Here is a 72,089-nt window from a genome sequence, read left to right on the forward strand (position 1 = left end):
CCACACGCACCACACGCACCACACGAACCACACGCACCACACGGAACACACGCACCACACGGAACACACAAACCACACGGAACACACGCAACACACGAACCACACGCAACACACAAACCACACAAACCACACGGAACACACGCACCACACAAACAACACGCGCCACACGAGCCACACGAACCACACGGAACACACGCACCACACGGAACACACGCGCCACACGAACCACACGAACCACACGGAACACACAAACCACACGGAACACACGGAACACGCGCCACACGGAACACACGAACCACACGGAACACACGCACCACACGGAACCACACGGAACACATGGAACACACGGAACACACGAACCACACGGAACACACGCACCACACGGAACACACGGAACACACGCAACATACGGAACACACGCACCACACGAACAACACGCGCCACACGGAACACACGAACCACACGGAACACACAAACCACACGCAACACACGCACCACACGCAACACACGCACCACACGGAACACACGCACCACACGGAACACGCGAACCACGCGAACAACACGCACCACATGCACCACACGCGCCACACGGAACACACGGAAGACACGGAACACACGCAACACACGGAAGACACGCAACACACACACCACACAGAACACACGCACCACACGCACCACACGGAACACACAAACCACACGGAACACACGCACCACACGGAACACACGCACCACACGGAACACACGAACCACACGGAACCACACGAACCACACGAACAACACGCGCCACACGGAACACACGCACCACACGAACCACACGGAACACACGCGCCACACGGAACACACGCGCCACACGAACCACACGCACCACACGGAACACGCGCACCACGCGCAACACACGCACCACACGCACCACACGAACAACACGCACCACACGGAACACACGCACCACACGAACAACACGCACCACACGAACCACACGGAACACACGCACCACACGGAACACGCGCACCACGCACAACACGTACCACACGGAACACACGAACCACACGCGCCCACGCGCCACACGCACCACACGCACCACACGGAACACACGAACCACACGGAACACACGAACCACACGGAACACACGAACCACACGGAACACACGCGCCACACGGAACACACGCACCACACGAACAACACGCGCCACACGGAACACACGAACCACACAGAACACACGCGCCACAAGGACCACACGAGCCACACGCACCACACGAACAACACGAACCACACGCGCCACATGCGCCACACGGAACACACGCACAACACGCGCACCACGCACCACACAAACCACACGCACCACACAAACCACACGGAACACACGAACCACACGGAACACACGAACCACACGAACCACACGGAACACACGAGCCACACGGAACACACGCACCACACGAACAACACGGAACACACGCACCACACGGAACACACGCACCACACGGAACACACGCACCACACGGAACACACGCACCACACGGAACACACGGAACACACGCACCACACGGAACACACGAACCACACGCGCCACACGGAACACACGCACCACACGGAACACACGCACCACACAAACCACACGGAATACACGCACCACGCACAACACGCGCACCACGCACCACACAAACCACACGCACCACACGAACCACACGGAACACACGCACCACACGGAACACACGCACCACACGCAACACACGCACCACACGAACCAGACGCAACATACGCACCACACAAACCACACGCACCACACGGAACACACGCACTACACGAACCACACGGAACACACGCACCACACGGAACAAAAAAAAAAAACACCTTCATGGTAGCTCCTCCCATCAGTGTGAATGTTAGTTAGTCCTGATGGACAGGTGGTACCTTCATGGTAGCTCCTCCCATCAGTGTGAATGTTACCTAGTCCTGATGGACAGGTGGTACCTTCATGGTAGCTCCTCCCATCAGTGTGTGTCAAAGATCATGTTGTAGGTACAACGTAACCCACCACTCAGGGACCTGTTGTATTTGTGTTGTTGTGGTTCAAGTGTTGTCAGCAGATGTGAACAGGACTCTCACCTCCAGTCATACATCTTCTTCCAACGCCGGCATCATGGAAGACCCCCATCGTAGACCAGGAGGGTTCCACTGACTGCCTCCTGACGGCCAGCAGGCTGCAGCCACCCAGGACCGGCTCTGAGGGACAACAAGGCCGTGCAGGGGAACCCAGTGTTTAACAGGGAGGGTTGAGGGGGCGGGGGGGCCACGGGGACCCAGACCAAGAACCTGGGCTCAGACCAGACCAGACCAAGGACGTGGACCCAGACCAGAAGAGCTTGTTTAGGTGGAGCTGAATGGTTTTGAGAAAAGACAGAAGTTGAGGGTAAAGTTTATGGTTCACCATCAGAGATGTTTTTGTAAATGGTTATAATTCTGTTTCTATGCCAATATTTAGAGTTTCCTTTGACTCTTCTTCTGACTTTCTAAATGCGTTCGTGGTGGATGAAGTTTCTAATCATGTTTTATAACAATAACTGTGAAATGAGGAACAGAAATGTACAGTAAACTATGAATACCTTAACTAATGCATGAGTCGTATCGGAATAACCATAAAACGTCAGCATGCTTTTAACACATTATATCATTGTGTCACTTAGAGTAGACTATGTTTTATACTCTACATCTATTCTACTAGCTTTACTTAAATGCTGTCCTCTTTCCTCTTATACCTTTTGTATTGTTATTATATTAGTGAAGATCTGATGGTGGAGATATACAAACCATCTGGTGAATAAAGCGGTTAAAACCAAAAGAAATTAAGAGTTTTTGTGTGACTTTTGTGTATTTAACTTATTCTCAGGTTTAGACGTGTATTTAGATTTTCTACCAGAACATGTTTACATGCTAATTTAACTGCAGACATTCCGACACACAATGTGTTACAATGACTTGTTGGCACCACTGAAACAATGGAGTAACCATTAGGACACACAAATGAAACGCATCGAATGCAACGGTCAGAGCAGTGACCGTGAGAACCGTCCTTATTTATGCTGTTTGACTGCTGCAGATTGTGACACTGAGCTATAACCACAGAGACGGTTAGAGGTCAGTGGAGGTCACTGGTTAAACACACAGATAACCAGAGAGACGGTTAGAGGTCAGTGGAGGTCACTGGTTAAACACACAGATAACCAGAGAGACGGTTAGAGGTCAGTGGAGGTCGCTGGTTAAACACACAGGACCTTCAACCACGAGACGGCGTACGAGTTTGTTCAACAAAGTTGAGTTATTTTTGTGGCGTTTTTCCTAAACCATAGTGGTTTACTTACCTAATCCTTTATGATGTTTTTCTAACGACTAACCTATCTGGTTGTGTTGCCTCGACCTAACATACCTTTTGCTGTCTAAACCTTAGCTAACGTACTTAATTTAAGGCCGACCGTGAAGTTGTTCCTAAACAGAACCCAGTGGTTTTGTTGCCTAAACCTAGACATGTGATTCATCCATTCATCCCTCCATGAGGTCTGTTAATGGATATCTGGTGAGGGTGCAGACCTCATCCCTCCTTCCAGCATGTTGGACTCTTCAGGTGTCAGTAGAGTCCAGATGACTAGAGCCCGGGTTTAGTTTACACAGAATGACTCAAATGTATTTTGTTATTTATAATTTATATAAGGAACCCCACAAGCATATTTTTCAATGCACACAAAATGTGTTATCATTGTCACTGTACACATAACATCCTGTCCCGGGACCTCACATCGGATCAGGAAAAACTCCCCCAATAAAGATAGTAACAACCCTTTCACAGGGAAAAAAGGGGAAGAAACCTGAGGGAGAGCAACCATGAGTGTGTGTGTGTGTGTGTGTACCTTCATGTAACCATGAGTGTGTGTGTGTGTGTGTGTGTACCTTCATGTAACCATGAGTGTGTGTGTGTGTGTGTGTACCTTCATGTAACCATGAGTGTGTGTGTGTGTGTGTGTGTACCTTCATGTAACCATGAGTGTGTACCTTCATGTAACCATGAGTGTGTGTGTGTACCTTCATGTAACCATGAGTGTGTGTGTGTGTGTGTACCTTCATGTAACCATGAGTGTGTGTACCTTCATGTAACCATGAGTGCGTGTGTGTGTACCTTCATGTAATCATGAGTGTGTGTGTGTACCTTCATGTAACCATGAGTGTGTACCTTCATGTAAACATGAGTGTGTGTGTGTACCTTCATGTAACCATGAGTGTGTGTGTGTACCTTCATGCAACCATGAGTGCGTGTGTGTGTACCTTCATGTAACCATGAGTGTGTGTGTGTGTACCTTCATGTAACCATGAGTGTGTGTGTGTACCTTCATGTAACCATGAGTGTGTGTGTGTGTGTGTGTACCTTTATGTAACCATGAGTGTGTGTGTGTACCTTCATGTAACCATGAGTGTGTGTGTGTACCTTCATGTAACCATGAGTGTGTGTGTGTGTGTACCTTCATGTAACCATGAGTGTGTGTGTGTGTGTACCTTCATGTAACCATGAGTGTGTGTGTGTACCTTCATGTAACCATGAGTGTGTGTGTGTACCTTCATGTAACCATGAGTGTGTGTGTGTACCTTCATGTAACCATGAGTGTGTGTGTGTACCTTCATGTAACCATGAGTGTGTGTGTGTACCTTCATGTAACCATGAGTGTGTGTGTGTACCTTCATGTAACCATGAGTGTGTGTGTGTACCTTCATGTAACCATGAGTGTGTGTGTGTGTACCTTCATGTAACCATGTTACAGTCACCTCACTAACCCACATCCTGCTTCCTGTACAGGACCACGTCAGCCTGGTAACAAACAACAAGACAAATTTAGGGCTTTTTGAAAAACAGGCTGCTTTAATTTTCATTGTTGGATGAGGAGAACTACAAACACACATGACACGTAATGCCAAGGTGTGTGTGTGTGTGTGTGTGTCCACCACCTTGCTAGAACTCCACCAGCAACAGATGCATAGTCCTCAGCCAGCAGCTGCAAGCTGTTTTATGAAATATGTCATACATCGAAAACATAAATGTCTTCATCCCACTGTTAGGTAATAATCTGCAGGGTCACTGGCAATCAGCCAATCACGTTTCAAAAGTTAAACGTTTCCAAAACAAAGCGACTCATAAAACGTGAAGTTAGGCTCAGATTACATCTTCATTTTAATGCGTCTGACTAGGAGCAAGTCTAGCCTGAGCCCGGGTTAGGAGGTACTATCACAATCAACACAACTCAGCTGAAGCCCGGAGGAGGGTCTGTTGATGATGATGTCAGGGCCTCGGCCTGCAGACGGAAAGGAGAGAACACAAACCCTGAACTAACACACTGCAGCTTCTGGCTACATCTGCTGGGTGGAGTTCCCGTTCCAGGTGTTGTTTTCATCTTCGCTGTCCTCCTGAGTCCGGAGCCGGCAGATTTTCCCATCCTTCTTGAAGTCCTTGGGCCGCTTCTCCACATTGTCCTTGTTGACAGTTTCTCTGAAGGCAGGACACAGTGAGTGAATCACCACAACACAGACCTGACCGACTCAACAACATCAAAGTGTCCCAGCAGCAGCAGCCGCCATAAGCTACAGGTCACAGCGCAGACTGGATTTTACCCGTAGAGAATAGAGAGTGAGTTATAAGGGGTGGGGGAATCCATACAGCATAGTATCGCGATATTGTATTGATACACGGAAGCCAAGTATCGATCTTTTATTATATCAATTATGAACGTTTTGGTCCTAGAAAAGACATTGCTTTTCCAGCCCACTAGATGGTGCTGTGGTGTTTTCTGGTGAGGTCAGCAGAGGTCCCGGGTCACGTGATGTGGGAAGTTGGTCAAAACAAACAGAAAGAAATTAGAAATGCGCCGTCCGCATTTAAATCAAACGTCTGGACTTCCTGCCGCTCGTAGCGCCGCTGCTGCACAGCTGTTGCTCGACACACAGGACAACAATCGTGACACAGTACTGGTCAAATACGTTAAAAAGAGCATCAATCAAACTGGCTACTGGTGAACCTTTACACCCTAATGTCCCCATACAGCATACTACATGTACTTGGATCTGACATGTACCTCTTGGCTCTGTCGGAGGCTGATGCATTGGCGTAGGAGCCGGACGGCTGGCCAGAGCCTCTGGAGGCGGCTGCTGGGCGGGGCGGGGAGGCAAACAGGAAGGAGCTGAGGAACCTCCACACGGCCAGCAGAGGGTAGAGGAGCGTGCCCACAACGGCCCAGATACCACCATCAGAGGACTGGACCACTGCGTTAGCGGGCCGGCCCGACTGCTAGAAGGGAGAGCATCCAAATAGTGTCGATACGAGAGGCGATTTAAGGAATGGTTCAACATATGCTAAGCTATGCTAACCTCAGCCCGACTCCAGCGCTGCACTTAAAGCACAGGCATGGACTGAACATCAGATCCTTTGGCAACATATTGAAGCATTCCTTCAAGTGCCAATGTTGAAGAATGTCCCAGTAGAGCATGGCGGCCTACAGCCGCACTCTGTTCGTCACATCTTGGTTTCCTGCCCGCTACAAGGATTTAGAATCTGTGTGATTTGCTTGACAGACCCACTTCAATGTCTTATAGTCAATTAACTGGAAGACACATTATTTACAGACAAGGGATTAAGTTAGGAGGGACAGTGCACTAATCTCCAATCCCATCTGATGCCGACTTCGCTCCTTCATGTCTCGAGGGGCCTGTGGTTCTGTCTACTCACTGGCAGAAGCACAATGGAAGCACTTGGAGCCAGATCCAGCTCCAGCAGAGTCTTGTCCAGGTCTTCACTGGTGAACTCTCGCCGAGGGAACATGGTCGCCAGGGAGAAGTTCCCGTAGCGCTTTCCCACTTCCTAAAACAGAACCAGCAGAACCTTACTCAGACGTGGCGGTCCGATGTGGAACCACCGGCTCAGATTCTACAACATTTTAATTGTGCAAAGTTAAGAATATCACGACAGTGATAATGTGATTACAAATATGATACCACAACGTCAAATAGCTTTCCAAATGTAACGTTTCACTCAGGTAGAGCTCTCGTCTTCTCCTCTAAACTTGAATTATTTTATATTTTGTCATAATAGTGTGTGTCTATGTGTTCATGTACTCCTGTGAAATGTCAGACATTGTTGTGCTGATTATAACAATTACAGTGATATTAACTTTAGACTTTGTGTCAGATACTTTGAAACTGTCAGTTTCCAGTCCAGATCTGTGTTGACGTATTTATTTTAGAATCAGTGTGAGGAAAGTGGAACGTGTGTAAATGTCAAAATGTGTCCGAGTGGTACAACTCAACAATGTACCCACAAAACCCCACGACGCTGCGTGCGACTGATTTAAACCCAAACACGTGCTCCTAAAAACATCTGCAAACTCAAAGATGGTTTCCGTTCAAGAGGAATCCTTTTGCCCCTAAAAATATAACATTGTTTCATCAGAATTATTAATTTTCCAAAGTTCTATGAATTATTTCCTTGAGGAAATCACGTGACACTCAAACCTTCCAACGAGCAGAAGCACAGCGTGAACATGCTTTGTGTTCAGACCTGAACAGCAAACTGCCGAGCCTCCTGCAGTCTGCTCCGGGAGGGGAACTGGTTGGTGAAGGAGGAGCCGTCTGGGAGGCGGAACTGGATCCTCGCTATGGTACTGATGACACACACACACACACACACTGAAAACTCTACATATTTCACACGTGAATGTGTGACAGATCCCTAGAGCGTTTCCATCTGGTGAATCTTCTTTGTTAGCCTCGTGTTATTCAGGATTAGCAGATGTGTACTTGGTAGAGGAGCCTTTACTTGTAAATGTACAACAGTGGAAAAGCTTCCTAAAAAGAATTCAGACCATCTGCCCATTTTTCACAGCAGATCTTTACTGAAACAATGAATGCATGCAGGACTCCCACTGCCCTGAGTGCACCGAGGCATTCCCAATGTAACATACCTTCACATGGACACTTCATTCAAACGTATTCAATGTGCAGCTTCTTTAAGAACAGTGTGCTTCTTTTTTAACTCTTTCATAATTATTGAAATGATCAAAAAGTTATTATAATTCTGAATGAATGACAGAATACTGACACCGTCGTTCGGCTCATTTGGAGCAGTCCAAGTGGAGCAATTATATATGGCTGCATGTTAGTTCTGGTCTGGTTCATGTTCAACAGCTTTCAGCCCAAACGTAGCTTCTCTCAGCACCTCTGTTTCAGCTGCTCTTTGAGCTCTTTGTATTTTAACTGCACTTCAACAGTTTCAATATTTATAATGTTTCTCCGCTTAATTTCAGCAATGAGTACCTTTTATGTCAACATGTCTTTTGTGGAAAAGGAATAAACATAATTGGTTTTAATTTGGATATGTGCATTGATAATGATTTATGCTACAAACCAAACGAATAGACATCCTGCAGTACTGGCAGCTACAACATAGTTTATGTCTCCTTTACCTCCTCTCCCTGACCACTGCCGCCTTCCTCTCCTCGTGCTCTGCCTGCCTGGCCTGCAGTAGGGCCTGCTTGGCAGTCTTGTCCTCCTCCTGGGTTTTGGAATAGCGAGCTGCTCTGTCAGCTCGGTCCTGCAGGACAGAGGGACAAAGGTTAAGTCTATACAATATGTCTGCATGGTTTCAAACGGTTGTAACGCTTCAAATTAGTTTATTCAGGCATTCTTGTCTTGGTAGAGCTTAAAATCACAGGAATACTTTGAGTATCATTCAAATCTTATATAATAATACCTTGAGTTTTATAACGGACACCAAAACTCCGATCTCTTAGTTCCTCCCTTTGTGGATGTTTCCACACACAAACAAATAAAGACTGAACCCTGATCATGTAAAGGCTCACATGGTAAGATCATGTCATACTCACCAACAGGGCTGATGGCAAAAACCATCAACACCATTATTTTGGTCAATATTGAGATCAGTGTTTCCTAGGGGAAACTCTGATCTCAATATTGACCAAAATAATGGTGTGTGGAGTACGTTTGTCTTGAAGGTAGAGTTCATTTTGTTTCAATGTATTTTCTCTATCGCGCCAGATCACAACAGAAGTCATGTAAGGTTCCCTGTCCTATAGAACAGGTTCCCGTTCCTCGTACGTGGTTCAACTAAGTCGATCAAATGTCCGACGATCCAGCTTAAAGTACCCGATGATTGGAGTCAGGCTATCTTGGTTTCTCAAAGGCTGATCCGTGCTCAAACAGTCTTATTAATTCAAACCAGACAAGTTAAATGCACAAGTGTTGGGAAAATGTATGAGACAGACAGACAGCGACAGAGAGAGAGAGAGAGGAAAAATATGCCGCGTGGAACGCTCCCAGGGTGAAGAGTCAACAGTTCATGTATTTGCAGGTCTAGAGAAACGTCTGCAACGGGCTGCGAGGAGACCCTCTTGCCGTCTGCTGCGCAGCTCGATAAATGGGCCAGATGTTTCTGACTTTGCATGTCGAGAGGCTCTGGAGGTGGCTGCAGCAAGAGGAAATGCTGATTTTTTTTATTTCAAGAACTTTATTGAGAACTTCACATATTACAAAAGTACAAAGTACACAGACATAAAACTAAATGTGAATGCCTGTACTTTCGGGTAAATGTCTACGTTATGCCGCTAACAGGTTACGCTTGCGCGACTTGTTGATTCTTGGCGTCTTGCCAAAAGCCCCGGCGCCTTACCACCAAGGAGCCTTAGTGGCCTCCTGAAGCAGCGGCCCGGTACCGGCAGGCCTGAAGGGCTGCAGCTGCGTGGTCGCGGATGCTAAAACTCGGGCATCAAGGAGGTTCTGGCAAACCATCCGACGGCTCAGGAAGGGAAGGCAGGGCCGACCCCAGGCTGCTCTCAGCGGGGGGGAGCTGCTGACGCAGACGGGGACATTGTCGGGCGGCGGAAAGAGCACTTTGAGGAACTCCTAAACCCGTCCAACATGTCGCCTGGAGAAGGGCCAGCGCATGAAGACGATATTATCACCATACTTAAATCACCATACGATGGACAGAAACTGCGGGAGCGCGCCTCTGTGTCTGTTAGTCCATAAGGGTGAACATTAGGATTGGGCCTTAGTTTGTATTTGCCATTTGGGATGTCACCACCATTCAATGACTATTAGGAAAAATCACAGTTCACGATATTTACAATTATAAACGGTAATTATTTCTAATAGGGTTATAGCCAATGAACTAAAATATTGACATATTTCCTTTTAATTTGTTTAACTCATCTAAAAATTCAAAAATATCTCATTTTTTATGTTTTGTAAACGGCTCAGAGCCAGTGTTAGGAAGTTAAACGGCTCATAAATCATCTCTAATTATGTTCCTTCCAACAAATTATTCAAGTTTCTCACCAAAAACTACATTTTACAAGATTTAATTTGAACACATGATTATATTGACTTGTTTCCCACTATGATGGTATAATTACTCTGTATGCACTTTATGGCAGATACATGGTTACAGTCTTGGTTCCCTGTAAATATTTACAGCAAGGCTTTAGGCGAGTGGCAACCCTCTTTACACGTGTTACGGAGGAGAGCGTGTTTGTGAGCGAGAGAAGCAAAACCCTTTTCACTTCCACATTTAATGCTGTGATGTGATCTTTAGGCTCACCAAGGCAATCTGCTGTTTGACCCGGTCCCTGGCAGCCTTCTCCTCAGCCTTCTCCTTGTTCCTTTCCTCCAGGAGTCGCTTGGTCCTGTCCCCTTCCTGTTGCTTCTTCAAGTCTTGCACATCCTTCCCCATCTTCCGCCGCTCTACCTCCGCCAAGATCGCCTTCTGAATCACAGGCAACACACAGGCAGGTCAGGGGCCACACAGTCTGTACACTAACTGCCTTTATAAAATCAATTAAACATTATTAGTTTCTTTGTATTTAAGTAACTTTGCTCAGCAGTTTTGACAGCAGCCACATGTGATTATTACAGAGCTGTGAAGGTAGCACACTATTACAATAATATTTAGAGGGGAACAGACTTGGACACAGGACTGGGACTCACACGTCAAGTGTCTTCAGGTGAGGTGGCAGTAACGTGTGTTCTACATAGTTGGATGTACTAGTAGTAAGTACAGAACCCAGTACACAGAACGATAAGGACCACATGTCAACCCTTCGATGCCAACACTAGTTTCAACACAGTGATATACTGGTCGGTTCAAAACGACCATTTAGAGACACATCAACGCCAGACCCAGTTCTTAAGAGACGAGCGACTGTTACACATGTTAGACCTCTATGTTTAACATGAGCCTCAGTGATGCTGTAATGGACACAGACCGGACTTCACTGGTGTAGATCATGTGTGATGCAGTGAGGCGATTACAGAGCTGAGCTGCTCTCATAGCGCTCGTGTTCACTGTCGCTGGTCGACACCAACATTAAGCCCGGGGACACATCCAGCTTGAAACTGAAATGAGTTTGCTTTCAGCTTTGGGAGGAATCTAAATCATGTGTCTAGTCCAGGGGTCGCCAACCTGCGGCTCTTCAGCCCGTCTGTTGCGGCTCCCTGAGGCCTTGACCAAAAAAAAAAAAGAAAGACAACATTTTTTTATTTTTTTTGCCCAGTGGAAAAACTTTAAAAGGGAAGTGCTCTTATCTTGGAGTTTTAGGTGATATTGTGTCACTGAAAATAAAAATAAGAGTTTAAATATTTCACTAAATGTGCGTCACGCCCTGCAGCTGCTCCTCGTGACTCAGAGCCCTCACGCGCAGATGAGTGCAGAAGAGCGATTCCTCAACTGCTGCAGCAAACTGAGTAAAGTAGATCTACTTTCAGGAAGTGGATCACGTCTCCAAACTCCACTCCTGCTGCTGGTTCTGTGTCAGCTCATGAGACACTGAGGCGTCCGTTAGTAAAAACGGATCCGTCCTTCGTTTGCGGTGCTGTAGTGAGGAGGACGCTCAGTGGAAACGTAGCAAAAGATATGCGTTTAAAATGTAAAACTCAGTGAGGAGGACAGGTATAACCTGCTACCTGCAGTTACAGGACTAACACTCTACCACATGAGCCACAACTATAGATCGACCTGAAGGGCTGCATAGTGGTGTTTTTAATTAACCTTAATGTAGCCGACACATGACTATTTTTTGTTTGATAGTTATAAACAGGTCAAATAGCAATACAATGTAAAAAAAAAAGTCTTTATTCTTGTTCTATATTTTCATAAATACAACAAACTATAGTTTTTTGTATATATAATATGACTATATATAAAACTCAAATATTTCTTGCGGCTCCAGACAATTGTTTTTGGTGGAAAAAGGTCAAAATGGCTCTTTGGATACGAAAGGTTGCCGACCCCTGGCTTAGTCAATAACAAATGTCATAAAAAAATCCCATATTTCAAATAATGGGAGGGATGTGAACCATGAACAATATAAACTACCCAAAACAGTCTCGTCTCCTTACCTCTTCTTCCCCTTTCTTCTTTTGCTCTCGTTTATCCTCCAGTTTCTTGGTTAACCTGAACATAATGAGAAAACATCATCTACCTTAGAATGAAAGATGTACCGATGACAGGCTGCTACTTCCTTCCTCACATGGAGCCATTTCTGTTTTAATTCATCACAATCTTAGGAGTTAAAATATTCTGGGCTGGACTATAGGTTGAACTTCAGGTTGTATGTCATTGATTGATGTTGAATGTTAATTAGATGGATTTACTTCAATACGAGTAAAATTAGGTCAATATGAGAGTTAGAATTCAGTAAGCTTTACTAGCTGTAATGCAATTCAGTATCCTGGCAAATTAGATACCACCAAGACAGAAACTCTGGCAACCGCAAAAGAGACGGCACGTTCAGCCAGCAGACCCTTGTTGTGTACGTGGTGTTGTGTACATGGTGTTGTGTACATGGTGTTGTGTACATGGTGTTGTGTACATGGTGTTGTGTATATGGTGTTGTGTACATGGTGTTGTGTATATGGTGTTGTGTACATGGTGTTGTGTACATGGTGTTGTGTATATGGTGTTGTGTACATGGTGTTGTGTACATGGTGTTGTGTACATGGTGTTGTGTACATGGTGTTGTGTATATGGTGTTGTGTATATGGTGTTGTGTATATGGTGTTGTGTATATGGTGTTGTGTACATGGTGTTGTGTATATGGTGTTGTGTACATGGTGTTGTGTACATGGTGTTGTGTACATGGTGTTGTGTACATGGTGTTGTGTACATGGTGTTGTGTATATGGTGTTGTGTATATGGTGTTGTGTACGTGGTGTTGTGTACATGGTGTTGTGTACATGGTGTTGTGTACATGGTGTTGTGTACGTGGTGTTGTGTACGTGGTGTTGTGTACATGGTGTTGTGTACATGGTGTTGTGTACATGGTGTTGTGTATATGGTGTTGTGTATATGGTGTTGTGTATATGGTGTTGTGTACGTGGTGTTGTGTATATGGTGTTGTGTACATGGTGTTGTGTATATTGGGCCAACACCTCAACACAAAGCTAATTTTCTGTCTAGAATGTTGAGAGCTTGACATGTACAGAGGCTCCTACCTTTCCACCTTAGCATCCAGCTTTTCTTCACTGTGCGTGGCATGATCTGAAGATGCATCGTCTGCAGGCGTCCCTGTGGATGGAAGGCTGCTATCGCCGACTGTACTGGAGAGGGAATCTACGTGGAAAGAACTGTGTTAACTCGCTTATTGGCGCCTTGTTAGCACAAAGTATATCCATCCTCCATTGGCTGTCACATCCAAAGGTCTGTCACAATCCTAATGTTTTAGGGGACGATTAACTGTCATACAATTTAAACTATTAATCATATTTTTCTGCTTATTTTATGCCACACAGTGGTTGTGTTTGGCTTTGCAGCTAGGCTTTGATTCAATGTTGTTCATTTCAATGGCTGCTCATCGAAATGATGCAGTGGTAGCAAGGGAGAGGCAATTCACCATCTTCACACGGCGGCCATTTTGCTCTTACGCCACGCTCAAGGGGAGAAGGAATCTCCCAGAAGCTAGACAGACTGCTATATAGCTACGGTGAAGTGGCCCACATATTTTACTTGTGTAGCCTAGCTTAGTGTTAAAAGAATCAAACTCGGGCACAAAGTTTGCAAAGATCCCCAAACAAATCCAAACCAAAGGACCAACTGGACCCAAGAAAAGACCGGCATGACCAGCCCAATAGGTTAGTAATATGACAGCTGGCTAATGCTAACGTCACCTAGCCTTATGTGTTTGTTTGCCAGGTGATATTTGTGACTGTGATAGAGATGCTCCCCGATAAAGCTTTGTTCATACCGCGTGGCTCCGTAGCGCGAGCTAAAAGGCGTTTATACTATTGTATGTTTATGTTCTCTGAAATGCCAGACGGCGTAAAAACTAAATGTACTGTGAAGAAGCAAGAAGACAACGAGCGTAGCATCGAAACGCCTTAAACCAACCTCCAGAATGCTGAAGAATTATAATTGTTTATATATCTTTTTTTTTTTTTTTTTTTCTCCTCCAATGAATCGCCACCTTAACGTGGTGGAGGAGTTTGAGTGGCTCAGTGATCCTGGGAGCTATGTTGTCCGGGGCGTCAGCCCCTGGTAGGGTCTCCCAAGGCAAACAGGTCTCGGGGGAGAGCCCAGACTAAGAGCGATTCAAAAAACCCTGATGAATTGCAGCCCACGGACTAAAGTTACCTCGCCCGGACAAGGGAAACCGGGGCACCCTCCCGGAGCCAGACCCAGGAGGGGAGCTCGTCGGCGAGCGTCTGGTGGCCGGGCTTTCGCCCATGGGGCCCGGTCGGGCTCAGCCCGAAGAAACAACATGGCGCAGCAGTCACCCCGTGGACCCACCACCCGCGGGGAGAATTATCGGGGTCGGGTGCTATGCAGACCGGGCGGCGGGCCAGGCAGGAGACCTGGGCGAGCCGATCGCCGGCAGCATAGACTAGCTCTAGGGACGTGGAACGTCACCTCGCTAGCGGGGAAAGAGCCGGAGCTGGTGCAGGAGGTGGAGCGGTACCAGCTAGATTTAGTTGGGCTCACCTCCACGCACAGCATGGGCTCTGGAACCAAGCTCCTGGAGAAGGGTTGGACTTTGTCCTTTTCTGGAGTTGCCCAGGGTGAGAGGCGCCGGGCGGGAGTGGGGATACTCACGAGCCCCCGGCTGAGCGCCGCTATGTTGGAGTTTTCCCCGGAGAACGAGAGGGTCGCCTCCCTGCGCCTACGGGTTGCAGGGAGTAAGGCTCTGACTGTTGTCTGTGCTTATGCACCGAACAGCAGTTCGGAGTATCCGGCCTTCTTGGAGTCGGTGGGAGGGGTCCTGGAAAGGGCGCCGCCTGCCGACTCCATAGTTCTCCTGGGAGACTTCAACGCTCACGTGGGCAATGACAGAGAAACCTGGCGGGGCGTGATTGGGAGGAACGGCTTGCCCGATCTGAACCCGAATGGTGTTTTGTTGTTGGACTTCTGTGCTAGCCACAGTTTGTCCATAACGAACACCATGTTCGAGCATAAGGTGGCTCATAAGTGTACCTGGTACCAGAACACCTTAGGCCGGAGATCAATGATCGACTTTGTAGTCGTATCATCTGATCTACGGCCGTATGTCTTGGACACTCGGGTGAAGAGAGGAGCAGAGCTGTCAACTGATCACCACCTGGTGGTGAGTTGGATCAGATGGCGGGGGAGTCGGCTAGAAAGACCTGGCAAGCCCAAACGTGTAGTGAGGGTGAACTGGGAACGTCTGGCGGAGGACCCTGTCCGGGAGGTCTTCAACTCCCACCTCCGGAAGAACTTCTCACAAATCCCGAGGGAGGCTGGGGACATGGAACCCGAGTGGACCATGTTCAAAGCCTCTATTGTGGACGCGGCTGCTCGGAGCTGTGGCCAGAAGGTCATCGGTGCCTGTCGTGGCGGCAACCCGAGAACCCGGTGGTGGACACCGGGGGTGAGGGAAGCCGTCAAACTGAAGAAGGAGGCCTTTCGGGCCTGGCTGGCCCAGGGGTCTCCTGAAGCAGCTGACGGGTACCGGCAGGCCAGAAGGGCTGCAGCTGCGATGGTCGCGGATGCTAAAACTCGGGCATGGGAGGAGTTCGGGGAGGCCATGGAGAAGGACTTTCGGTTGGCCTCAAGGAAGTTCTGGCAAACCATCCGACGGCTCAGGAAGGGAAAGCAGGGCCTACCCCAGGCTGTTCTCAGCAGGGGGGGGGAACTGCTGACCCGGACTGGGGACATCGTCGGGCGGTGGAAAGAGTACTTTGAGGAACTCCTAAACCCGGCTAACATGTCCCCCGGAGAGGGGGCAGCGCCGGAAGATTTTGGGGTGGTTTCTCCCATATCCCTGGCAGAGGTCGCTAAGGTAGTCAAAAAGCTCCTTGGTGGCAAGGCGCCAGGGGTGGATGAGATCCGCCCTGAGATGCTGAAAGCGCTGGACATTGTTGGGCTGTCTTGGTTGACACGCCTTTTCAGTGTCGCATGGGGGTCGGGAACAGTGCCCATGGACTGGCAGACCGGGGTGGTGGTTCCCATCTACAAGAAGGGGGACTGGAGAGTGTGCTCAAACTATCGTGGCATCACACTGCTCAGCCTCCCGGGAAAAGCTTATGCCAGGGTGCTGGAAGGGAGGCTCCGACCGCTTGTCGAACCTCAGATTCAAGACGAGCAGTGCGGATTCCGTCCCGGTCGTGGAACAGTGGACCAGCTCTTTACCCTTGCAAGACTACTGGAGGGGTCCTGGGAGTTTGCCCAACCAGTCTACATGTGCTTTGTGGACTTGGAGAAGGCTTTCGACCGGGTCCCTCGGGGGTTTTTGTGGGGGGTGCTGCGGGAGTATGGGGTGCCGGACCCGTTGGCACGGGCTATCCGGTCTTTGTACGCCTGCAGTAGGAGCTGTGTTCGTATCCTCGGTAGTAAGTCAGACACGTTCCCGGTGGGTGTTGGCCTCCGCCAGGGCTGCCCTTTATCACCGGTCCTGTTCGTGACTTTCATGGACAGGATATCTAGGCGCAGCCAGGGGGCGGAGAGGATCCGGTTCGGGAGTCTCGGGATCGCCTCTCTGCTGTTCGCGGATGATGTGGTCCTGTTTGCCTCCTCGGATTGTGACCTCCAGCATTCACTGGGGCGTTTTGCAGCCGAGTGTGAAGCGGCAGGGATGAGAGTTAGCGCCTCCAAATCTGAGGCCATGGTGCTCTGCCGGAAACCGGTGGATTGCTCCCTCCAGGTGGGGACAAACTGCCTACCCCAAGCGAAGGAGTTCAAGTATCTCGGGGTCTTGTTCACGAGTGAGGGTAAGGTGGAGCGGGAGATCGACAGACGGATCGGTGCGGCTGCAGCAATAAAACAGGCGCTGTACCGGTCCGTCCTGGTGAAGAGGAGCTGAGCCGGAAGGCGAAGCTCTCCATTTACTGGTCGGTCTATGTTCCAACCCTCACCTATGGTCACAAACTCTGGGTCGTGACCGAAAGAACGCGATCTCGAATACAAGCGGCCGAAATGAGCTTCCTCCGCAGGGTGGCCGGGCTCACCCTTAGAGATAGGGTAAGGAGCTCGGACATCAGGAGGGAGCTTGGAGTCGAGTCGCTGCTCCTTCGTGTCGAAAGGAGTCAGCTGAGGTGGTTCGGGCATCTAGTCAGGATGCCTCCTGGACGCCTCCCATTAGAGGTTTTCCAGGCACGTCCAACTGGTAGGAGACCCCGGGGAAGACCGAGGACACGCTGGAGGGATTATATCTCCCGGCTGGCCTTGGAACGCCTCGGGGTCCCCCAGAATGAGCTGGAAAGTGTTGCGGGTGAGAGGGAAGCCTGGGTCGGCCTGCTGAACCTGCTGCCACCGCGACCCGACCCCGGATAAGCGGCTGATAATGGATGGATGGATGGATGGATATATATCTTTTTGGCCCACCTTATTGCTTTTGTACAAGCCCAGTAGAGAAAGAAGTCAAGTACCTATTACATGCATTATAATGAAACAAAAGTTGAATATTCTGTAGATTTGTAAGACCTCCAGTCTCTAAAGCATTTGTAAACGAATAGGCCTTCTTCACACATGTGAATAGTGCTTTTATTAGTGAATATTTATTACAGTCACATCTGAAAAGGTCAGATAAAAAGTGCTGTGCGCATAGTTACAACAATTCAGAGGAGCCTGTGTGCACAACGCCGTAATTAAGTCGTTTCCTGGTGCGCGCACATCGTGCTGCCATCAACGGAGCAGAACCAAAAACTAAGGTTTTACACAGTATACCAGAACAGCTGACAAACACAAATATCATCTGGCAAACAAAAACATAGCTGATGTTAGCTAACATCAGCTGACACTGTTGCTCCAATACAAAAAAGAATGAGAGTAAGACATTAATGCACTTGCATGTTCATAGTAACAAATTCACTATTAAATCACTTTATTTTTCTCAAACTGACCAAAGTAACGGGAACTTCTGTCACTCAAATGTAAAAAGAAGAGTCTGTGTCGCTGTGTTCACATCGTAACACTTGTGTAAATTTGAAAGACACGACACGGCAAGTCGCCCGTCATGGGCGACCAGCCTACACAAGCCGGTTTTGATCGGTGGCCTATTGATCGGAGCGTCTCTAATCCATATTGAGACTGTCTTTAAAATGTGCGCGAGAGAATATAGATTGAAACAATCTCATGTCTCAAACTTCTATGACGGCTAGCCATAAACGCAGATAAATGCTTTTGCTTTCGCAGAAGGATGAATGACTACTGGACATATATGTGCCTTTTCCTCCCCGTGCTGAAAATGAAAACTGATTAAAAGCAGTCGATGGAAAAGTACCTTGATAAACGAGGTGCGCAAAACTCTCCTTTTCAAACTTACAAAATGTGATCCAGGCTCACTCACCGTTTGCTGTTTGCGGTCCTGATTCAGGTTCTGTGGCTGACCCAACAGGCATTGCTGGAGCTGTGCTATCGAGTGGCCTGGTCTCCACTGGACCGCCGGCCTCTGGCAGCACTTTCTCACCTCCAATCTGCTGAGCATGCATCTGTCAGGAAAACAGGGCGAAAGATGATTAGTTCAGGTGTAGGAGGGTCGGCATTATATCTAGGGTTTGGATATACTTTAATTCAACTATCTGCAGAGAATTTCATAGACATCCAAATAACAATAAAATAAAAAATAAAAAGGATGACATATTTCCGTCAGGACCAAAGTCGTGGACTAACCAACCAACACTGCCATACTGCGTTTCTTTGGGTACTGTGCTATTTTAAAACATGTGAAAGGTGTGAGGAAACAACAGTGAGCTCCCTGTAAACCACACAGTTTACAACCTGTGTGGCCTCACCTGCTTAACTCTGCTGATTCTTTTCATCAGTTCTTCAGCAGACACAGTGCCAGCGATGACTTCCAGGGGGATCCCACTCTCCCCTATGAAGAAGCTGGAGGGTATGCACACCACTGGATCTTCACATGGGGTTAAGGAACACGCTGGATGACATTTAGTTGCGTTTCCATAATCAGTAGAAATTACACTCTTTACTGATCATATAACATTCCCCCATTGTCATATAAATAACTGAGAGGTAATGAATGACACAAATTATAATAATCTCGGTAGATTAGTTTATGAGATGTCCTGTCAAATGTCTGACTCAAAGTTTGAATTATGAGATAACAAATTAATCAAAGAGAGATGACCCGAGTTTTTCCATGTATACTTTAAAGTGTAACTTCATCCGCAGGTTTGAGCCTTAGCACACTATTTAAACTGCTAAAGAATAGGAAAGGGGATAAGAGATGAAACCACACCCACTTCCGTATGACAGATGGGACCTTAGCTCCTGTCATCAGTGTGTGAATGGGTGAATGATGACAAGTAGTGTGAAAGCACGTTGAGTGGTCAGAAGACTAGGAAAGAGATATACAAGTACAGGTCCATTTACCATTATGTATATTTGGCTCGGGACATTATCAAATCTACTCGATATATCTCTAGTATTAAATCTACATTATGTAAACTTCTGCCAGACAAGACGATATTGTTAATTGTTGAGGCATTTCATCTATTGGATGCATCTCGTCTTGTGCATTTTCTGATAAACATGTCCTATTCAGCCTGACAGAAGAGGTTCATGGTCTAAAACATACAAAAGCACAATCCTAGAGTAGCGTCGGTCCAATGAATACCAATGTAATGGTAATGTAACTATTAACTGTCCTCTGAGATAAGTCTGTAAAAGTAGCTCCACACCAATTCATCACAAGGAGAAAGTATAAATACTTTGGTCAACAAAAAAGATACAGATCTGAGAGAACTGCACACATGGCTCGCTGTGGAGAAAATGTTGCAGCGTCATATGTTGGATCTCAATACAGATTAAAACATATTTTCTTTAATCTAAAACAATTAACATCACACACCTGTCAAATTGATTAGGCAAATAAATAATTATTTTACTGGGAATGACAATGCGAGTTCAGAAGTGCAGATATGAACTTTATCAAAGAACAAATACCAGGGAATTTAAAGATCATAATTTCGACTAAATGTACTTTTTCATGACTATTAAACGATACATAAGTTTCTCTGGTGTGTCAACAGACCCTCCCTCTCATTCTGTCTGGCTCCATCTGTCAGAATGTGTCAATTAAGCCGCCTGGAAGAATCTCCTCCACCTCAGTGACCCTGCATGGACTAGCTGCTGAAGCTATCACTGTCCGCCATTTCGCTTTCCTCACTAACTATTAGACTGTTTGCATGTTAACATTAACTTACTGTGCTGTGTATTTATGAATCCCACTGCCCTGCGCAGCATTCAAGTGCTAAGATTGGCCAGGCATCCATGCTCGCCAACGTAGTGACGTGATTTATTCGGGTCCTATGCCCTGACCAATGGGCTCTGCTCACACTAACTACTCGAGGTCAATGCCTAAACGTAACCAATCATCTCTGACTCAACCAGCTATGACCAGAGCAGAGAGAGCAGTAAAGTCATAAACATCTTCTCTGTGCTTCCTGAACCTTAGAGTGGTTAAAAGACTTTGCAACGAGGACTGGTCAATATGGAAAAAATCAAATATCACAATATATTTGACCAGATATCTTGATATCTTCATTACAACGATATTTTGGGGTTGACAATGGTGCTTTCACAAAATATTAAAATCTAATGAAGTTCGTATTAATGTAACTTTTCTTTTTTAAGGACAATTTATATCGCATAAAATGGCATTTAAGATTTCCAATTTAAATTAATCTAACAACGGCAAAGATAATGTTTTATTGAATTTCAAAACAGGCCATGCAAGCCCCCTGAATTATGTACACTGAAATCTCCTAAAACAATGCCAACTGCAAAACTACTCAACCAAGTTCCCCCAGGGAACTGGACAGCTCAGGCGACAGGAACCTGAAGCTAATGCAATGAGCTGTAACTCTGTTACGTTGGTCATTCTGGTCACATGACATCTATTGCTTCTGTCCATCCGGGGAGAGGGATCCTCCTCTGTTGCTCTCCTCAAGGCTTCTTCCTTTTCTCCCTGTGAAAGGGGTTTTACTATCTTTATTGGGGGAGTTGTTCCTGATCCGATGTGAGGTCCCAGGACAGGATGTCATGTGTACAGATTGTAAAGCCCTGAGGCAAACTTGTATTTGTGATGTTGGGCTATATAAAATAAACTGAATTGGATTAAAGCTGTGCAGCACGACATGTTATGGGACACAGTGATGGGTATATGTTGAAGACAGCAACTCCCCTTGAAACTAAAACGCAGTACACATTAAACACAGCAGTACCTCTTGGCATCGACGTTGATAGCCACACAGCAGTTGTTTGCTTCCTCTGACACGTCGTCATCCTCCCAGCTGGAGATCAGCTGTGCTGACTGCTCATCTTCCCCTGAGCAGAGACACAGTCCTGTGAGAAGTACTCCAGGGACAGAAGAGCTAACTAACTCCGTCACTGCTAATACTGGCGCCTATGATGAAACAATGACCCAATCATAGTGGTGACGTTTTACTTCACCTGGCTAGGATGAGGTTTTGTACTGGAACACCCTAATCTGACCAAAACCACACCAACTACCGATCTGTAAAATCATTTAGCTATGCTACGAAACCCAACTGTCCGTGTAGCGTTACGTTAATCTGGTCAGGACACTAGGGACCAGACGGTGTTAAACATTCGTTGGCTTTCCGTTGGCGACGTCTCGTTGTGCACCATTTGTAGGTTTCTGTTTCTGTCCTCTTGGGCATCCTACTCATCACGCAGAATGACACGCATTATTCCTTTGGCAGCTGGTTGCTATGCTAGCTGGCTAATGGTTTAGTACGACAACAACCACGGCTAGCTGGCTAGCACACTAGCGCGAGAGCTTTTGTATCACTCGTTATCTATGGAGGCTAGCCATAGCTAGTAGGCTAATCGACACACGTACCTGTAATGACAACGACAAAGACTGAGCCCCGCTGTTTGGCTAAGTTAATGGCATCAGGAATTGAGCCGTCGAACCAAAACATCTTTACTGTCTGTGTTTTCCGTCTCTGGTTCGGTGACACTATGATCCACCTAAACTACATACATTCATGAAGAGGTCAGTCTGTCAGCTTCTACATCCGAGCTGAACGACAAGCTGAGCGCTGCGCAGCCGCAGAGCGCGTCAGACGGCTCCGGAACAAACACACGTCACGTGACCGTGCCGTCATCTCTCATACTAAATACAGGCCTATGTTTCTATTTATTTTAAAACAAATGCATACATGATATACTTAAAGTAGATATTTTGGGGGGATTGATCACTTTTGCTGCAAAAGTACGTCTTCGGGGAGTAAGATATAAATAATGCACGAGTAGAAGAACTACCCAGCAAACCAAGAACCTATAAAACCCAGTGAGCACCAACCTGGATCTCATCGTTGGTTTCTCCTAGAAAACTGTGTGATATTCGGCCTCAAGGTCTCTAAAGTCCCGTTTACCACCAGCTGAAATGCGGTTACAGCATCAACGTGTGTTGGTTGAACATGTAAATGCGTGACTGTATTACATATTTTACTGTGAGCATTTTTAGGTCTAAAAGGCGTTTAAAATACAGTGATGGTTAAAAGTGGTTTAAAAGTGAACGTTGATTCATCAACTTTTTGAAGACGTTGAGTAAACGTCCACACGTAGAGCATATTTAATGAGCTTTGCATGATTGCATGTTCATGTTGCGATGGTCTTCTTTACCGGGGACCACAGTCTGAATGGAGACGAGCTCAGGAGGAAAGGTCATCACATTATTGTGACATCATACTTGTTTTCGCCAGACATTTGAAGTTAGTGGTGTGGACAGTTATAGTCAAGGTTACAAGTTTAATTTATTGTCATTGACGAGTTTGTCATCCCATTTTGCGACATAAAAAAACCTAACTATGTTATATGTGGAAGAAGAGAAAAGAAGCTGAAGTCTGGCGGTTCTGATAGCTCTGTGTGTGGCTGGGTGGTTTAGTCTCCTGCAGCTCACCAACATCCCTGGTCCTCAGTCCAGGGTACCAATGATGTCTGGACAGTTTTAATCACCCCTACCCTCCTGTCCTGCGCACAGGCTGGTTCCTGACAATTTTACAAAATGATAGATGGTTGTATGATATACAGCATGTTCTTTCCAGTCTCCTCTATACTGAAATAAAGTATTATATGAAACATTTATTTCCACATGCATCTAAAGTGTATATATATATATATATATATATATATATATATATATATATATATATATATATATATATATATATATATATATATAGTAGTGTCACAGGCTGTCGCTAGGACAGGCTAACCTGGGGCAGTGCAAAAAGAGAGCTGGACACAGGCACGTCCGAGGGTATTTAACAAAAAGTCAAGGTTTATTTCCCATCCCACCAGCAAGGTAACATTCAAACAACAAAGTATCAAAAAAAGACTGAAAAATGAGGGTAGGAAGGGGTCAACCGGGTTCCCACCAACGTTCCCTGTAGGACCTGGACGTTTCTTAAGGCATTTCCTAGTGTGGGGTCCTGTACCTGCGCCGTTCCATACTGTCCTTTAAGAGGCGGCACCTCCTAAGGCCCATCAGCGTCATCCTCACTTGGCCCAGGTTGTGGCTCGGAGTCGTCAGACTGCGCTCCACTAGATACTTCTGCCAAGGCATGGACGGCCACTGGCGGAGACAAACAGGGTTGGGCAACGTTAATCCATGATGCATTTCCTTTGCAAGGGTTGTACTCACGTTTCCGTGGCTCTCGACTGAGCTTCTTTAGGGCTTCCCCCCACAGCATCTGGAAGGCCGGGCAGTCACGCCCAATCAGGACTGGAAGGGCCTTGATCACTCCCACCTCAACATTAAACATGCCCTCAGTTGTGGTCAGTTTCACTACGGTGGTTGGATGCTCTCGGGTATCTTCGTGGACACAAACCACCGGGACGGGATCGCCTTGCGCCGGGGACGATGGCTCAAACTGCCTCCTGGACTAGGGTCCGGGCACTTCCTGAATCAAGCAAGGCTTCTACATCCCGTCGATTTCGCCCAGGAGGGCAGCAAAGTAAACATGGAGGGCGCTGGCGGATTCCGCTGTGGGCATGGGCTCGTCTAGCCTTTCACACTGCCATGAGATGTGGCCGAATTTGCCACAGCGATAGCATTGGCGGGGCTCTGGGAACGCTCGTGGCTGTCCAGGTTGACTAACGCCTCTGCTTGGTGGGTCTGAGTGAGGGTTGGCCAGGGCCGGACCTCTTTGGCGATGCACACTTGGCCGGGTCAGAAGCCACCGGCGCTTTACAGGGTGGTCGGAGCATGTATGAGGCCGCCTGGAACTGTTCTATGGCTTCTACCAATCCTGTGGCCGTTGTTATCTTTTGGTAGCCAATTATTCTTTTTGCCTTGTATGGTAGACCCCATAGATACTTGTCCATAACCAGGGTTTCTATCATGTCTGCCGGGTTGTGTTTGTCTGGTTCAAGCCACCTTTTCGCCACTCTTATCAACTCGTGCATTTGGGACCGGGGCGTCTCTCCGCTTAGGAAAGTCCAGTTATGAAAACGTTGGGCAATGCTAAATTTAGTGAGCCCCTGGCGACTCAAAATCTCCTGGTCTGGCGTCTCGAGATGTAGAGGCTGATATTGCCCACGACTACTGGTCGTAGTCGTGGGCAATATCAGCCTCTACATCTCGAAACGCTTTCAGTGCCTCACCGGACAGGAAAGGCGCCAGAAGTCCAACCCACTGTCTCCTTGGCCACCCTTCTTGAGTCGCCGTAGCGTCAAAGGCATGAAGGTAAGCTTCCACATTGTCGGTCACGCCAGGTTTAGGGATGAAATCAGCTGCCCTGGGCTTCGACTCTGGCCTCTGCCGGAGCTCCTGCTCCTTCAGTTCATTAGCCCTGACTTGCTGTGCCAACAGGGCACCGCTGATTTCCTGCTGCACCCTCTGGCTCTCCAACAGCATCTGCATCAGTGGCTCCATTTTGGATTGGTGGCCTGGGGTTTGAAGTTCTAAAAAAAGTTGGGACAAGTCGTCAATATCTCCTCTCAATCATCTGCACTTCGGCCCCAGTGCCTGCATTCTCCACCACCTGTAGTGTCACGGGCTGTCGCTAGGACAGGCTAGCCTGGGGCAGTGCAAAAGGAGAGCTGGACACAGGCACGTCCGAGGGTATTTAACAAAAAGTCAAGGTTTATTTCCCATCCCACCAGCAAGGTAACATCCAAACAACAAAGTATCAAAAAAAGTAGGGATGGGCAAACGATACCAAGGCTTTGGAGCTTGTGTCGCTCTTCCTGAAGCAGGCTGGTTCGAAGCGCTGTGTCGAGGCTTGTATCAAATCTCCGCGATCACGTGACCGATGACGTTTGAAGCTTCACACGTCACAACGAACCACCGGAAGTGAGGTGACTGATTCGAAACTTTGGCGTGGCTTCGTTCTTTTTAAGGAGACCGAGATGCCCAGTGTTCCCCCCGCCTCATTGCGTTCTTACAGACCTTTGACAGCGACAACCCTACTTGAGTGATGGAGAATCCGAGTGGAAGAAAGCGTTCCCGTGTATGGGAACACTTCGACCTTGTGTCACCCACTAAGGTAGGTGTTTTATAATCGGAATCAGCATACTTTATAGATCCCCGGGGAGAACTTGCTTTTGTTCCAGTTGCGCCGTGCAAAGTAGTAGAAAACGAGCTAAAATACAGTAAACAGATATATACAGTGAAATCATTAGCTTTACAAATGCGTAATTATAATTATGCTTTGTTTGTTTTGAGAGAGGAGTTATACAGTTTAATGGCCACAGGCAGGAATGACTTCCTGTGGCGCTCAGTTGTGCATTGAGGAGCAATGAGATATAATATATATAAAATAATATGGCATTGCAAAATATCTTCTTGTTACACTTACAAACATGTAATGGTTACAGAAAATGAATGAATGTTATGATATCGCTTGTATTATTTTCAACTTCATATTATCTTGACTGTTTTAATATCACGTGTAAATACATTTTTTAATGTATTTTTTTTAATTTAGGTTCAGTGCCTCATATGCTCACGAGAGCTGGTGTATGGGAATAACACCTCCTCTATGTTGCGGCATCTTCGTGCCAAGCATGAGGATGCAGCAACTTCTCAGCCGAGCACCTCAGCTGAAGCTCACCCTGCTGACCCTTCTGGTATTGTAACTATTTAATACAACCTATTCTTCAGTTGAGTCTACAATAAGATTTAATATTGCACACGTAACCTAAATAATTTTCTTTCATCAGTGTCCAGGAAGCAACAGCTGGATGAGGCCTTGCTGAACCTAGTAATTGTGGATACACAGCCATTGTCTGTGGTGGAGAATGAAGGCTTTAGGGCCTTTGTCCACCTCCTGGATCCAACATATACGATCCCAGGAAGGAAGGCCCTGAAACGGATGATGGAGGAAAAATATAAGATAAAAAAAGAGCAGGCCGTGGCAGAAGTGGCAAAGGCGTCCACTATCTGTTTAACCGCAGATATGTGGACCTCCATAAACATGGATGCCTACTTGGCAGTGACTGGGCACTTTGTCACAGAGGAGGTCCAGCTCAAAACGGTCTTGCTTGGTGTCAAGCAATTCCCCCGGTCCCACACTGCAGCACATATTGCAGAGGCCAAAGCCACTCTGATGGCAGAGTGGGGAATCCGAGCCAAAGTGAGGTGTCTGGTCACAGACGCAGCACCTAATATGATTGCTTGTGCTAATATTCTGAATGTGCGTCACATTAACTGTTTTGCACACATGCTAAATCTGGTGGTGAAGAAGTCCTTGACGCAGACATCTGACCTGGATGACCTACGCACCAGGGCACGCAAAATCGTGGGGAATTTCAAGTCCAGCACCACAGCCAAAGAAAAGCTCTGTGAAATCCAGAGACAGATGGGCCGACCTGAGCACAAACTTGTGCAAGAAGTGGACACCCGCTGGAACAGCACATTCTCAATGTTCCAGCGGCTGTACGAGCAGAGGGAGCCCCTGGGTGCAGCCCTCAGCAGCCTCAACACCCCCCTCCTGCCATTTTCTGCGGAAGAATATGAAACTATTAATCAGTGCGTTTCAGTCCTCTCTCCCTTCCACCAGGCCACTGAGGAGATGTCAACAGAGAGGAGGGTCTCTGGATCAAAGGTGATACCCCTGGTGAAAATGCTGAAGCACCAAGGTGTAAGACAGTGTGCTACAGTAACACACCATATCGCAAGCAACTTGGTTCACAACATAAACACCAACCTGCAAGAGAAATGTGCCATGCTGGAAAAGGTAACTTCGTTAACAATTTCAACATTAGTGGATCCCAGATTCAAAGAGGTGGGCTTCTGCAGCTCAACGAGCTGTCAGGCAGCGGTGGAAAGGCTCACTAGAGAATGTGCAAATATAATGCCTGCACCGGCTCTGCCACTGCCACCTGCAGAGGGTCCACCCCCTGTCCAACACAACAGCCTCTGGGACCTACTCGATAACCATGTGGATGCACAACGTCCATCCAATTGTACCGCTAGTGCAATAGCAGAGGTCCAGAGTTAAACATTTTAACTTTACATATTCTAATTCACTTTGTATTCATATCTTGCTGAAATGATCATGACCTTGCATTTTTTCTTTACTTATCCAGATATCTGAAGGACAAACTACTGCCCAGGACAGAGGACCCGCTAAAATATTGGCTCCTCCAGAAGTCTGCCTACCCGCACCTTTTTATCATTGCCACGCAGTATCTTTCTACACCAGCATCCTCTGTCCCCTGCGAGAGGATCTTTTCTAAGGCTGGCGAGATCGTCAGCCAGAAAAGAAGCCGCTTGAAGCCAAGCACGATTGAGCAAATTTTGTTTTTAAATAAAAACATGTAATAAACTGTAACACAAGCATTCACAACACGACGAACAAAGAACAACAACACATCCCCAAGCACATATTCACTTTATTTTGACACTGTAGCACAAGCATTCACAACACAACAAGAACACATCCCCCAAGCACATTTCCCTTATGCACATATTCACTTTATTTTGACACTGTAGCACAAGCACAATCTCACATATTCACAAAAGTACCTCTACCATGTTGCATTTGAATCTTTTCATATTATGTTACATCACAATCATAACCATAAGTGGTTTCCACTGAATTGCATAAAAACTTCTCACAAACTCAGTCACACCTCCAAAACACATGTTTCAAGTAATTGCAGGTAATAACAGGACAACACATGTAACATTTTATTAGTCAATTGACATTTTATAATAACACTAATGTGTGAACAATGATTCTTAGAATGAAGACACATCTGCTTAATAATGACTTTATTGCTTTTGCGTTGGAACTGGAATCAATGATGTGTGAATCATTTGGAGGTTCATTGCTGCTATAATTGCAGCTGACCACTAGATGTCACTGGTAGCATCTTTCTTTTGAAGCTTTGAAGCTTCGAATCTTTTTTCGGTACAATCAGGAAGAAGCCTCAAAAGCTTCATGAGGCTTCATTTGCCCATCTCTAAAAAAAAGGGTCCAGTTAGAAAACATAAAACATCCCCGAGGAGAAAGTGGTTAATTAACCAAACAAAACTCAACACCGGGGAATGCAGGCTACGAGGTCCTCTTCTTTGTCGTCCTCTTCCAGGGGCTTGTGTTTCTTCTCTTTCCCAGGTGCTCTCGCTTAAGTCTTCCAGCCCTGCCTCAATCAGGGGCCTTAAGCAGCTGCAGCTGGGTGAGCGGTGAGGCAGGCTGGGAGATGTAGTTCTTGCACTGGCGGCCATTTTGTAGCGCCCCTCCACTACCTGTCCCCTTGTGATGCCACAATATACAGTGGAAAATTTGATTGGAATTACTTTCTTTGTTTTTGTCCAAAGAAATCAATATTCAGCTAATCTTTCTCACACAAGTTTTACCGGGTGAATAGTAATATCTTGAAATATACTGCCTTAGCTTGTCATTGATCCCAACCTATCAATAAATAAGGCCTAAAACTGAGACCTCACACATATAGATGAAGGGACAGTAACATAACTAAGTGTATTCTAACGTCTGGTGGAGGGTCCTGGCTGCTCATCGGGGACCTCAAGGTGGCCCTTTGGCTGGAGGGAAAGGATGGACGGCAACAGCCTTCTGGCGCCGAGAGAACTTTGCTAACGTCTGTTTGTTTTGGACCGCTTTGCCTCGGGACCAGATGACATGTTCATTTTAACAGCTGTAATTCCCCCTTTGAGCAAATATCAGTACGGTCCATTACCAACTGCATTGCTTCTTGTCCGTGGGCAAAGATGTTAGACAGTCATCCACGTAAAAGTTGTTGTCGATGGTATCAGACACTTCCACTTTAAAGTAATGTGTATTGTCCACTGCAGTCCTCTTTAAAGCGTATAGTTGAATCAGAATCAGAATCAGAATTGTTTATTTGCCAAGTACGTTGAACATATGAGGAACATTGATTTTCTTTTATTTCTTATGCATTTTTCACAAGAGGAGCCCAAACACACACTCTAAAGTTGCAATAACCGCTGCAAGTCGGGTCTTGCAGCATTTCGACAGCGGAAGTTACAGGATCCACCTGACTTTAGAGTGGATGTACTAGCGGATGTCAGCACGGAGCTAGCGGCTTCAGAAAAGGCAAGGACTTTTACGGAAAAAAAAGTTGTTCTCTTAGATAAGCCGTCAACCAACGGGGTTATAATTTTCATTTGCGTTTTTTGTCTTTTGACATTTTTGTCTGTCTAAAAATGACTTTGGCGATCATAATGACGCCTGTTTTCAATATTGTACGACGTTATCATTTGGCTGAGCGTTGTGTGCTCAGTAATGTATTGAAGTCAGGAGACCGAGCTATCCATGCCGTGCCCTGGAAACGTGGATTTGCTTCGTTTTTGTTTGACTGCATTTCATTAGTAACAGTGAGTGATATGTTTGACTTAGGAAGAGGAGGCTCCCCATCTGGAGGAGGAGGGGGGGGACCCCGGATGAGGGTCCTGGCTGCTCATCGGGGACCTCAAGGTGGCCCTTTGGCTGGAGGGAAAGGATGGACGGCAACAGCCCTCCCTTCAGCCTTCTGGTGCCGAGAGAACCTGCCAGACAAACAGAATGTTCTTAGACTCTTCATCAAACAATAAGTCACAGTACAGTTCAGTGGCGGCTTGTGACAATTTTTTTTAGTAGGGCCAACTAATCAATTTCAGCAAACATCCCCGTATGTTTCAATGCAAAAAAGGCATCAAACACGCATTTCTTCTTTGCAGTAAATATTTAGCATTTATTCCAACACTTTGACATAATAAGGACATCTTATTAATACAATTCAGTATATATATATATATATATGATATATAAGATATGATATATATATGACCTATATATATATCATATCACATACCCCTCCGAAAAGATAGTCCTGCACTTGACTGATGATTTCAAATGTATTGATTAATTCCCAAAACCAATGTAAGAGCTGTGTACAGAGGCACAGAAACGATTATTATGTTAGCTTACTCCTCGTGACCCATGGTAGTCCTGAATCCCCAAACCGCATTTACTTGATGACATGTAAACTGTGTGAATTGAAATATGCGGGTGAAACCGGCAACACCATTTCAGTTAGATTCACCCAAAATTCACCCAGCATGGTGAAGCAGAGGACCTGGAGGGTCTTCACACAGTCTAGTTGTTATGAGGCTGAAGGGGACAGATGGATCGGAGAGAAGAAGTGACCCCAAACCCATCAAACCCCAATACCCACAGATAAGGTGTGCCATGCCTGAAATTCTCTTCAGTTCTGATATAACTGATGCCATTGCATGTACGTTAACCTCCTCAGGAGCCGCCATTGTTGTTCAGAACAAACATTTGCATCTCCGTTTCATCTCACACACCTGAAGGCCCCTCCTCATGAATACTACAGACTAACAGGTGTACAGAATACGATGAAGAGGTGGGTGTGGCTAACAGGTGGAAAATGCAATGTATTACTTCACTAATTGCGCTTCCAAGTCTGTTCTATACATACAATCCTCAATACCCGGAAGCCCTCAGCCTGCCCTCCTGACGTTAGTACTTATCGTGAACCTCCCCCAGCTATCCCATCGATTTGCTTTCTTCGGTCATATTAAAAACAACAGTGATATGTTGTTCTTCAGTCGGAAACATAAAGATACAACAGATGACTTGACTCCTAAACTAGGTCAAGTAGCTTCCCTTATGCAGGGGAGAGTTCACGCAGAAGTCACAGGCCTCAAGACAGCATCATTTAACAGGAAATAGTTTTTCTCCAACAGTTAGTCCTGAGGGCAGATGGCACCGTACTTCAGGGTGTGAATGGGTCAAGGATGACGTGTAGTGTTTGTAAGAGCTTTGAGTGGTTGGATGACCTGAAAAGCGGTATACAAGTTTACTAAAAAGGCCCTTAATTCCTCAATCACTTTCTCACTACGAGTGAATCTAGTCAACACACTGTTTCTGCCAAACGCATTATTTAACTATTTTGGGTATTTGAGAATTCTTCCGTGTGCTGTTCTCCCTGTCTCAGTTGGAAATAATAATGTCATACAGAAACACATCATTTAATGATTTTTATTAATAATTCATATTATTTGCAAATTGTTTTCAAATAGTGTATTCTATTTGAATGTTGTATTCATATGATTAATGATGTATGTGTTGGTATGCTTTGTGATGGATGGACCTAGGCTCATGCTCCAACTCCTCTTGGCAGATCCCAATGTGTGTCCTGGTTCGGTGGAACATTTCATCCCCCGAGCCTGAGGGCCTACTGCGAGTTCACCTTGCAGAGAGCTTCAGTTTTGTCAAGGAGAGTCCTTGAAATGCTGTCCCACCGCTAGAAGCGGTTTGTTTCTTTATGATTCAAATTTCAGAATTACACATTCGATACAATGAAAGAATCAGCTCACCCTTTTCACAAGGAGGGGAAAAGACTATATTTAAATTGATGAATGTTACACTTTTTTATCCCATAAGAAACAGGGTGACATTTCACAGACCTTACAGATCAGAGCTCTGAAGTAAAACCCTCTGTGAGCCATTGACGCCTAAATCTACATTTCTGTTGGCAGCTGTCAGACTTCATCAGACATGCTCGTTTACTTTCTCCATCCCACAAACCTTTCTGCTAAATGAAATGCATGGCACAACACATTACCTGTGCAGCAGCTCTAATAAAACATGACGCTCTGAATGGAGCCGGGCGACACTGCATCGCATGCTAACATGTTGTGACAAGAGGCAATGATTTAAAATAGGTTTGTCTCTGAGAGCAAACAGAGGACTATGAAGAGAAAAGAGCACTGAGGGTAAACACTTCACGACAAAGAATCCAATATGCCGTGAGCAGCGGGGAAAGACTCGGGTGTTGCAATACGACAGGAATATTTGCTTTTATCTTTCTGCATTTCATCAATGAGGAAGGCCAGAAAGGGGGCATGCTAACCAGTAGCAGGCCGAGCCGCTTGCTCAGTGTCACTGAGATAGAACCAGGAGGGACCTCAGAAAGAGTGGTGTGGTGAACCTGTTGAGCTGGCAGGAAAACACCAAGGCCAAGCGTGGAGGGAGACTAATGCAGGTAATGAATGTAATGGGGAATAGAGAGGTTTTGAATTCTGATCATTCTTTTAATTTAGGAAAGTTTGTGTAAAGTTTCTTTCGGAGCACTAAAAGCAGGCAGATGAATATGCTTTTCTCCGCAGGATATCTCTCATGTACTATTTGTCAGGATATAGTGACAGTTTGAGCAAGCATGATAACAAAGTATTCTTATTAAAGCTACCAAATGTAGACTACATGCTGTGTGGAATTACACTTAACAGTCCATTTAGTGTTTGAGCCAGTCAGCTTGGGAAGTACAGGGATAGTACAGAGAAAAGGAAGCTTGGTGCGCTGACAATAGCCAACCTGAGCTCATGAGAAGGCATATCATAGCATTATATTTTAGGGATTCACCATGTCATGAAATGCATTTTAGGCTTTTTGCATGCTATTTTTAACCACGTTGTGATGGTGAAACAGCCGCAGTAAGGTTTAGCCAACAACAAAAGAAGCTGAGGAAAAACATGGTTGGGCTTAAAATAGGTACGTACCTAAGTAAAACATGACGAACATCACTTAATAACTCAACACTTTAGGACACTAACGTCATCTCCGACATCAGTTTACTGGTGGAAGGTCCTGACCCTGATAAAACAGTTCAATAGATGACACAATAAAACCAGTCAATCAATATAAACTAATGAAGTATAATAATTTAGTCAAATAATTTAGGAAAATCAACAATAAAATAAAGAGTAAAGACGTTGACGTATTCCTGCAGTTATTTCATCAAATCATGCCTCCCTGTTGACGTGATGTAGCAGCAGCTGCAGAAGAAGGGCAATGACACAATCTTCCTCAAACACACCATCAAGAGTTCATAATCTCTCAATATATAGTCAGAACAAAACGATGGCATTTCTGCATCCAGAGTTGCATTTCAACCCGAGTCATTCTCTGGACATTGACTGATTTATTCTGCTCTTATGGTCTTATGACATTGCGTTTGCCCTTTTAAGCTCTTCCTTCGTTTTCCATTGCAATCACAGGTGTGTCCCTGCTCCTGTCCGGTGGGTGTGGGTTATATCCGTATGGTTTCTAACATGTGTATTGCATGTACCACTCAGCTTATCGTCCTAGTGGGAGTTGAAAGCCTTTTCCTGAGCTAGCCTTTTAGTCTCAGATACTTGTGTACTGCTTTCACACCCCTATGTATATAAAAAAAGTATATATTCATATATATATCAGCGTGCTGTAAAGTCTTGATGGCTCGGTAGTCAGAGATGGTGAGGTCAGAGCCACAGAGGAGATTGATGGTGAGTCCTGTGGAGCAGACCAGATCCAGGGTGTGGCCGTAGTTGTGCTGAGTGAAGTTGAAGCATCCAAGCATGTCCAGAAATGATGTGGCGGTTTTACAGTCAGAGGAGTCGATGTGGATGTTGAAGTCACCGAGCAGGAGCATGGAAGGTGAGAAGGGTCAGAATTCAGATAGGTCGGTGAGGAAGGTAGGGTTGGGTTTGGGGGGGCGGTAGATAATTGAGATGACCACAGGGGTTTAGGACCAGAGTGTCACGGCGTGGATGTGACCTCTGTTTCCCTGTCTGCCCTGTGTCTCCCCTCTGTGTCTAACCCAGTGGGGGTGGTTTGGTTCAGTGCTAGTAGTCAAGATGTTTTTGCCTAGTTTCAGTAAGACAGAGGATATCAAGGTTGTTGTCAGTGATGAATTCATTGAGGCTTTTGTTGCTTTGTGACCGGGTGTTTTGTGATTGATTGAGAGTATTTGGGTCCTGACATTGTCTGAATTAACATGCCGTTTGTTGTGATGAGGTAATAAGGGGGTGGGCTTGCGCTGGTTACTGATTCCACAGAGACTGGATTGAGTTGACAGAGGTGGGTTTGCAGATGATGAACTTGCACTGGGAGCCGATGTGGACATCACTTGGACGGATGCAGGAGAGGTTGTTTCTGTTCATGGCTCTTTGAATGCGGGGTGAGAGTGGCGGCCTGTCTGTCACAATAGGATGAATGGGAGAGCTGCAGATGAGGGGGTTAATAACAGATCGGACCAGTAGGGGGAGCTGTGGCTCGGTGGTGAGCAGGGTCCTCCTTCAATCAAAGGATTGGCGGTTTGATCCCCGGCTCCGCTAGCCCATGTCAATGTGTCCTTGGGCAAGACACTTAACCCTAAATTGTGTATCAATGTGTGTATGAATGTTAGCTACTCCTGATGGGCAGGTGGAACCTTAGCTCCTCCCATCATGGGTGAATGATGACAAGTAGTGTGAAAGCGCTTTGAGTGGTCTGAAGACTGGAAAAGCACTGTACAAGTACAGGTCCATTTACCATTTAGCTGTCGTGGTAAACTGTGCTTTGGGGCGGCAGCATGAAGAAGAGGAGGGTGTGTGTGTGAAGAGTAAATAGTCAGGCGTATGGACTGGAGTCAGGTGTGGAGACTGAGGACTCTGCTGAACCGCTGCGATCCACAGCCGAGAAAAAAACAGACAGTCCACAGCCGTAAGAAGTGTAAAAGACTTTTAAAATCAACCTTGGCCAACTCCGACTGTTTGCTGAACGTGTGGATGCACTTTCTGATGACGGCGACCACAGCTGGATCAGCTGACCTCTGACAGCGTCAACAGCTGCAGAGGCTTCTGATGGAGTATCTGTCTGCACACATGCATACTAATACCAACAAAGGCAGTTATTATCATTTCTGGAGCAGCTGTGTTTTCTCTCTGTTACCTATTTAAGAAACTGCTATGTGTATTTAAACTCTGTTGTCTACGGTGATTACTTCCGGCCAAATATGCATTATTCATCATTATTATTCATTATCATTATCTTGTGACTCAATAGAAATTATGTAAAAATGCTGACGGATAGCATCACCTGCTCTCTCTGACTTTATATGTATCCATACAAAAGTTAATGGGAGAATATTAGATCATAAAAAGACAAATATTTCTCATAAAAAAATACAGTTGCAGTCCTTTTGTTGTTTAGACCGACGTTTGACATGAATCTTTAATTTTCTTTAATTTTAGAACATGGGCAAATGGTGTACTTCAGCCTCTAGTGGCTGTCACATATTACATCAATAAACAACAAAACAAAATTTCACCTGGCAAAAATCTCATTTTTTCAGCAGTTTTTATCTCATAGACACAGGAGAGAGAACACGTTAGATCAGACTATTTTCTCACTTTCAGGGCTTCCATATAAAGTGACTTATGAGGTAACATCACACATAAAAGGTAACTTCTTAAACAATCTAAATTATTACTAATTGAAGTGTATCATCTGTGATGTGAGCTCAACATTACTCTCAATATGTTCCCTGAGACATCTCGGAAAACGTGACCGAGCTGTGTCAGAAACCATCCTCAGCACGACTCGGTCCGACCTCTTCATCTCTGCTGACCTGAGTATTGTGCGATAGATGGAAGGTGATGCCGACCATGTCACTGAAAGAAAGAACGGCCTCGTGGAGGACGATGGGGATTGATGAGGACAGTGATTTGGAATAAAGAGGCGAACCAGCTTCATTTTGGAAATATTAGTGGAGAAATGATGCCTGGGAATTTTATTCCAGTAAAGAATTATTAGCATGATTTTGTGTTTACAGTGCACTTTCATTTTGGCTAATGTCTTAAGTAATAAAGAGAAAAGCAATTTGAGGCTGTGTTTTCTGAATGTGCAATGACATCATCATTAGTGGCCCTGGTGTCTGCTCGTGTCCCCAGTGAGCCGCTCCTCAGACGCAATGCACTCCGGCGTCCTCATTGTGTTTGCAGTTGTTGACACCAACTCCTCGGTGTCGGCAGTTAAAGATGTCGGACTCTGTTCCTAAACATTTGAGCTCATCCAGCCAGATCTCACCGGAGCCTACAGGACACAGTGAGAACAAAACATGCATTCATCACACGCCTTTGAAATGTTAAAGTGCAACAACAACAGTACTACATGTTCCTGTGGTGGAGGAAGTACTTTGAACTTTCACTGAAGTAAAAATAAACCACAAGGTAAATTCAATGTTCAAAGTAAAATCCTGCTTTCAAAACCTTATGTAATTAACTACAAAGACAGTTCTAGGAAAGGAGGCCACATTTTTTAACAAAAGTATATAATGTTGGCTAGCTTTATTTTTCTGTTCTGTGACTTTTCTTTCTTTTATATTTTGTTTTGTAGTGACTTATTTACTAATATGAAACTCGGTGTAGACCATTTTAAAGTTCAAAACAACAATGATGATGTCTGGAAGTGATCGCACACTTTTAATAGCTTGAGTTTAATAGCTCGTCCAGCTACGTTAAGCCATAAACATCATGAACAAACTGAGCACACCTGTCTGCTTTGACTAGAATACAAGTGGCCCAATATTTAGTGGCAGATGTATAAATGTATTTGATGGAGAAACAGCGAGTTTTAAGCATAAAGTCAGGCGATGATTCAAATTCATTCTCTGTGATCATTTACTGAATGACATGACATGGACTGGGACCTTTGACTTTATTGAGTTTTAAAACAAACTCTAGCATTTCTGAGCAGTCCAGTGGTAGTCAACACATTAATAGCTTGCAGCCATAGACACAGCCGGTGTTTCGGCTTAACGGGTGACCGTGTTAACAGGTGACCGATGCGGTGGTTGTTGCTTGCAGTGAAGGGAGCCGTCGTGTCCCCGTAAAGGCCCTCAATCATTTAAAATACAGACTCGTTTTTGTGGTTGTTATCTACAGCAACCAGTTACTATTAATACGAGCAACAATGGACGCATTCGACTGAAAGTCCCCAGTTAACATGGTCACTCGGTAAACTGAAACACCTGATGCTCTGAAACAGTGGGAATCCTGTAGAACGTGAGTCAGCTGTTTCTGACAACCACGCATGCAGCAGCCCGACATTTGAATGCTGGTAACAGCTTGTGTTCAGTGTTTAACGCTGGATAACTCGTCTGGAGGGCGGGGCCACAATGTTCCTGCCTTGACAAAATGCACGCACATATTTTTGACAACGTTGGCAGTGAAAGGGTCTCTACTATTGTATCTGTCTCAGTAAATAAAGTTTGGAACAAGTTATTTTAGGAAAAGTTCAACAGCAGTGTATCCCTCTTTCCGGTACTTCCACTGTGCAGCATCTGGAACCAGTGGTGAGCACAGGTGTTGCTCCTATAGGAACCAATGGTGAGCACAGGTGTTGCTCCTATAGGAACCAATGGTGAGCACAGGTGTTGCTCCTATAGGAACCAGTGGTGATCACAGGTGTTGCTCCTATAGGAACCAGTGGTGATCACAGGTGTTGCTCCTATAGGAACCAGTGGTGAGCACAGGTGTTGCTCCTATAGGAACCAGTGGTGAGCACAGGTGTTGCTCCTATAGGAACCAATGGTGAGCACAGGTGTTGCTCCTATAGGAACCAGTGGTGATCACAGGTGTTGCTCCCACAGGAACCAGTGGTGAGCACAGGTGTTGCTCCTATAGGAACCAGTGGTGATCACAGGTGTTGCTCCCACAGGAACCAGTGGTGAGCACAGGTGTTGCTCCTATAGGAACCAGTGGTGATCACAGGTGTTGCTCCCACAGGAACCAGTGGTGAGCACAGGTGTTGCTCCTATAGGAACCAGTGGTGATCACAGGTGTTGCTCCCACAGGAACCAGTGGTGAGCACAGGTGTTGCTCCTATAGGAACCAGTGGTGATCACAGGTGTTGCTCCCACAGGAACCAGTGGTGAGCACAGGTGTTGCTCCTATAGGAACCAGTGGTGAGCACAGGTGTTGCTCCTATAGGAACCAGTGGTGATCACAGGTGTTGCTCCCACAGGAACCAGTGGTGAGCACAGGTGTTGCTCCCACAGGAACCAGTGGTGAGCACAGGTGTTGCTCCCACAGGAACCAGTGGTGAGCACAGGTGTTGCTCCCACAGGAACCAGTGGTGATCACAGGTGTTGCTCCTATAGGAACCAGTGGTGATCACAGGTGTTGCTCCTATAGGAACCAGTGGTGATCACAGGTGTTGCTCCCACAGGAACCAGTGGTGAGCACAGGTGTTGCTCCCACAGGAACCAGTGGTGAGCACAGGTGTTGCTCCCACAGGAACCAGTGGTGAGCACAGGTGTTGCTCCCACAGGAACCAGTGGTGAGCACAGGTGTTGCTCCCACAGGAACCAGTGGTGATCACAGGTGTTGCTCCCACAGGAACCAGTGGTGAGCACAGGTGTTGCTCCCACAGGAACCAGTGGTGAGCACAGGTGTTGCTCCCACAGGAACCAGTGGTGATCACAGGTGTTGCTCCCACAGGAACCAGTGGTGATCACAGGTGTTGCTCCCACAGTGGCCAGTGGGGACAGAAGGAATGCGTACCGAGACTAATAACTCTTTAAATGTGAATATGGGCTTTTGACTATTGTTTTAAAGCACATTGGAAAAAAAAGTCCTTCAATGTACAGATGTGAAATTGGTAGCTATCTTCTCATCTCACTCCTTTAAAAATAATTAGCACATTTCCCAATATATTGGACAATAACCATGGCATGATATTCGAGAACAACCATTGCTGATTTTGTTATGCAGAACTTAAACCTTGACCCGCCCACTACTGTTGTTAAAGTGCAAAACCAGTTTTCCTCTGCAATGAGGATTATTACTAACATTACATTGTCTCCCTTCTCAAATAAAGGTTCAGGTAGTTTTAAAAAACCTGTATCCTGTCTGTCCCTGTCAGACCTCATCCTGTCCCCAGATATCAGCTCTGGTGTTGGTGACTACGACCTTATCCCAACGCACAGAAACAATGGCCAAATCGACACAAATGTGATCTTAGTAGTAAGAAAGCAAAATATCTTTTAGGTGCGACCACAAGGTCGTTCTGAGCATGTTGGTAGTTCTAGTTAACAACATGTTTAGCTAGAAGCACAGAGAAGACAGGAAGTAGTGGGAGGGTAGAAAAGAAGATTATTTAGGGGATTGTTAAGCTTTAGGGGATATTATTATAATCTACTACTATTATTATTATTATTATTATTATTATTATTATTATTATTATTATTATTATTATTATTATCATCATTATCATTACTTACTTTTATATAACTATAACTGCTACTATTACCACTTCTATTTTCATTCTATTATATCACTGTTATCATTATTAGAAATATTATTTGTATATTTCTACATCTGCTATCATTACTACTGATGCTATTACTACTCTCATTATATTGTATAAGATGTATTTCATATGAATTGACTATGTTGTAATTGTATTATGCTGTTCATTCTGTAAACATGACATCTATTGTACTTGTATTGTATTTGTATTGTACTTGTATTGTACATGTATTGTACTTGTATTGTACATGTATTGTACTTGTATTGTATTTGTATTGTACTTGTATTGTACATGTATTGTACTTGTATTGTACATGTATTGTACTTGTATTTGTACTGTACTTGTATTGTACTTGTATTGTACATGTATTTTACTTGTACTGTACTTGTATTGAGCTCCTCCCCCTCTGACATCATGTGACTTCTTACCTGGGCTGGCAGTGAAGGTGGAAACAGCGTTTTGGAAGCCCAGCATCTTACAGATCACCTTTCCATCCACAGGGTCGAAGCCGTCGTCGCACACGGTGCCCCAGACCCCGTTGTACTTGACCTCTACTCGCCCTCTGGATCGCCCGGGCACAAGACGCACAGTCACTGTGGGCACACAACGTTCAGCTGTTTGAAGCTAAAGGTATTCTATTATGAAAGTGTCTTTTCGCAGTTTGTTTTCGTAGCTTTTAATAATATATATTGTTCTCAGGTCAGTCACATGCAGCATTACACTCTGGTGGATTTCCTTTGTCTCCCTTCTCTCCTTTGGGGCCTGGTGGTCCGGGAGGACCTGTGGAGGAAAAATGTTCAAATATATCTTCCAACCAGACTGATGGTTACATGAACTGGTATGAACTAATCTGTAACTTCAAATGCTTTGCAGAATACATCACACATGGAAGAAACCACGCTCACCTTCAGTTCCATTGAAGCCAGCTGGTCCATTCACACCTGATGACAACAACATGACATCACACACCAATAAATAAGAGTGAGTAGATTCAATCTATAGTTCAAAGTGAAGTCATGTTTAGAGCTTCGATCATCAACCAACACGTCTTTTGGATCACATCCATTACGTTTGTGTTCCGTGAGCTTCAGCAGTGAGTCAGTGCCATGCAGCGCCTCAACTACACCTGCCTCTCAGTCTGGTTTCTCTCTGCATGCACTTTGTATCGGCCTGTCAGAAGCAGCATATAATTGGCGTAGGTTTGTTTGCAACAACTTTGCGTTTAGAAATATCCACTCGATCGGAAGGGGGCGACCTCCTGGCATCGTGAGACGAGCAGCGTCTCTGCTGCGGGCTGCAGCTTCATTAGCTGCTAATAACCTCTGTGTTATCACGAGTGCTACAGGAGGCGGGATTAGCCTCGCACAGACTCAGAGACGCACACACATGATCAATCTCACGATCTTCCCGGCAGAATAAAGAGGAAGTGTCTGGATACATGTATTTGTATTTCTGTTAGCAGCTCTTGAAGGAGGAAGACCCACCATGACTATTACTATATATAATAGCACCAGCGTGTAGTTTCTTTCTACACACATTATATATAATAATAATAAAGTATGTATTGAGCTAATATCCAAACCCTTACCTTGGGTCCCATGTTCTCCCTTTGCACCTAGTCCCTGATCCCCAGGGAGTCCAGGTGAACCCTTTGGACCTGCATTCACACAGACACACATGATTATGAACTGTTATTTATGTTTTTTTGGTACAAATATATATTTTATAAATGCAAGCTGGTAAAATTGTATCATTATGCATGACACAGCGCTGTGTCAGCGATATCACAGATCATACCCAGAAGTGAAAGGAGGAAGAGAAACTGAAATTTATAATTTTATAACTGCAATCTGCTGATACATTTTTTTCCACCGTGGAACTGAGCCTCTGTAAAGTAAGTTGCTAAGCTATAAAGTATTTACAGGAGGAACATCTTCTCAGGATGATTTGCCTGAACACACATGTTTCAGCTTTGCCCTGCTGATAACAGAACAGATTTTTAGAAAGAGCAATTTAACAATGTGAATGTAATTGAATGTATTTATTCATCTAATATGTTCATTATGTGCACGTCACGTTTCTGCTCATCTTTTCCTCACGGAGACAATCAGAGCAAAACAACTGTAAGCTGTAACATGTAGAGCTTCAGCTCATGAGATGCAACATGTAGAGCTTCAGCTCATGCGCTGTAACATGTAGAGCTTCAGCTCATGAGCTGTAACATGTAGAGCTTCAACACATGAGCTGTAACATGTAGAGCTTCAGCTCATGAGCTGTAACATGTAGAGCTTCAGCTCATGCGCTGTAACATGTAGAGCTTCAGCTCATGAGCTGTAACATGTAGAGCTTCAGCTCATGAGCTGTAACATGTAGAGCTTCAGCTCGTGAGCTGTAACATGTAGAGCTTCAGCTCGTGAGCTGTAACATGTAGAGCTTCAGCTCATGCGCTGTAACATGTAGAGCTTCAGCTCGTGAGCTGTAACATGTAGAGCTTCAGCTCATGCGCTGTAACATGTAGAGCTTCAGCTCATGAGCTGTAACATGTAGAGCTTCAGCTCATGAGCTGTAACATGTAGAGCTTCAGCTCATGAGCTGCAACATGTAGAGCTTCAGCTCGTGAGCTGCAACATGTAGAGCTTCAGCTCGTGAGCTGTAACATGTAGAGCTTCAGCTCATGCGCTGTAACATGTAGAGCTTCAGCTCATGAGCTGTAACATGTAGAGCTTCAGCTCATGAGCTGTAACATGTAGAGCTTCAACACATGAGCTGTAACATGTAGAGCTTCAGCTCATGAAATGTAACATGTAGAGCTTCAGCTCATGAGCTGTAACATGTAGAGCTTCAGCTCATGAAATGCAACATGTAGAGCTTTAACACATGAGCTGTAACATGTACAGCTTCAGCTCATGAGATGCAACATGTAGAGCTTCAGCTCGTGATATATAACATGTAGAGCTTCAGCTCATGAAATGTAACATGTAGAGCTTTAACACATGAGCTGTAACATGTAGAGCTTCAGCTCATGAGATGCAACATGTAGAGCTTCAGCTCATGAGATACAACATGTAGAGCTTCAGCTCATGAGCTGTAACATGTAGAGCTTCAGCTCATGAGCTGTAACATGTAGAGCTTCAGCTCGTGAGCTGTAACATGTAGAGCTTCAGCTCATGAGCTGTAACATGTAGAGCTTCAGCTCATGAGATACAACATGTAGAGCTTCAGCTCATGAGCTGTAACATGTAGAGCTTCAGCTCATGAGCTGTAACATGTAGAGCTTCAGCTCATGAGCTGCAACATGTAGAGCTTCAGCTCGTGAGCTGCAACATGTAGAGCTTCAGCTCGTGAGCTGTAACATGTAGAGCTTCAGCTCATGCGCTGTAACATGTAGAGCTTCAGCTCGTGCGCTGTAACATGTAGAGCTTCAGCTCATGAGCTGTAACATGTAGAGCTTCAACACATGAGCTGTAACGTGTAGAGCTTCAGCTCATGCGCTGTAACATGTAGAGCTTCAGCTCATGAGCTGTAACATGTAGAGCTTCAGCTCATGAGCTGTAACATGTAGAGCTTCAGCTCATGAGCTGTAACATGTAGAGCTTCAGCTCGTGAGATGTAACATGTAGAGCTTCAGCTCATGAGCTGCAACATGTAGAGCTTTAACACATGAGCTGTAACATGTAGAGCTTCAGCTCATGAGATGCAACATGTAGAGCTTCAGCTCATGAGATGTAACATGTAGAGCTTCAGCTCGTGAGATGTAACATGTAGAGCTTCAGCTCATGAAATGTAACATGTAGAGCTTTAACACATGAGCTGTAACATGTAAAGCTTCAGCTCATGAGATGCAACATGTAGAGCTTCAGCTCGTGATATGTAACATGTAGAGCTTCAGCTCATGAAATGTAACATGTAGAGTTTAACACATGAGCTGTAACATGTAGAGCTTCAGCTCATGAGATGCAACATGTAGAGCTTCAGCTCATGAGCTGTAACATGTAGAGCTTCAGCTCGTGAGCTGTAACATGTAGAGCTTCAGCTCGTGAGCTGTAACATGTAGAGCTTCAGCTCGTGAGCTGTAACATGTAGAGCTTCAGCTCATGCGCTGTAACATGTAGAGCTTCAGCTCATGAGCTGCAACATGTAGAGCTTCAGCTCGTGAGCTGTAACATGTAGAGCTTCAGCTCATGAGCTGTAACGTGTAGAGCTTCAGCTCTTGAGATGTAACATGTAGAGCTTCAGCTCATGAGCTGCAACATGTAGAGCTTCAGCTCATGAGCTGTAACATGTAGAGCTTTAGCTCATGAAATGTAACATGTAGAGCTTCAACACATGAGCTGTAACATGTAGAGCTTCAGCTCATGAAATGTAACACGTAGAGCTTCAGCTCATGAGCTGTAACATGTAGAGCTTCAGCTCATGAAATGTAACACGTAGAGCTTCAGCTCATGAGATGTAACATGTAGAGCTTCAGCTCGTGAGATGTAGCATGTAGAGCTTCAGCTCATGAAATGTAACATGTAGAGCTTTAACACATGAGCTGTAACATGTAGAGCTTCAGCTCATGAGATGCAACATGTAGAGCTTCAGCTTGTGAGATGCAACATGTAGAGCTTCAGCTCGTGAGATGTAACATGTAGAGCTTCAGCTCATGAAATGTAACATGTAGAGCTTTAACACATGAGCTGTAACATGTAGAGCTTCAGCTCATGAGCTGTAACATGCAGAGCTTCAGCTCATGAGCTGTAACATGTAGAGCTTCAGCTCATGAGCTGTAACATGTAGAGCTTCAGCTCGTGAGCTGTAACATGTAGAGCTTCAGCTCGTGAGCTGTAACATGTAGAGCTTCAGCTCATGCGCTGTAACATGTAGAGCTTCAGCTCATGAGCTGTAACATGTAGAGCTTCAGCTCATGAGCTGTAACATGTAGAGCTTCAGCTCATGAGCTGTAACATGTAGAGCTTCAACACATGAGCTGTAACATAGAGCTTCAACACATGAGCAGTAACATGTACAGATTCAGCTCATGAGCTGTAACATGTAGAGCTTCAGCTCATGAACTGTAACATGTAGAGCTTCAGCTCATGAGCTGTAACATGTAGAGCTTTAACACATGAGCTGTAACATGTACAGATTCAGCTCATGAGCTGTAACATGTAGAGCTTCAGCTCATGAGCTGTAACATGTAGAGCTTCAACACATGAGCTGTAACATGTAGAGCTTCAACACATGAGCAGTAATGTGTAGAGCTTCAGCTCGAGTAACCTGAGTTAATATGTAAACATTTGCTAGGAGGTGAGGAGTGAGAAAACATTCCTTTTGTAGGCACCAATGACACCACACAGGTCCAGGAGACTTTATCATTTTTACTACTGTTTGCAAATATGATCTATGATGCTTTATAATAAAGGAATGCAGCTGCCATGTTTTGACTGAAGCAGACCGGTGTGAGAGGGGTGGTCCCATCGCTCTGGATGCTACAGCCTGGTTTTCATCTGTCGGCCCTGACGAGCCCTACAGCATGTCATCAGTGGTGATTTAAGCTCCTTTAAAAAAAATGTGTCTAGAACTGCTTCAATAAGGACGACAAGTGCATTATTCCACAGATGATTGTAAAAAACTCACCAACTTCACCAGCAACTCCTTGCTTCCCAGGTTCTCCTTTGAGTCCCAGTTCACCCTTTGGTCCAAGAGGGCCAGCAGGGCCGCTGTCACCTAGAAAGCAGAACACAGGTATGTGGTCTAGGGATGGACTTCTGCTGCTCAACACGTTGAATAAGGCCGTGCACCGGGTCCACCGTTTGTGAACTTCTTCAGACCACGCATGTGACATGTGAATATATTCTCTCACACGTCGTTGGAAGTCCAGCTGAAGAAGATTGTGGTCTTGGAGCCCATAATGCTCGTTCCATCCCATGATACTGACAGGGTTTCTCCTGACGCTGTGAGGGGAAGGCTGATGCGTTCAAGAAGAGTTATCCCTCTGGAAGTGGCTCAATAGATTTCCATAAGATAATGTTTGGCTTGATGGCAGAAGGAAAGGTCACGATGATCTAAAGATCCTCAAGACTCATCGTATGAGGATCACAAACATACATATTCAGTCATGGCCATCTGGCAGTTTGAGGACAAAGTAAATGTGTTACAGTTGTTCTCGAGCTGGAACAACGTCTAGAAACATAAGCTCATGAAAGCAGACCAAGCATTCCATCTAATTATTTATTTGTGGTGGTGAAACTCAACCATCACTCATTTCCATGTTCAAAGCCGTTGGCTGTGTTAATGCATTATGGCATACATTTTGGTAACGTGAGTTTTTCAAGTTCAGCCTCAGCTCCTATAATAAATCGTAGACTGTGTCAGACAAAAACGTCCAAATGAAAACCCAAAACCACAACGTTACAGTAATCTGGTGCCCAGGCTTCCACATTGTAGTTTTTACAATGTTCTACCAAATTTATTTAAATTTACCAATCTTAAATTCAATACCTGTTATTTACCTGGTTTCCTGCACACACAAGTCAATAGTCCATATTGTTGGTAATCAGTGACATATCCCACACACACCACAACAGAGGCATTATGTAAACAAACTGGCATTGGAAAGGTTCTCAAAATCAATCAATATTGGTTATAGTGGTTGTAACCAAGACTAAGAGTGTACAACAATATAATTATAATATAATAATAAAATAATATGAATAGTCATGGCATGGTGTTTTGTCTTCAAAGGAAATGAGAGCAACTTTTTTAAAGGCTTAAATATACTGAGTGAAGTAAGTAAAAACTGTTTGTCTCTAATCATGTGCAGCTTCTAACAAACTATTAGCAAAGCACACACAGACACAAGAAGTTGCTAAAAGTCATAACAAATCGTACATTTGATCAAATTTTTTTTTTGGGCTCGGCTGGACTGAGAGTGAAGGTCCAGCCCGGATACAGATTTCAGACAGGAAACACTAGAGTGCTGGAAGCTGAGAGGTATGAGATAGCAGGTGATGAGGACCCGTCTCCATCACAGGAAATAACATGTGCTTATTGTTAAGATGCTTCTGAGAGGAATGTAAGTATGTCTATTCCTTGTTACGTTGTCCCAGTGAAGACAGCACTATTAACTGATTTAACTTGAACTCTCCTCGACTCACCTTTGATGCCACTCTGTCCCGGCCTGCCTGCCGCTCCATCTGTTCCCGGAGTACCAGGAGGTCCTGAGAGCACATGCACACAAGAGGGTGGATAAACTCTGCTCTTACAGTTCTGTTCGGGTTGTTACAGTTTTATACTTTACAACCATACCAGTTAGCCTGGAACCTAAAATCCATCCTCAATACGCTAACAAGCAGGAATGCTCATTGTGAGAAATACTCATTGTTATACATGCTCATTGTGATGATTGCTCATTATGATACATGCTCATTGTGATACATGCTCATTGTGATGATTGCTCATTATGATACATGCTCATTGTGATGATTGCTCATTATGATACATGCTCATTGTGATGATTGCTCATTATGATACATGCTCATTATGATACATGCTCATTATGATACATGCTCATTGTGATGATTGCTCATTATGATACATGCTCATTATGATACATGCTCATTGTGATGATTGCTCATTATGATACATGCTCATTGTGATGATTGCTCATTATGATACATGCTCATTATGATACATGCTCATTATGATACATGCTCATTGTGATACATGCTCATTATGATACATGCTCATTATGATACATGCTCATTGTGATACATGCTCATTATGATACATGCTCATTATGATACATGCTCATTGTGATGATTGCTCATTATGATACATGCTCATTGTGATACATGCTCATTATGATACATGCTCATTGTGATGATTGCTCATTATGATACATGCTCATTATGATACATGCTCATTATGATACATGCTCATTGTGATACATGCTCATTATGATTCATGCTCATTATGATACATGCTCATTATGATACATGCTCATTATGATACATGCTCATTTTGATACATGCTCATTTTGATACATGCTCATTGTTATACATGCTCATTATGATACATGCTCATTATGATACATGCTCATTTTGATACATGCTCATTATGATACATGCTCATTATGATACATGCTCATTTTGATACATGCTCATTTTGATACATGCTCATTATGATACATGCTCATTGTGATACATGCTCATTATGATACATGCTCATTTTGATACATGCTCATTTTGATACATGCTCATTATGATACATGCTCATTGTGATACATGCTCATTATGATACATGCTCATTATGATACATGCTCATTTTGATACATGCTCATTTTGATACATGCTCATTGTGATACATGCTCATTATGATACATGCTCATTATGATACATGCTCATTGTGATACATGCTCATTATGATACATGCTCATTATGATACATGCTCATTATGATACATGCTCATTGTGATTCATGCTCATTATGATACATGCTCATTGTGATACATGCTCATTGTGATGATTGCTCATTATGATACATGCTCATTGTGATACATGCTCATTATGATACGTGCTCATTATGATACATGCTCATTGTGATGATTGCTCATTATGATACATGCTCATTGTGATACATGCTCATTGTGATGATTGCTCATTATGATACATGCTCATTGTGATGATTGCTCATTATGATACATGCTCATTATGATACATGCTCATTATGATACATGCTCATTGTGATACATGCTCATTATGATACATGCTCATTGTGATACATGCTCATTATGATACATGCTCATTATGATACATGCTCATTGTGATACATGCTCATTATGATTCATGCTCATTATGATACATGCTCATTATGATACATGCTCATTGTGATACATGCTCATTATGATTCATGCTCATTATGATACATGCTCATTTTGATACATGCTCATTGTGATGATTGCTCATTATGATACATGCTCATTATGATACATGCTCATTATGATACATGCTCATTATGATACATGCTCATTGTGATGATTGCTCATTGTGATACATGCTCATTGTGATGATTGCTCATTATGATACATGCTCATTATGATACATGCTCATTATGATACATGCTCATTGTGATGATTGCTCATTATGATACATGCTCATTATGATACATGCTCATTGTGATGATTGCTCATTGTGATACATGCTCATTGTGATACATGCTTATTGTGATGATTGCTCATTATGATACATGCTCATTATGATACATGCTCATTATGATACATGCTCATTATGATACATGCTCATTGTGATGATTGCTCATTGTGATACATGCTCATTATGATACATGCTCATTATGATACATGCTCATTGTGATGATTGCTCATTATGATACATGCTCATTATGATACATGCTCATTATGATACATGCTCATTATGATACATGCTCATTGTGATGATTGCTCATTATGATACATGCTCATTATGATACATGCTCATTGTGATGATTGCTCATTATGATACATGCTCATTGGGATGATTGCTCATATGATACATGCTCATTATGATACATGCTCATTATGATACATGCTCATTATGATACATGCTCATTATGATACATGCTCATTATGATACATGCTCATTGTGATACATGCTCATTATGATACATGCTTATTATGATACATGCTCATTGTGATGATTGCTCATTATGATACATGCTCATTGTGATGATTGCTCATTATGATACATGCTCATTATGATACATGCTCATTATGATGCATGCTCATTATGATACATGCTCATTATGATACATGCTCATTGTGATGATTGCTCATTGTGATGATTGCTCATTATGATACATGCTCATTATGATACATGCTCATTATGATACATGCTCATTGTGATACATGCTCATTGTGATGATTGCTCATTATGATCCATGCTCATTATGATTCATGCTCATTATGATTCATGCTCATTATGATACATGCTCATTGTGATGATTGCTCATTATGATACATGCTCATTATGATACATGCTCATTATGATACATGCTCATTGTGATACATGCTCATTGTGATACATGCTCATTGTGATGATTGCTCATTATGATTCATACTCACTATGATACATGCTCATTGTGATACATGCTCATTATGATACATGCTCATTATGATACATGCTCATTATGATACATGCTCATTGTGATACATGCTCATTGTGATGATTGCTCATTGTGATACATGCTCATTGTGATGATTGCTCATTATGATTCATGCTCATTATGATACATGCTCATTGTGATACATGCTCATTATGATACATGCTCATTATGATTCATGCTCATTATGATACATGCTCATTATGATACATGCTCATTGTGATGATTGCTCATTATGATACATGCTCATTATGATACATGTTCATTGTGATGATTGCTCATTATGATACATGCTCATTATGATACATGCTCATTGTGATACATGCTCATTGTGATGATTGCTCATTATGATCCATGCTCATTATGATTCATGCTCATTATGATTCATGCTCATTATGATACATGCTCATTGTGATGATTGCTCATTATGATACATGCTCATTATGATACATGCTCATTATGATACATGCTCATTGTGATACATGCTCATTGTGATGATTGCTCATTATGATTCATACTCATTATGATGCATGCTCATTGTGATACATGCTCATTGTGATGATTGCTCATTATGATTCATACTCATTATGATACATGCTCATTGTGATACATGCTCATTATGATACATGCTCATTATGATTCATGCTCATTATGATACATGCTCATTATGATACATGCTCATTGTGATGATTGCTCATTGTGATGATTGCTCATTATGATTCATGCTCATTATGATACATGCTCATTATGATACATGCTCATTATGATACATGCTCATTATGATACATGCTCATTGTGATACATGCTCATTGTGATGATTGCTCATTATGATCCATGCTCATTATGATTCATGCTCATTATGATTCATGCTCATTATGATACATGCTCATTGTGATGATTGCTCATTATGATACATGCTCATTATGATGCATGCTCATTATGATACATGCTCATTGTGATACATGCTCATTGTGATACATGCTCATTGTGATGATTGCTCATTATGATTCATACTCACTATGATACATGCTCATTGTGATACATGCTCATTATGATACATGCTCATTATGATACATGCTCATTATGATACATGCTCATTGTGATACATGCTCATTGTGATGATTGCTCATTGTGATACATGCTCATTGTGATGATTGCTCATTATGATTCATGCTCATTATGATACATGCTCATTGTGATACATGCTCATTATGATACATGCTCATTATGATTCATGCTCATTATGATACATGCTCATTATGATACATGCTCATTGTGATGATTGCTCATTATGATACATGCTCATTATGATACATGTTCATTGTGATGATTGCTCATTATGATACATGCTCATTATGATACATGCTCATTGTGATACATGCTCATTGTGATGATTGCTCATTATGATCCATGCTCATTATGATTCATGCTCATTATGATTCATGCTCATTATGATACATGCTCATTGTGATGATTGCTCATTATGATACATGCTCATTATGATACATGCTCATTATGATACATGCTCATTGTGATGATTGCTCATTATGATTCATACTCATTATGATACATGCTCATTGTGATACATGCTCATTGTGATGATTGCTCATTATGATTCATACTCATTATGATACATGCTCATTGTGATACATGCTCATTATGATACATGCTCATTATGATTCATGCTCATTATGATACATGCTCATTATGATACATGCTCATTGTGATGATTGCTCATTGTGATACATGCTCATTGTGATGATTGCTCATTATGATTCATGCTCATTATGATACATGCTCATTGTGATACATGCTCATTATGATACATGCTCATTATGATTCATGCTCATTATGATACATGCTCATTATGATTCATGCTCATTATGATTCATGCTCATTATGATACATGCTCATTATGATACATGTTCATTGTGATGATTGCTCATTATGATACATGCTCATTATGATACATGCTCATTGTGATACATGCTCATTGTGATGATTGCTCATTATGATCCATGCTCATTATGATTCATGCTCATTATGATTCATGCTCATTATGATACATGCTCATTGTGATACATGCTCATTGTGATGATTGCTCATTATGATTCATGCTCATTATGATTCATGCTCATTATGATACATGCTCATTGTGATACATGCTCATTGTGATGATTGCTCATTATGATTCATACTCATTATGATTCATACTCATTATGATTCATACTCATTATGATACATGCTCATTATGATACATGCTCATTATGATTCATGCTCATTATGATACATGCTCATTATGATACATGCTCATTGTGATGATTGCTCATTGTGATACATGCTCATTGTGATGATTGCTCATTATGATTCATGCTCATTATGATACATGCTCATTATGATACATGCTCATTATGATTCATGCTCATTATGATACATGCTCATTGTGATACATGCTCATTATGATACATGCTCATTATGATTCATGCTCATTATGATGCATGCTCATTATGATACATGCTCATTGTGATGATTGCTCATTATGATACATGCTCATTATGATACATGTTCATTGTGATGATTGCTCATTATGATACATGCTCATTGTGATACATGCTCATTGTGATGATTGCTCATTATGATTCATGCTCATTATGATACATGCTCATTATGATACATGCTCATTGTGATACATGCTCATTGTGATGATTGCTCATTGTGATTCATGCTCATTATGATTCATGCTCATTATGATACATGCTCATTGTGATACATGCTCATTGTGATACATGCTCATTATGATACATGCTCATTATGATACATGCTCATTATGATACATGCTCATTATGATTCATGCTCATTATGATACATGCTCATTATGATACATGCTCATTGTGATGATTGCTCATTGTGATACATGCTCATTGTGATGATTGCTCATTATGATTCATGCTCATTATGATACATGCTCATTGTGATACATGCTCATTGTGATACATGCTCATTATGATTCATGCTCATTATGATGCATGCTCATTATGATACATGCTCATTGTGATGATTGCTCATTATGATTCATGCTCATTATGATGCATGCTCATTATGATACATGCTCATTGTGATGATTGCTCATTATGATTCATGCTCATTATGATACATGCTCATTGTGATACATGCTCATTGTGATACATGCTCATTATGATACATGCTCATTATGATTCATGCTCATTATGATGCATGCTCATTATGATACATGCTCATTGTGATGATTGCTCATTATGATACATGCTCATTATGATACATGTTCATTGTGATGATTGCTCATTATGATACATGCTCATTGTGATACATGCTCATTGTGATGATTGCTCATTATGATTCATGCTCATTATGATACATGCTCATTATGATACATGCTCATTGTGATACATGCTCATTGTGACTTCAAGCACACGCCCACACACAGCCACGTGCGTCCTACCTGGCGTGAGGCTGACAGCGGTCAGTTTGCCCTCCAGGCTGTAGGTGGTGCTGTTGAGCAGGGTCAGGTCAGACTGCAGCCTGGCCAGATGCCCTTCCTCTCCACACAGGCTGTTGACCTGTTTGCATGGCAGAAACATGACAATGATGTTACATTAATGCTGTAAAATATGATCACATCAAATTAATGAAACTGTGCTAAATACATTTACATAAATACGTTTACATTGAGACATTTCATTTGGGCATATCTGTGCTTCCCCTTTTGATCTCTCTGCCGATGCTGATGAACTGAAACACATGTGCATTCAAAATAATGTTTCAAGCATTCATAAAACGGCATAAAAAAGGGTTCGGAATACATGGGCATCCATCTACGGCTCAGGAGCGAGACAGGAGATCCCAGAAAGCATCGCAAAGAAATGTACAGGGACTTCTAAAATAACGTAGATTTTGGTGCCACTGTGTTTTACTGTATGCAGTTATATTTACTGTGTATGTTTCAAATGTGGTGTTTCAGTCCTTTATTACAGGGTGTGACTCACTCTGATGCATTTATTATATTATGAGAGTAGTAGAGAGAGAGGAGAGGAAGAGAGAGAGACAGAGAGAGGGAGAGAGGATAGGAAAGAGACGAAAGAGAGAGAGAGAGAGAGAGAGGAAAGAGAGAGAAGGAGAGGGAGAGAGGAGAGGAGAGGAAAGAGAGGAAAGAGAGGGAGAGAGGAAAGAGAGAGAGATGAGAGGAAAGAGAGTAAGTAGAGATAAGTAGATTTGTCTGCGTTTGGAAAGGGGTGCTTGTTAACTTTCACTCTGTGCTATAACAGAGGACGTGGTGCTGCCTGGGCACCGTTGTTGTTGTTATTATTATTATTATTATTATTATTATTATTATTATTATTATTATGTTACATAATCTACATCCCACTGACTGCTTCCCTAGCTGGGCTAGCTACCCAGTCTTTATGCTAAGCTAGGTTTACCCAGACTCCAACTAGCTAGTAAACACATGAGGTTGATATGGTTCTTCTTATCTCACTAGCAGAAAAATAAGTCTAAAATGTATTTCAGAATTAGAAGCATTTGTAATGATGGTCATTATTCTAAGGCCTTACATACTTTTTCTAATTGATAAACTGGACAAAGAGTTGAAGTAAAGAAGCTAATACAAAAGTAAAACGTGCATTATAAACAGCAGGACCTGGGTTTTCAGGGCCCTCAGGTGGCCCCTCAGGGTCTTGGTTTCTTGACTGTTGTTGAAGAGGAGACTTTGAAAGTGCTCATCACCCTCGGCCCCAGGAGGGATGTGATCGGATGTCAGCTTCTCCAACCTGGGATCAGACAACGAAGACTCCAACTTGACGACTGGGACAGACAACAGGAGTTCCATCAGTTTGACTTTGTTCAAAAAGCTCATGACACAAACGGACAGAATGATCTTGGTCCTCTTCAATATATCACATTTAAAGAACATGTGACAATAAATAACACTATTGGTAAGCAGTCGTACCTTTACAAATGAGAAAGACATCCAGGGCGGTCTGCAAGATGAGGAAAAGCACCATCACATTGAAGCACCACTGTCTTCTGGGCGTCGCCGGCTTTAGATCTGAAACACAGGAAACGGACTGGGATCAAACTCCTGCAGTAAACTGCGTCCTTGGAAAATAATTCCAAGTAGCCGGGATCATCCAGTTGATACAAATACCTTTGCTCTGAGCTTCTAACATTTGGACAACCGTTGCAACAACCGTCTCACCGGGTCTTGTTTTGTGAACGAAGAGCCGACAGCGTTGTGCCATTTCAGATGTAACTTTTGTGTGGAGAATAAACTGAAACGGCTCAGATATGACATGATATCACTTCTGAGCTCGCTGTAAAACCTTAAACTATATAAATATCTAATAACATGAATACAAGTCTTGTGTATTTATTTATTGTGTTTTAGTCTGGCAAATATGTTTGGTAAAATGATATGAATGACATGTTCTCTTCACATATTGAGAAGATGTTGTATTCTGCTGCGTTTCAACACGTGCCCTCACTGAGTGTTCGTCCTGAAACCACGAGGTCGCTGGGACCATCTGATAGTATAAATCCTTATATTCTGCAGATATTCTCCATTACTCTTCATGTCTATTAAAGTTCAGGTCAGCGAGGTCAGTATAACACAGCGATGCAGCTGGAGTTGGTTGTGTCTATGAAAGGTCCAGTTCTCAAGGGAAGTCAGTCACACGCCTGCACTTCAACACTCACACCTGTTTATCAGTATGTTGACACTAGAGAAGCAGACGGGTCGTTGCACGGTCCAGCCTTGTGAGAAAAGATGAGAACATGATTCTCTTCCTCTTGACAGGATAGAGCCAATCAGATGTGAGGATGAGGCGAGACCAACCTGTGACCATAACCTGTGTATGAAAGGCAACACTTCTGGCAGTTGTTCTTTCTGCTGCTGTTCCACTCACTGCTTTTGGAACTGCAGCGCCTTCATTTCTTCTCAGCATTGGTCTTTTCTGCAATATCTGCTCAATTGTTTTTCTGTTGTCACATACATGACATGTAACCTCAGCTGTAGAGCAGAGGGTTCCTCAGCTCTACAGCGCATCACAATCTTTTTTTTACATTTTCACAAATGTAACTTTGGTACTTTATGTGTTCACCTTTAACTTTAACAGGTAAATATATATATATATATATATATATATATATATATATATATATATATATATATATATATATATATATATATATATATATATATCTTGTATCTGTCTGATTAGAGTTAATGGTCAAGGTCAGTGCGACCTCACTAAACATGTTTTTGGCCGTACCGAAATAATTCATTCATTTCACAAAAATGTTTAATAGAATAAAATGTAGTGATGACATTTTAGACAGATATAGCCGTAGACTGCTACTGCATACAGCCATGAGGAAGTCATATTCTAGTTTATCATATATATATATATATATACTTTGCAACAGTGGCTGAATCAAATGCCCCTCTGGGCGATGCTTGTCCATGACAGCAGCGGCTGGTGTAATAATATTAATAATACTTTTAATTTACATTGCGCTTTTCTAAATACTAATAATAGTAATAAAGACCTTTATCACAAAGAAATGTGGATTTGTCACAGTAAGAAATATAGCTTTAGTTTCATATCCTGTATTGTTCATGACGTCACTGATGAGTCATCTGTGATGCGTAACACTTTTATATCAAGCGCCCGCTTTAAAAAAGACTGTTGATCCAAATTTACATCAAACAGTTTTAATTTATTTTTACAAAATAGCCCAAAATCTCAATTCCTCGGGGAGCACTGTCGTCATACTAGACATATATTTGGATATCATATTTTCTGGAGTTGAAACATCTTCCAATCTTGGCCAAGCTTCTTATGGGGAATTGATTCCTGCATAATCAGCTAATAATTCATATGCCAACTGTTAAACCAATCAGGTTCCAACGACAGCAAACCCATGTAGTTGTTCTCTGCATAGTTCTGGTTCTTGTTGAATGTGTTAGTGAATAACCTCCTAGTGGAGTGAGTCCTCACCCTCGGGCTGGAAGCTGTACAGGTCCGTCCTGCTGAGGCTCATGTCAAACAGCGGGTTGCTCTGCGTGTACGAGACTCCGTCCATCTTCCGGTCCACTGAGGTCTCCATGCTCCGGGAGGCTCTCCTCTCTTCCTGCTTCAGGAGCTCTTATAGCACCGGAGCATGAGGTCCGGAAACAGATTGCAACAGAACCTGAGAAAGAACTCACAGAGAAGCAGAATAAGGAACTCCATCTGATTCGGCAGCACGCCCAGGCCGGAGCAGAATGAGGAAGTCGGCACTGAAGCAGATGCAAGGCCTTGCAAAAGTGTACATGAAACAAAGTTCAGTATTAGTTATCACTGTTTGACTGACAGATGAGATTAGCAAGGCACTGTGTTGCTGTTGCTTCTTCATCCACTGGTCCATCCGGTGCTGAACAAGACTCCAACCACCTAGGGTAGACTGAACAGTCACATTCAACATGAATTGGTACATTAATAATCATGTGTACACACTCAAAGCATAAGCAATAATAAAATACACACCTAGTGAGCAGCTGTTTTGGGAAATTGCTGAGTCTTGAAAAAGCAAACACTGGATGTCTTTAGGAGGAACCGACTGGCTTGAGGCTGAGAGAGTAAGGAGAGGCCGCTAACCGCTAACCGCTAACACACTGGTGATGTTGGTTTATCATGGATTTTTTCACAATAACAAAAATAATACATTCAAATGTATTAGTTGAGTACAGAAGGATGGTCCTCTGAGCAACAGTTGAGTAAGAATGGAAGAGAGCAGCAGCTGTCGTCACATCCACTTGAAGCTGAGCATCAGAACGTGTACAGATTGAAACAGGAACCAGTTCGGTAGACACACTCCACTTCACAAAGTAAAAGTCCTGCATTCATATGTTACTGCAGTAAAAAGTATCATTATGACACTTTTCAGACCCCCACCACAATGTATTGTTCATTAAACGTTATTTCATGAAACCCAGAACCTGTTTATTAACTCCAGTGTGTGCATTTGAAATGAATCTTGTGCTTTGACTCATTTAGGGTCAAATCCGGAGGTCACTGAACCTGCAGATCTCATTTCTTTCTCTCATGAAGTTATTGCACAACATCATGTTTCTGTAATGTGCCCGGTGTCTCTGTATGCTGAATCAACACATGCCATTTAGTACTGCTCTATAATAGAAGACAAAAGAGTCTGAAACAGGGTTTGAAGATGGAAGGAGCTGATTGGCTGGCCTGAAAGCCATGTGACCATGACGCCAACGGGCAGCAGGCTGGTAGAAAACCAGTCATTTATTAAAAGTAAAGCAATTTGGAAAAGGAACATTGTAGTTGAGTAAAGGTTGGCTCTAACGTTAAATACATGTCGTTGTTCCTTACGCCATCGCAAGTGATGAAGTTCATTTCACTGGATTCATTGAGTTTAATACAGGCCAAAGCATAATCCAGCAAACACATTTCATTTATCAATTCATTTAGTTTAATACAGGCCAAAGCATAATCCAGCAAACACATTTCATTCATCAATTCATTTAGTTTACTACAATAGTTAAAAGTGCAAAGAGTAAATAAGCTTGTATTTACATTTACATTGGAAAGCTTAGTTATTGTCATGAGAACATTTCCCGTCTCAACCCTCACAAGAAGAAGAACATGAATACATAACTGCATGATCACGTGATGCTCTTTCCTTACAGATAACTGCAGTGGTTGGGAAAGTGGCAGAAACATGACTTTCTATCTACTGCACCTCTGAAGGCGAGCGCTCTCTGTTTGCAGCGCTCCACAGCACACGGTTAGCACACCGGCTAACGGAGAACAGACTTTGTGTTCTGATTTGATATACATTCATACAGTCGAGTTGACCGAAGCTTCTGGACATGTGACAGTATGTTTGTGCAGAAGAAGAGGAGGAAAACGAAAAGAAGAAGTCTCCCTCCTCTTTCCTCATGTAAGCTGTTATGCCTCTGAGTTTCCACTTGTCTCAGCATTTCATGTGAATCGTCTTTTATTTTGTTTTAACAGTGGGAGTTGAATCTTATTCCAGTGTACTTTGAGTTATTGCATTTGGGGCATTTGGGGCCCCGGATATCCGTTGTTTCAGTTCATAGATTGGTTCAATCAGAAAGAGTGTGATTTTGCTCTGTAGTTTTGCATTCATTCATTCAGTATATGATAATTGAAGAGACAGAATGTCAGGGTCATAGTGAACACAAATATGAACTTTTCTCAAATAACGAGAGAGAAATACTTTTCCTGCTTGTAAAGGAAAGACGGATAAACTATCTTTCATATCCCCGTCACTCCCAAATCCAATGGATGGAGAACGAACCTGACAGTGTCAACTTTTGAGTTGTTTACTTGTTTTATTTTGAGCAGAAGGGAATAAGATTTTGATCTATTTTGTTGTCTGTGTAGTTTTTACAAACCAATGATATGTTATGCTCATTTGGACACTATCACTGAGATAAAATGAACTAGTTCAGTGTCAAACATACCATTCAATAGTAAAAAAAAACATGAATAACAAAAATAAAAAATAAAAACATTTCAATTACATCTTAATTATCGAATGATATATATTGTATGATGGTACTACTTGGTATAGTTTACTATGAGATAAACTCCTTGGTGTAGTTTACTATGAGATAAACTCCTTGGTGTAGTTTACGTTGAGATAAACTCCTTGGTGTAGTTTACTATGAGATAAACTCCTTGGTGTAGTTTACTATGAGATAAACTCCGTTGTGTAGTTTACTATGAGATAAACTCCTTGGTATAGTTTACTATGAGATAAACTCCTTGGTGTAGTTTACTATGAGATAAACTCCTTGGTGTAGTTTACTATGAGATAAACTCTTTGGTGTAGTTTACGTTGAGATAAACTCCTTGGTATAGTTTACTATGAGATAAACTCCTTGGTATAGTTTACTATGAGATAAACTCCTTGGTGTAGTTTACGTTGAGATAAACTCTTTGGTGTAGTTTACTATGAGATAAACTCCTTGGTGTAGTTTACGTTGAGATAAACTCTTTGGTGTAGTTTACTATGAGATAAACTCCTTGGTGTAGTTTACTTAAAGATAAATTCCTTGGTATAGTTTACTATGAGATAAACTCCTTGGTATAGTTTACTATGAGATAAACTCCTTGGTGTAGTTTACTTAAAGATAAACTCCTTGGTATAGTTTACTATGAGATAAACTCCTTGGTGTAGTTTACTATGAGATAAACTCCTTGGTATAGTTTATATGAGATAAACTCCTTGGTGTAGTTTACTATGAGATAAACTCCTTGGTATAGTTTACTATGAGATAAACTCCTTGGTGTAGTTTACTATGAGATAAACTCCTTGGTGTAGTTTATATGAGATAAACTCCTTGGTATAGTTTATATGAGATAAACTCTTTGGTATAGTTTACTATGAGATAAACTCCGTTGTGTAGTTTACTATGAGATAAACTCCTTGGTATAGTTTACTATGAGATAAACTCTTTGGTGTAGTTTACGTTGAGATAAACTCCTTGGTATAGTTTACTATGAGATAAACTCCTTGGTGTAGTTTACTATGAGATAAACTCCTTGGTATAGTTTACTATGAGATAAACTCCTTGGTGTAGTTTACGTTGAGATAAACTCCTTGGTATAGTTTACTATGAGATAAACTCCTTGGTGTAGTTTACTATGAGATAAACTCCTTGGTATAGTTTACTATGAGATAAACTCCTTGGTGTAGTTTACGTTGAGATAAACTCTTTGGTGTAGTTTACTATGAGATAAACTCCTTGGTGTAGTTTACGTTGAGATAAACTCTTTGGTGTAGTTTACTATGAGATAAACTCCTTGGTGTAGTTTACTATGAGATAAACTCCTTGGTGTAGTTTACTTAAAGATAAATTCCTTGGTATAGTTTACTATGAGATAAACTCCTTGGTATAGTTTACTATGAGATAAACTCTTTGGTATAGTTTACTATGAGATAAACTCCTTGGTATAGTTTACTATGAGATAAACTCCTTGGTGTAGTTTACTTAAAGATAAACTCCTTGGTATAGTATACTATGAGATAAACTCCTTGGTATAGTTTACTATGAGATAAACTCCTTGGTGTAGTTTACTATGAGATAAACTCTTTGGTGTAGTTTACTATGAGATGAACTTCTTGGTGTAGTTTACTATGAGATAAACTCTTTGGTATAGTTTACTATGAGATAAACTCCTTGGTATAGTTCACTATGAGATAAACTCTTTGGTGTAGTTTACTATGAGATAAACTCCTTGGTATAGTTTACTATGAGATAAACTCCTTGGTATAGTTTACTATGAGATAAACTCTTTGGTGTAGTTTACTATGAGATAAACTCCTTGGTATAGTTTACTATGAGATAAACTCCTTGGTGTAGTTTACTATGAGATAAACTCCTTGGTGTAGTTTACTTAAAGATAAACTCCTTGGTATAGTATACTATGAGATAAACTCCTTGGTATAGTTTACTATGAGATAAACTCCTTGGTGTAGTTTACTATGAGATAAACTCTTTGGTATAGTTTACTATGAGATAAACTCCTTGGTATAGTTTACTATGAGATAAACTCCTTGGTATAGTTCACTATGAGATAAACTCTTTGGTGTAGTTTACTATGAGATAAACTCCTTGGTATAGTTTACTATGAGATAAACTCCTTGGTGTAGTTTACTATGAGATAAACTCCTTGGTGTAGTTTACTATGAGATAAACTCCTTGGTGTAGTTTACTATGAGATAAACTCCTTGGTGTAGTTTACTATGAGATAAACTCCTTGGTGTAGTTTACTATGAGATAAACTCCTTGGTATAGTTTACTATGAGATAAACTCCTTGGTGTAGTTTACTTAAAGATAAACTCCTTGGTGTAGTTTACTATGAGATAAACTCCTTGGTATAGTTTACTATGAGATAAACTCCTTGGTGTAGTTTACTATGAGATAAACTCCTTGGTGTAGTTTACTATGAGATAAACTCCTTGGTATAGTTTACTATGAGATAAACTCCTTGGTATAGTTTACTATGAGATAAACTCCTTGGTATAGTTTACTATGAGATAAACTCCTTGGTATAGTTTACTATGAGATAAACTCCTTGGTGTAGTTTACTATGAGACAAACTCCTTGGTGTAGTTTACTTAAAGATAAACTCCTTGGTGTAGTTTACTTAAAGATAAACTCCTTAGTGTAGTTTACTATGAGATAAACTCCTTGGTGTAGTTTACTATGAGATAAACTCCTTGGTATAGTTTACTATGAGATAAACTCCTTGGTGTAGTTTACTATGAGATAAACTCCTTGGTGTAGTTTACTTAAAGATAAACTCCTTAGTGTAGTTTACTATGAGATAAACTCCTTGGTGTAGTTTACTATGAGATAAACTCCTTGGTATAGTTTACTATGAGATAAACTCCTTGGTGTAGTTTACTATGAGATAAACTCCTTGGTATAGTTTACTATGAGATAAACTCCTTGGTGTAGTTTACTTAAAGATAAACTCCTTGGTATAGTTTACTATGAGATAAACTCCTTGGTGTAGTTTATATGAGATAAACTCCTTGGTATAGTTTACTATGAGATAAACTCCTTGGTATAGTTTACTATGAGATAAACTCCTTGGTGTAGTTTACTATGAGATAAACTCCTTGGTATAGTTTACTATGAGATAAACTCCTTGGTGTAGTTTACTATGAGATAAACTCCTTGGTGTAGTTTACTATGAGATAAACTCCTTGGTGTAGTTTACTTAAAGATAAACTCCTTGGTGTAGTTTACTATGAGATAAACTCCTTGGTGTAGTTTACTATAAGATAAACTCCTTGGTGTAGTTTACTTAAAGATAAACTCCTTGGTGTAGTTTACTATGAGATAAACTCCTTGGTATAGTTTACTATGAGATAAACTCCTTGGTGTAGTTTACTATGAGATAAACTCCTTGGTGTAGTTTACTTAAAGATAAACTCCTTGGTGTAGTTTACTATGAGATAAACTCCTTGGTGTAGTTTACTATGAGATAAACTCCTTGGTGTAGTTTACTATGAGATAAACTCCTTGGTATAGTTTACTTAAAGATAAACTCTTTGGTATAGTTTACTATGAGATAAACTCCTTTTTTTATTTATTTTTGATTAATATTCGGGGCTAATTAAAAAACATCCGAGGCTTTAGCCTAGGGACGCCACTGGTGTGAAGGTTGAAGACGATCCAGTGGACTGAAGAAGAGGAAGGGAACAGCTCTGGCTGACTTAGAAACTCTGCTGCCCCCAGGTGGACAAAAAGAACAATACATGAAGCTTTACTTAGTTCCCTGTGGAATGAAAGAGGTCCACTATAAAGATGCCTGGCTAGCACTCCTTCTCACCTGACTGATGCCAAGTTACACTGTTAGCTCAAACATTGAAACGTTCAACTCTGCACTCATTTTGCCTTCAACTCAAAATAAGAGTACACTGATACCCAAGATGACTTCCCCACGATGAACAAATAGATCCTCAAACGGCTTTCAAAGGAACAAATTAGCTGCATGCAATATTGCATGTTTATAATACGGGTAGATCAAATCAAGCGTTCTGATTGGTTGAGAGTGATTCGTGAGGTGTAGTTTATTCAGCCATAAAGTACTGTACAGCCTGTTTACATTTAGAGCGTTCCATATCAGTGCACTTAAAATAACAGCTAGATTTAAATTGCGCGACCGTTAGTTGTCATTTCAAGCTCGACAGTTACCAAACATGTTCGTGTAAACTTTGATATTTTGGGGGGAATGACTTTTGATGAGAACGGTGAAAAATGTGTTTGTGTTCCTGTTCCTGCTGTACAGTCAAGCGTTGATACGGCTCACCATCAGGAGAGCAGAGCAGATAACGCTCTGAGAGAGACTAGTTAGCGGGGAGCGAGTGCATAATACCGGAAACTAAGATGAGGAAAGAAAAGGGTTTGATCACAAAATCGTGATAATTTCCAGTGAGACATAATTAGGTTGGAGGAGAAAAATGACCGAGAAAAGACGGACAGAAGCAGCGAGAGCACTTCTTTACATCGGTGGCTGCGTGTCATCCTCCACCTGCTTCCAACGGGCCTGGTCAGTAAGCAGTCAGTTTTATAGTCCCGTATGTGTATGGCCTCCAACCGGGTCTCCAGCGGGGCCTCCAGCGGGGCCTCCAACCGGGTCTCCAGCGGGGCCTCCAGCGGGGCCTCCAGCGGGGCCTCCAACCGGGTCTCCAGCGGGGCCTCCAGCGGGGCCTCCAACCGGGTCTCCAGCCGGGCCTCCAGCGGGGCCTCCAGCGGGGCCTCCAACCGGGTCTCCAGCCGGGCCTCCAGCCGGGCCTCCAGCGGGGCCTCCAGCGGGGCCTCCATCCGGGTCTCCAGCGGGGTCTCCAGCCGGGTCTCCAGCCGGGTCTCCAGCCGGGCCTCCATCCGGGTCTCCAGCGGGGCCTCCAGCGGGGCCTTCAGCGGGGCCTCCAGCCCGGCCTCCATCCGGGTCTCCAGCCGGGCCTCCATCCGGGTCTCCAGCGGGGCCTCCAGCCGGGCCTCCATCCGGGTCTCCAGCGGGGCCTCCATCCGGGTCTCCAGCCGGGTCTCCAGCCGGGTCTCCAGCCGGGCCTCCATGACCGAGAAAAGACGGACAGAAGCAGCGAGAGCACTTCTTTACATCGGTGGCTGCGTGTCATCCTCCACCTGCTTCCAACGGGCCTGGTCAGTAAGCAGTCAGTTTTATAGTCCCGTATGTGTATGGCCTCCAACCGGGTCTCCAGCGGGGCCTCCAGCCGGGCCTCCAGCGGGGCCTCCAGCGGGGCCTCCAGCCGGGCCTCCAGCCGGGTCTCCAGCGGGGCCTCCAGCGGGGCCTCCAGCGGGGCCTCCATCCGGGTCTCCAGCGGGGTCTCCAGCCGGGTCTCCAGCCGGGTCTCCAGCCGGGCCTCCATCCGGGTCTCCAGCGGGGCCTCCAGCCGGGCCTCCATCCGGGTCTCCAGCCGGGCCTCCATCCGGGTCTCCAGCGGGGCCTCCAGCCGGGCCTCCATCCGGGTCTCCAGCGGGGCCTCCATCCGGGTCTCCAGCGGGGTCTCCAGCCGGGCCTCCATCCGGGTCTCCAGCGGGGCCTCCAGCGGGGCCTCCAACCGGGCCTCCAGCGGGGCCTCCAGCCGGGTCTCCAGCCGGGCCTCCAGCGGGGCATCCAGCGGGGCCTCCAGCGGGGCCAACAGTTCCTAATTATTCTTAAACCCACCCCAAAAAAATCCAGAATAATGTAATCGTCAGCATCTTGATAAATCCGTCATAGGACCAGCGTTCTGAGTCCTGTCATGTTTAAATGTTTAGATGTTTAAATGTCTAGCTTCGTGGTCTGAATCATTCCTGTTCTCTGCACTGTGTTGGCCGATGTTCATGAAGTCCAGTCCCTTGTGTCACGTGCTCTGCCATTTGCTGTAAATTAATTCTGATACAGTGTTCGAGGGGCTCATTTATTTCACACGCGTTACTCTAACTGGCCACCAGGTGTCGCTGTGGTGTCATGTTCTCTGTTTGGGGGACGGGGAGGTGACGCGGGTTTGATCCCAGAAGAAGAAGCATCCAGAGGGTTCATTGCTGTCCAGCTCCCGCTGCAGTCACAACATCTGTGTTTCCTTTCATGTCAATTATGTCTATTTGTAATTGAGCCTCAGGAATGTTCCAGCACGTTATATTCTTTGATTTAATTCCAGCGGTTTTGTCACAGGTATAAATCATAAGCAGGTTCAGATCCCTGTTCTGTAGTTTAGACGCTCCTGCAGCTCTCTGCTGCTCGTTGCTCAGACCGGCCCGCAGGAGCGGCCTCTCGGCGGCCTGCAGCGGGCCGAGAGGCCGCTCCTGCGGGGCAGCGTCCACGTTACCAGTGAGCTTGGAGCGTTTAAATTAATAATTCAATTAAATTTCGTTTATTTTATATAGCCCAAAATCACTAATACAATTATCCTCAGAGGGCTTTACAATCTGCAACATAACATCCTGTCCCGGGACCTCACATCGGATCAGGAAAAACTCCCCAAATAAAGATAAAAACCCTTTCACAGGGAAACAGGAAGAACCTTCATAGAGCAACAGAGGAGGATCCCTCTCCCCGGATGGACAGAACAATAGATGTCATGTGACCAGAATGAACAACGTAACGGAGTTACAGCTCATTACATGAATATTATATGAGTAGTATGATGAATCAGTTACAATACCAAAAACGTTTAACGTTTATGTTTTCTTTAAAATTAAAATGAGTTCATTTTCCAGCTGTAACATTTATTTCAAAATTATGATTTTTGTTTTTTTAAGCATGTAAATTGTGATTATTCATTATTTTTTTCTTTTGAAAAAATATCCGAACATCTTTTTCTAATACATGTACATATGACGCAATATACAACGTACGTTTATGGCATTATTACACATATGATTATTTTTACCTTTTGATCAATTGATCCGAGTCCTGTGTTGCATCCAAAGATGAGTGAGAGAAAAAAGTAAATGTGTGTGTGTGTGTGTGTGTGTGTGTGTGTGTGTGTGTGTGTGTGTGTGTGTGTGTGTGTGTGTGTGTGTGTGTGTGTGTGTGCGTGTGTGTGTGTGACTAATCCAGCAGCAGCACTATAGAAACACGTCATAGTGAGAAAGGAGCGTGTCCTCCGTGTTGTTGTTGTTGTGAGGAGGCTCGGCCGCTCAGACTGATTATTATGTTGATAAACAGCTGAGTGATTTACAAAACAATAATTGTAAAATGAATTAACACATAGAGGAGAACAAACACAAACAACATGATTCCTCTATGAACAGCACAATAATCGGACTATTATAGAATTATCATTACATGTATAGTGACACAAAAGGTAATTAAAGCACAAGAAGGCACGCAGAACAAATTAATCACTGAATACTAGACATGCCATGATTATTATTTTGACAATGATGATGAAAATAACACAACAGAGGTGTGGAGAGGCCTCCAGGTTATTTAACATTAAAACAATTAAAATAAAGCAAGGCCTCATTATGAATTACTGAAATGAAGTGATCCCTTCATCTGGTCCCTGTATTCCAGCTGCAGCGCGCATGTTGGTCCTATTGGCCTCTGAGTGTGTGTGTGTGTGTGTGTGTGTGTGTGTGTGTGTGTGTGTGTGTGTGTGTGTGTGTGTGTGTGTGTGTGTGTGTGTGTGTGTGTAAGTGTGTGTGTGTGTGTGTGTGTGTGTGTGTGTGTGTGTTCGTGCATGTGTGTGGGGAAGTTGTTCAAGCCCCAGTTGGCCTAATTTGTATGCATTTTTGTGTTGTTTGCATGTTGATGCATGTTGCGATTGTGCATGGCAGCAATAGCAGAACAGTTTATTCACTGATATGTTCTGTGAATAAACTGTTTCTCACACAAATCCTCACACTCCTGAGAACAATATCTTGGACTATATTTCATATTCTGATATATCTTTTCCATCTACAAACAGTGTCTGGTTCTGTTGGTCTAGCACAGGTCTGGCCAACCCGCGCTCCCGAGCCGCATGCGGCTCTTTGCCTGGTTTCATGCGGCTCTTGCGTTCATATCGAATTTTTTTTTTTTTAAATCTTTTTATTGATTTTGCAAATACTCTAGACCACTGGTGTCAAACTCAAGGCGCGACGGCTTGAAAGCCATGAAATCGCGGACCGTTTCCATGGGCAAAAATAAAATAAAAATCCTGTGCTTTAATTTTGAAGGGATTTTTTAATGCGGCAGAGTGCAATTTATTCAATTTCAGTCATATTGATGTAATATGTCGTAACTATATGTTACGTTGTTCATTCTGGTCACATGACATCTATTCTTCTGTCCATCCTGATAGAGGGATCCTCCTCTGTTGCTCTATGAAGGTTCTTCCTGCTTTCCCTGTGAAATGGTTTTTACTGTCTTTATTGGGGGAGTTGTTCCTGATCTGATGTGAGGTCCCGGGACAGAATGTTATGTTACAGATTGAACATTTTAATTTGTGATTTTGGGCTATACAAAATAAACTGAATTGAATTGAATATTCACACACTCCTCAATGCTGCGTTCACAACACACTTTACTTGCGTGAGTTTACACACCGGATTATTTGTGATAGTTCGCTTCATTCCGTGAAAGGGAATATTTCTGTGTTTGGCATACTGTGACACTATCTCACTTTCAAACGGCGCCATTTTTTCATTCAATCAAATTGAGAAGTTGAAAGTGTTCCTCGCGGCTTGTCATTCCGGGTGATGGTGGGTCCTGCAGCCAGACCAGGTGAACCACTGCCCCAGACCACATGCATGTTCTTATTAGACTTATGTCCTTCTCAACGATGACAAAAAAGCTTTGAACAAAGTTAATATAATAAAGCTCTAGCAGCTTTAAATCTACATGCACATGTGTATGTGTGAATATGCTGAATGTGTGTGTGTGTGTGTGTGTGTGTGTGTGTGTGTGTGTCTGTGTGTGTAACTCTGCTATCCCTCCGTAACACGGCTGAAGGCCCTGGCTATGATGCTCTTTGCTCGGCTCCTCTCTGGATCAGAGACGCATCACGTCATTGGACGACGTCATCCCCGTTCTAAAGTGTCCCGGTCCTCGCTGATTGGTCCGCTGCGCTATGGCTGGTATATGCACCTCCGGTTGGTGTGAGTGAATGTGTGTGTGTGTGTGTGTGTGTGTGTGTGTGTGTGTGTGTGTGTGTGTGTGTGTGTGTGTGTGTGTGTGTGTGTGTGTGTGTGTGTGTAAGGTGCTGTGATGGACGGACTTGCTGAAGCCCCGGCTGTCACGCGCAGCAGCTCCGGGTGTGAGCGCGCGCAGAAGCATCCGGACCCTACAGGAACCCGACCTCACGTTGAGCAGCAGGATGTCCACACTGAGAGAGAGAGAGAGAGAGAGAGAGAGAGAGAGAGAAGCCATGCTGTAGCTCTCTCACCCTGAGAACAGGTCCAGAGAGAGAGAGAGAGAGAGGGAGAGAGAGAGAGAGAGAGAGAGAGAGAGAGAGAGTAGCCATGCTGTAGCTCTCTCACCCTGAGAACAGGTCCAGAGAGAGAGAGAGAGAGAGAGAGAGAGAGAGAGACAGTAGCCATGCTGTAGCTCTCTCACCCTGAGAACAGGTCCAGAGAGAGAGAGAGAGAGAGAGAGAGAGAGAGAGAAAGACAGTAGCCATGCTGTAGCTCTCTCACCCTGAGAACAGGTCCAGAGAGAGAGAGAGAGAGAGAGAGAGAGAGAGAGAGACAGTAGCCATGCTGTAGCTCTCTCACCCTGAGAACAGGTCCAGAGAGAGAGAGAGAGAGAGAGAGAGAGAGAGAGAGAGAGAGAGAGAGAGAGAGAGACAGTAGCCATGCTGTAGCTCTCTCACCCTGAGAACAGGTCCAGAGAGAGAGAGAGAGAGAGAGAGAGAGAGAGAGAGAGAGAGAGAGAGAGAGAGAGAGAGAGAGAGAGAGACAGTAGCCATGCTGTAGCTCTCTCACCCTGAGAACAGGTCCAGAGAGAGAGAGAGAGAGAGAGAGAGAGACAGTAGCCATGCTGTAGCTCTCTCACTCTGTGGATACTAACAGGACACCGCGCTGGAGTGAGAGAGAGCCGCGATGGAGGAGCCGCGGGACGCGAGCAGCGCGGACAGCAGCGAGGGGGACAGCGGGTCCCCGGGTCCAGGCCCGCCTTCCCCGGCCCTGCAGGCCGCCCAGCAGGCCCACAGAACCACCAACTTTTTCATCGACAACATTTTGCGGCCCGACTTTGGCTGCAAGAAGGAGCCCGGCGGCCTGGGGCCCCGGGAGCGGGCGCAGACCTCCGGCCGGGCCCGCGCGCACCCGGCGGGCGGCAGGCCGAGCCTTCCCGGGACGCCGAGCCAGGACTCCACCTGCAGCAGCGACAGCACCGCGTCCTCCGCGTCCTGCGCCTCGTTGAAGAGCCCCAAAAAGAGTCCCGGCGGCGGCGGCGCAGGCAGCGCGGCCGCCGCCACCGAGAGCAGCGGCGTGAAAGCCGAGCAGAGGAGCGGCGGCGCGGCCGCGGACAGCACGGCCTCCTCGCGGAACGGAACCGGAGCCTCCACGCCTGAGAGCCAGCCGCTGCTGTGGCCCGCCTGGGTCTACTGCACGCGCTACTCGGACCGGCCCTCATCTGGTAAGGCCGCAGCTCCGCGGACCAGACCCCGAGGTCTGCTTGCTTTATATCCATCCAATACTCGTTAGGTTTATTTATTTATGTATCTCATCATTGTTTAGTTTATTTATGTGTCTCATCATTATTTAGTTTATTTATGTATCTAATCATTAGTTTAGTTTAATTCTTTATCTCATCATTGTTTAGTTTATTTATGTATCTAATCATTAGTTTAGTTTAATTCTTTATCTCATCATTATTTAGTTTATTCATGTGTCTCATCATTGGTTTAGTTTATTTATGTATCTCATCATTAGTTTAGTTTATTTCTTTATCTCATTATTAGTTTAGTTTATTTATGTATCTCATCATTAGTTTAATTGTATTTATGTATCTCATCATTGTTTTAGTTTTATTTATTTATCTCATTATTAGTTTTAGTTGTATTTATGTATCTCATCATTATTTTTAGTTTTATGTATGTATCTCATCATTGTTTTAGTTGTATTTATTTATCTCATTATTAGTTTAATTGTATTTATGTATCTCATCATTGTTTTAGTTGTATTTATGTAGATACATAAATACAACTAAAACAATGATGAGATACATACATAAATGTGATCAATGTGATCTTTTTCACAAACACAAATATACATTTATCTCATGTAGCAATTTTCATTCAGACAATCAAGTCCTTTTTTTAAAAGAATTTAGAGAATTTAAAGCAAACTCTCAGGTCAGCTGATCGATCTTAGTTTTACTATCATAAAGCATTATCATTTATTATATTAGTATTATCATATATCTTTATAAACTCATTTTAAAATGTAGATATATCTCCGTCGCCCACACTAATAATAAATAATAAAACGTGTTTAATAACGCGCTCCTGTTGTCAGAGTTATTAACCTTCCTGGATCTAAATATCAGATCAATCAGATTAAATATATAATCCTTCAACGAGGATTGAAACTAAACACAAAGAATCTTGTTGGACCAGAACGAGACCAAATTTACCAAAGATTATTAACAACGACGATATGCCATATTTACAAAATTACAATGTTGTTTTATTTTATTTCATTTGACTCTATTCTATTGTTCTACTCAATTTGATTCCATTCTATTTCATTTCATTATATTCTATTGTATTCTACTCTATTTTATTTTATACTATTCTATTCTATTTTAGTGTGTACTATTCTATTCTACTCTATTTTATTTTATTCTATTCTACTCTATTTTATTTTATACTATTCTATTCTGTTTTATTTTATACTATTCTATTCTACTCTATTTCATGTTATACCATTCTATTCTACTCTATTTTATTCTTTTATTCTACTAATATTTGAATTCATTCTATACTCTATTGTATTGTATTTTATTCTATCCTATTCTATTCTACTCTACGCTATTCTCTTATTGCAACGTGTCTCTAACGTCATCGGTGTATAAATCAAAGTAAACCCAGAACAGACGGATCTAGACCTGTTCGATGGTACCGGTCCAATAGCGGAGATATGTGAACACGAGCCCGCTTTGGAGTCAGATTATGGGATGAGACACAGCCTGCTCCATGTCCTCATGCAGCTGGAGGATCCATCTGGATCAGGATCAGGATCGGGATCAGGATCAGGATTAGGATCAGGATCAGGATCGGGATCAGGATCAGGATTAGGATCAGGATCAGGATTAGGGTGCACGGTGACGGCTCCAGCCCGCCGC

The 72,089-nt window shown here is 43.4% G+C and overlaps 3 protein-coding genes across 4 annotated transcripts in view; 1 reads left to right on the plus strand and 2 right to left on the minus strand.

Moving 5' to 3' along the window:
• Positions 1–4,881: 4,881 nt before the first annotated feature.
• On the minus strand, positions 4,882–22,496 carry ubxn4 (UBX domain protein 4). Of its 2 annotated transcripts, none has more exons than XM_079230787.1 (13): positions 22,374–22,496; positions 21,733–21,835; positions 20,239–20,267; positions 19,282–19,400; positions 18,837–18,978; positions 13,534–13,651; positions 12,439–12,493; positions 10,643–10,807; positions 8,490–8,617; positions 7,586–7,688; positions 6,758–6,889; positions 6,108–6,316; positions 4,882–5,524 (listed from the first exon to the last, which is right to left on the minus strand). In XM_079230787.1, exons 1-13 carry the CDS (start codon positions 22,453–22,455, stop codon positions 5,386–5,388), a joined length of 1,524 nt encoding a protein of 507 aa, XP_079086913.1. In that variant the 5' UTR covers positions 22,456–22,496; the 3' UTR covers positions 4,882–5,385. The 2 variants fall into 2 exon arrangements, with proteins under 2 accessions (XP_079086913.1, XP_079086912.1); XM_079230786.1 differs by having other exon boundaries at positions 6,108–6,319.
• Positions 22,497–35,982: 13,486 nt separating this feature from the next.
• On the minus strand, positions 35,983–57,365 carry marco (macrophage receptor with collagenous structure; the record flags this gene model as incomplete). The annotated part of the gene is made up of 11 exons (XM_079230820.1): positions 35,983–36,867; positions 40,515–40,679; positions 40,807–40,866; positions 40,992–41,027; positions 41,675–41,743; positions 45,706–45,795; positions 47,226–47,288; positions 53,701–53,818; positions 54,898–55,061; positions 55,207–55,305; positions 57,257–57,365. 11 exons carry the CDS (start codon positions 57,363–57,365, stop codon positions 36,737–36,739), a joined length of 1,104 nt encoding a protein of 367 aa, XP_079086946.1. The 3' UTR covers positions 35,983–36,736.
• A 12,476-nt stretch (positions 57,366–69,841) lies between these two features.
• The window catches only part of LOC306747351 (homeobox protein engrailed-1a-like), a gene marked incomplete at both ends in the record, with an annotated part of 7,518 nt that continues 5,270 nt past the window's right edge, over positions 69,842–72,089 (plus strand). Inside the window, one exon of the mRNA XM_079230404.1 lies at positions 69,842–70,379. Within this exon, the coding sequence (XP_079086530.1) occupies positions 69,842–70,379 (538 nt within the window). The remainder of the gene's footprint in view (positions 70,380–72,089) is intronic.

Source organism: Taurulus bubalis (genome assembly GCF_910589615.1).
Source record: "Taurulus bubalis genome assembly, chromosome: 15".
In the NCBI taxonomy this organism is placed as follows: domain Eukaryota; kingdom Metazoa; phylum Chordata; class Actinopteri; order Perciformes; family Cottidae; genus Taurulus; species Taurulus bubalis.

Excerpts from the sequence above, each read along its gene's own strand:
- ubxn4 (XM_079230786.1), bottom strand. The coding sequence starts at position 22,455 with ATGTTTTGGTTCGACGGCTCAATTCCTGATGCCATTAACTTAGCCAAA. Across the intron at positions 21,836-22,373 it reads CTTTGTCGTTGTCATTACAG|GGGAAGATGAGCAGTCAGCA; the intron begins GTACGTGTGTCG and ends GTCTCTGCTCAG. Across the intron at positions 20,268-21,732 it reads ATCAACGTCGATGCCAAGAG|CGAGCCATGTGTGCAGTTCT; the intron begins GTACTGCTGTGT and ends TTTTCTCCACAG.